The 72,089-nt window shown below is 35.8% G+C and overlaps 1 protein-coding gene across 1 annotated transcript; it reads right to left on the bottom strand.

Moving 5' to 3' along the window:
* Nucleotides 1–36,693: 36,693 nt before the first annotated feature.
* Nucleotides 36,694–64,796, bottom strand: LOC116911249 (cadherin-7-like; the record flags this gene model as incomplete). The annotated part of the gene is made up of 5 exons (XM_032915149.1): nt 36,694–41,239; nt 59,335–59,586; nt 62,952–63,069; nt 63,718–63,839; nt 64,658–64,796. Coding segments are annotated over 5 exons (1,125 nt in total), but the record flags the coding sequence as incomplete, so codon positions are not given.
* Between the last annotated feature and the right edge of the window lie 7,293 nt (nt 64,797–72,089).

The raw sequence follows: 72,089 nt of genomic DNA, 5'->3' as shown, positions 1-72,089 counted from the left end.
ATAAACAATATGAAAGAAAAAAAAGCACATGTTCATCTCATTAGAAGTTAAAAAAGCCTTTGATAAAACCCACCATCCCTTTTTTGCACATACCTAATGTCATATACACCAAGCCAATAGATAACATCAAAATTAATGGAGAGGAATGATGTAATCCCATTATAGTGAGGGAGAGGACGATACTAGTCATTCTTTTCCTATCAATTCAATATATTATTTGAAGTTCTAGATAGAGCAATAATACAACAAAACGAGATCAATGGGATATAAATTGTAAAGTAACCAAGAGCAAAAGGATGTCTTCTCCTAAGGACAATTATCTAAGAAGTTTGGGGTCCATTTTAGAACTGTGGCACCATGACTCAAGAATTGTTAAACTTTCTAGTTTTAAACATAAGATATCAGAACTGAGGTAAAACATTCACACTATGCTGAGTGTTAATTTAATATTCTCTCAAAATGTGAAATTCATGTTTGTTTTGACATGTGACTCATATAAACCTAAAAATGTTAATTATAAGTGTTAAATTAGAGGAATGTATGAGACTATAAAAATAAATTCATGAAAAACAGATTGTAATGTTGACGCACTTTAAAAATGAACATACCATGATTGATATTTACCTTTAATAAATTGATGTGACAATGTTAAATACACTAAGTTAATCAATGATAATTCTGAGATCATAAATGCATACACTGCTAGCAAATAATTTTGATCACATGAGTGACATATAACAAATGTTTATTACTAATGGTTATAAATTTTTGTTCTGTTTGGTGTACTACAGATTTGTAGGTTGGATCCAGGTGACAGGAGACAATGTAAAAGGAGACCTCATTTTAACATATTCCTTGCATTTTTCCACATTGATTATTTAATGTTCATTGACAAATTGATTGATGCTCAGCTCAGGCACAGAACTTAGCACCAGAAGATCATATCTTACAAAGAGATGAGAGAAAATCAATATGAATAACAGCAGCTAAGATGGTAGCTACAGAAGGAAAAAAAGAGTGATATTAAAAACCCAGCCTACTGGTAATCTCATATTATGCCAAAGTGAAAAAGTTTGACTTAGGGTTTATTAGGGTTTATTTTTCCTAAACAGATATATATATATATATATATATGTATATATATATATATATATATATATATATATGTTATATATAACATTACATTACTCTGGCAGAATTCCAAGTGCTCGACACAAAATGTGCTGCCAAGGAATTCACAAGAGAATTTAACTTGTGTCTTCAGAGGAGGAGGAGGTAGCAAGAAATGTGTCAACTGATCTAAATAGGATCTGTTTGTGCTTAAATATTATATAAATTACAAACTTGTACGATATACTTAAGCATTCAACAAAACTTTTGTAAAGGTTATATTTTCTTCTACATTTTAAGTGTGCATAAATTGTGTTGTGTGCAAAAACAGAGGTTAGCACTGCATGTCTTCCCAGTTAACTATCTTACTTTTAAAATTAGGCATTCAATGTTCCTGAAACTTTCTGTTTCTTACAGTTAATATTCAGTTCTGTGTTTGAAGTCCAACTGTCTCTGTCACCAAGAACAGGAATTATAGGTGTGTATTGTCATGCCTGACATTTTAGTAAGGTCCTAGATATACAAACTCAGGTTCTCATGGTTATAAAAAATAAAAAGTGGTTCCTCAGAAAATTGAAAATTGTTCTATATGAAGACCCAGCTATACCACTACTATACCTAACCCAAAATAATTTTCAATATATAACAAGGACTCATGCTCCACTATGTTCACAGCAGCCTTATTTATAATAGTCAGAAACTAGAAAGAACCCAGATGTCTCTTAACAGAAGAATGGATATAGATAATGTGGTACATTTGCATAATGGAATACTATTTAGCTGTTAAAAACGATGACTTCACAAATTTTGCAGTCAAATGAATGGAACTAGAAAATATCATTCTTAGTTAGGTAACTAAGACCTAAAAGGACATACGTGGTATGTATCCATTGATAAGTGGATATTACGTCCAAAGCTCAGAATACCCACTATTCAATTCACAGATCATATGAAGCTTAACAAGAAGGAAGGCAAAAGTGTGAGTGCTTCAGTCACAGTTAGAAGGGGGAGCAAAATAATCACAGAAGGCAGAGCGAGGAAGGGAGGAAAGGTATTGAGTAGGAGAGAGGAGGGTAAGGGAAAAAGGAGATAAAGATTTAGGTATGGGAAGACAGATGAGAGAAGACAAGAGGGCTAGGAGAATGAATAGAAATATGTAGCCGTGGGTAAAGGGGATTGGGAATGGGGGAAGCACTAGAAAGTCCCAGACACTAGGGATGTGAGAGGCTCCCTGGACATAATATGGATGACTTTCGCCGAAATACCCAATAACGTAGAGAGAGTAACTATAGAGACCATCTCCAGTAGATGAGAAATGGGGCCACCCACCTATCTCATAATTTTTAACTCAGAATTGTTCCTGTCTAAAGGAAATACAGGGGGGAAATGGAGCAGAGACTGAAGGAAAGGTCGTCCAGAGGCCGCCGCACCTAGGGATCCACTGGACACCAAACCCAATCACTGTTGCTGATACTAAGAAGCACATACAACGGGAGCCTGGTTTGGCTGTTCCCTGAGAAGTTTTTCTATCACATGACTACTACATATACAGGCATTCACAGCCAACCATTGAACTGAGCCTGGGGAAACCCAAAGGAAGATTTAGGGGAAGAACTAAAGGAGCAGAAGGGGATTGAAATTCAATATCAACTAACCACACCACCCAGAGCTCCCAGGGAGTAAACCAACAAAGAGTAGGTATGGAAGGATCCAGGGCTCCAGCTACCTATGTAGCAGAGGATGGCCTTATCTGGCATCAGTGGGAGGGGAGGCCCTTGGACCTATGGAGGCTTGATGCCCTAATGGAGGGGGATGCTAAACAGTGAGTGGGAGTGGGTGAGTGGGTGGAAAATCACACTCATAGAGGCAAAGGGGAGTAATAAAGGTATGGTGGGAAACTAAGAAGGGGGCTATCATTTAAAATGTAAAAAAATAAAATAATTAAAAAAGAAATGTAAATAAAATAATCAATTTTTTAAACAGAAATTTACTCACTAATCCATCTCCTAAACCCTAGTAATGTTGAATTTTTAAGCAAGAGTAAAACAAAAAAGAAAAAAAAATCTATTCTACTGATATGTAATTATTGCAATTGAAGATTGTACCTATAGTTTAGCATTTAAATGAATATTAGAACCAAATCAAACATGAAAAAAAGAAACATGTTCTATCAACAGGATGAGAACTCAGAGAATAAACATATTTTTCTTTCAGAATAGGAGCAGTCACTCTGCAAAGCAAATGTCTAGAAAAGGCAATTAACATAAAAGGTTTCCAAATATTGTTAAATGATCATGTAATTTAAAAGAGTCATAAAGGTCCAGCTATTTTAAGGATTGCATAGGGAACTTACATATTTTCAATGCACTTTATGATCGTTAACCAGTATTTAGGAGAAAATATTCCTCATTCTAGAAAAGAAATGAAAAAATATTATTTGTCCTTCTTATCTCGTAAAATTCCCCATGCAGCTTTTAGTGAGTTTAATTAATTCTTTGTTCCTTTGGTATCTGGCAGAGGTCCACCCGTCTGTCATTTATACTAGGATATTTACCGAATAATTTTAAAGTATCCTTAATGTGTTATCATATAAACAATATTAAACATTTAATACCAAAGGGATATTTGAATTTAATTTCACATCTATAATAAAAGCATCTGAGAACACAACAAAATGTATTAAAACTGATAATATTAAGAAAAGAAAAATAAGAACATGTGAAATTAAAATCCTTTTATCAAGTAAAATAATAACTAAAGAAAATCTAAGGATCACTGCCTTAGAACTTGTTAATCCCACCAGACAAGAATAAGACCACATCACTACCACAATTCGTTAGCCAAATTCAAATTCAAATTAACCAGGTCAATTGATTGTGGTGATATCTATTCTCAGCATTCTCAGAGAATGGCCACAAATTATATTAGCCTGGTGCTTATGCAGGCAAACCCCACAAGGGTATGTGCTTCCTACCTTTGTCCAATTATGTGTAAGTATCAGTACTGATCTACGTCTTGTCTTCACACCTACCACTTATGTGTGATCAATCATATCCTATGCAGTTGGGTCAATCAACTTTGTTTATAAAAGTGATGACACAGGGTTTTTTATCTTACATGAACAACAGTGTCCAGTCCTCCAGAAAGTTATCTCTCCTTAAACTAGTGGAACTTACAGGTTAAAGGCATTTTTGTTTTACCAGATGAACTTGATTCAAGAAGTCTTTATCTTTTTAGATTTTTATTTTTATTGCATTGACTCTAGCACCTAACCACATTCATGAGCAGTGAGTGAACCCAGGTAAGAACTCCATCCCCAAAGACTTTGGTTAAAAAGATAGATTCCTGTACTATGAACTTCAACCACATTGTTACCACATTGCTAGGTTAATGGAATAGATAGATAAGAAGAATTCTGTACATTGAATGTGTTTCTGAGAAAAAGCAGATTTTTTTCACATGTATCTTAAAATTACATAGACAGGTATGGAGACACCCGGAGACTGTAACTGAAAACAATTCAAGATACTTTGAAAATGACTAATCAATTTCCATGATTAATCCACATCTGTTACTTGCCAAAGTTCATCAGATAAAATGGTTATTGATCATCAATCCCTGATCACCAAGGGATATTCTTCGATGGAAGGTTTGAGTTATAACTTTCACAGCCTAGCTTCTCAGTCCATTGACAATCAAAGACACATTTTTTTTTTATTATTATTATTGCCTTGAGTATTTCTTTTTTTTTTATTAACTTGAGTATTTCTTTTTTTTTTTATTAACTTGAGTATTTCTTATATACTTTTCGAGTGTTATTCCCTTTGACGGTTTCCGGGCAAACATCCCCCTCCCCCTCCCCTTTCTTATGGGTGTTCCCCTCCCCACCCTCCCCCCATTGCCGCCCTCCCCCCGACAGTCTAGTTCACTTGGGGTTCAGTCTTAGCAGGACCCAGGGCTTCCCCTTCCACTGGTGCTCTTACTAGGATAGTCATTGCTACCTATGACGTCAGAGTCCAGGGTCAGTCCATGTATAGTCTTTAGGTAGTGGCTTAGTCCCTGGAAGCTCTGGTTGCTTGGCATTGTTGTACATATGGGGTCTCGAGCCCCTTCAAGCTCTTCCAGTTCTTTCTCTGATTCCTTCAACCAGGGTCCTATTCTCAGTTCAGTGGTTTTCTGCTGGCATTCGCCTCTGTGTTTGCTGTATTCTGGCTGTGTCTCTCAGGAGCGATCTACATCCGGCTCCTGTTGGCCTGCATTTCTTTGCTTCATCCATCTTGTCTAATTGGATGGCTGTATATGTATGGGCCACATGTGGGCCAGTCTCTGAATGGGTTTTCCTTCTGTGTCTGTTTAAATCTTTGCCTCTCTATTCCCTGCCAAGGGTATTCTTGTTCCTTTTAAAGAAGGAGGAAGCATTCACATTTTTGATCATCCGTCTTGAGTTTCATTTGTTCTAGGCATCTAGGGTAATTCAAGCATTTGGGCTAATAGCCACTTATCAATGAGTGCATACCATGTGTGTTTTTCTGTGATTGGGTTACCTCACTCAGGATGATATTTTCCAGTTCCAACCATTTGCCTACGAATTTCATGAAGTCATTGTTTTGATAGCTGAGTAATATTCCACTGTGTAGATGTACAAATTTTTCTGTATCCATTCTTCTGTTGAAGGGCATCTGGGTTCTTTCCAGCTTCTGGCTACTAAAAATAAGGCTGCGATGAACATAGTGGAGCACGTGTCTTTTTTATATGTTGGGGCATCTTGTGGGTTTATGCCCAAGAGAGGTATAGCTGGATCCTCAGGCAGTTCAATGTCCAATTTTCTGAGGAACCTCCAGACTGATTTCCAGAATGGTTGTACCAGTCTGCAACCCCACCAACAATGGAGGAGTGTTCCTCTTTCTCCACATCCTCGCCAGCATCTGCTGACACCTGAGTTTTTGATCTTAGCCATTCTCACTGGTGTGAGGTGAAATCTCAGGGTTGTTTTGATTGGCATTTCCATTATGACTAAAGATGTTGAACATTTCTTTAGGTGTTTCTCAGCCATTCAGCATTCCTCAGCTGTGATTTCTTTGTTTAGCTCTGAACCCCATTTTTTAATAGGGTTATTTGTCTCCCTGCGGTCTAACTTCTTGAGTTCTTTGTTTATTTTGGATATAAGGCCTCTATCTGTTGTAGGATTGGTAAACATCTTTTCCCAATCTGTTGGTTGCCCTTTTGTTCTAACCACAGTGTCCTTTGCCTTACAGAAGCTTTGTAGTTTTATGAGATCCCATTTCTCGATTCTTGATCTTAGAGCATAAGCCATTGGTGTTTTATTCAGGAAATTCTTTCCAGTGCCCATGTGTTCAAGATGCTGCCCTAGTTTTTCTTCTACTAGTTTGAGTGTATCTGGTTTGATGTGGAGGTCCTTGATCCACTTGGACTTAAGCTTTGTACAGGGTGATAAGAATGGATCGATCTGCTTTCTTCTACATGTTGACCTCCAGTTGAACCAGGACCATTTGCTGAAAATGCTATCTTTTTTCCATTGGATGGTTTTGGCTCCTTTGTCAAAAATCAAGTGCCCATATGTGTGTGGGTTCATTTCTGGGTCTTCAATTCTGTTCCATTGGTCTATCTGTCTGTCTCTGTACCAATACCATGCAGTTTTTATCACTATTGCTCTGTAATACTGCTTGAGTTCTGGGATAGTGATTCCCCCTGAAGTCCTTTTATTGTTGAGGATAGATTTAGCTATCCTGGGTTTTTTGTTATTCCAGATGAATTTGCAAATTGTTCTGTCTAACTCTTTGAAGAATTGGATTGGTATTTTGATGGGGATTGCATTGAATCTGTAGATCGCTTTTGGCAGAATGGCCATTTTTACTATATTAATCCTGCCAATCCATGAGCATGGGAGATCTTTCCATCTTCTGAGGTCTTCTTCAATTTCTTTCTTCAGAGTCTTGAAGTTCTTATTGCAGATCTTTCCTTGCTTGGTTAAGTCACACCAGGTACTTTATATTATTTGGATCTATTATGAAGGGTGTCGTTTCCCTAATTTCTTTCTCGGCTTGTTTCTCTTTTGTGTAGAGGAAGGCTACTGATTTATTTGAGTTAATTTTATACCCAGCCACTTTGCTGAAGTTGTTTATCAGCTTTAGTAGTTCTCTGGTGGACCTTTTGGGATCACTTAAATATACTATCATATCATCTGCAAATAGTGATATTTTGACTTCTTCTTCTCTGATCTGTATCCCCTTGACCTCCTTTTGTTGTCTGATTGCTCTGGCTAGAACTTCAAGAACTATATTGAATAAGTAGGGAGAGAGTGGGCAGCCTTGTCTAGTCCCTGATTTTAGTGGGATTGCTTCAACTTTCTCTCCATTTAGTTTAATGTTAGCAACTGGTTTGCTGTATATGGCTTTTACTATGTTTAGGTATGGGCCTTGAATTCCTATTCTTTCCAGGACTTTTATCATGAAGGGGTGTTGAATTTTGTCAAATGCTTTCTCAGCATCTAATGAAATGATCATGTGGTTTTGTTCTTTCAGTTTGTTTATATAATGGATCACATTGATGGTTTTCCGTATATTAAACCATCCCTGCATGCCTGGGATGAAGCCTACTTGATCATGGTGGATGATTGTTTTGATGTGCTCTTGTATTCGGTTTGCCAGAATTTTATTGAGTATTTTTGCATCGATATTCATAAGGGAAATTGGTCTGAAGTTCTCTTTCTTTGTTGGGTCTTTGTGTGGTTTAGGTATAAGAGTAATTGTGGCTTCATAGAAGGAATTCGGTAGTGCTCCATCTGTTTCAATTTTGTGGAATAGTTTGGATAATATTGGTACGAGGTCTTCTATGAAGGTCTGATAGAATTCTGCACTAAACCCGTCTGGACCTGGGCTCTTTTTTGGTTGGGAGACCTTTAATGACTGCTTCTATTTCCTTAGGAGTTATGGGGTTGTTTAACTGGTTTATCTGTTCCTGATTTAACTTCGGTACCTGGTATCTGTCTAGGAAATTGTCCATTTCCTGCAGATTTTCAAGTTTTGTTGAATATAGGCTTTATAGTAAGATCTGATGATTTTTTGAATTTCCTCTGAATCTGTAGTTATGTCTCCTTTTCATTTCTGATTTTGTTAATTTGGACACACTCTCTGTGTCCTCTTGTTAGTCTGGCTAAGAGTTTATCTATCTTGTTGATTTTCTCAAAGAACCAACTTTTGGTTCTGTTGATTCTTTCTATGGTCCTTTTTGTTTCTACTTGGTTGATTTCGGCTCTGAGTTTGATTATTTCCTGCCTTCTACTCCTCCTGGGTGTATTTGCTTCTTTTTGTTCTAGAGCTTTTAGGTGTGCTGTCAAGCTGCTGACATATGCTCTTTCCTGTTTCTTTCTGCAGGCACTCAGCGCTATGAGTTTTCCTCTTAGCACAGCTTTCATTGTGTCCCATAAGTTTGGGTATGTTGTACCTTCATTTTCATTAAATTCTAAAAAGTCTTTAATTTCTTTCTTTATTTCTTCCTTGACCAGGTTATCATTGAGTAGAGCATTGTTGAATTTCCACGTATATGTGGGCATTCTTCCCTTATTGTTATTGAAGACCAGTTTTAGGCCGTGGTGGTCCGATAGCACGCATGGGATTATTTCTATCTTTCTGTACCTGTTGAGGCCTGTTTTTTGACCAATTATATGGTCAATTTTGGAGAAAGTACCATGAGGAGCTGAGAAGAATGTATATCCTTTTGCTTTAGGGTAGAACGTTCTATAAATATCCGTTAAGTCCATTTGGCTCATGACTTCTCTTAGTCTGTCTACGTCTCTGTTTACTATCTGTTTCCATGATCTGTCCATTGATGAGAGTGGTGTGTTGAAATCTCCTACTATTATTGTGTGAGGTGCAATGTGTCTTTTGAGGTTTAGTAAGGTTTCTTTTACGTATGTAGGTGCCCTTTTATTTGGGGCATAGATATTTAGGATTGAGAGAGTCCATCTTGGTGGATTTTTCCTTTGATGAATATGAAGTGTCTTTCCTTATCTTTTTTGATGACTTTTAGTTGAAAATTGACTTTATTTGATATTAGAATGGCTATTCCAGCTTGCTTCTTCCAACCATTTGCTTGGAAAGTTGTTTCCCAGCCTTTCACTCTGAGGTAGTGTCTGTCTTTGTCTCTGAGGTGTGTTTCCTGTAGGCAGCAGAATGCAGGGTCCTTGTTGTGTATCCAGTTTGTTAATCTATGTCTTTTTATTGGGGAGTTGAGACCATTGATGTTGAGAGATATTAAGGAATAGTGATTATTGCTTTCTGTTATATTCATATTTGGATATGAGGTTATGTTTGTGTGCTTTTCTTCTCTTTGTTTTGTTGCCAAGACGATTAGTTTCTTGCTTCTTCTAGGGTATAGCTTGCCTCCTTATGTTGGGCTTTGCCATTTATTATCCTTTGTTGTGCTGGATTTGTAAAATGATATTTTATAAATTTGGTTTGTCATGGTATATCTTGATTTCTCCATCTATGATAATTGAGAATTTTGCGGGATACAGTAACCTGGGCTGGCTTTCATAGGATCTTCTGGCTTTCGTAGTCTGTGTTGAGAAGTCTGGTGTAATCCTGATAGATCTGCTTTTATATGTTTCTTGACTTTTTTCCCTTACAGCTTTTAATATTCTTTCTTTCTTTCTTTCTTTTTTTTTTCTTTTTTTGCATTTGGTGTTTTGACTATTATGTGACGGGAGGTGTTTCCTTTCTGGTCCAATCTATATGGACTTCTGTAGGCTTCTTGTATGCCTATGGGTATCTCTTTTTTCAGGTTAGGGAAGTTTTCTTCTATGATTTTGTTGAAGATATTTACTGGTCCTTTGAGCTGGGAGTCTTTACTCTCTTCTATACCTATTATCCTTAGGTTTGATCTTCTCATTGAGTCCTGGATTTCCTGTATGTTTTGGACCAGTAGCTTTTTCTGCTTTACATTATCTTTGACAGTTGAGTCAATGATTTCTATGGAATCTTCTGCTCCTGAGATTCTCTCTTCCATCTCTTGTATTCTGTTGGTGAAGCTTGTATCTACAGCTCCTTGTCTCTTCTTTTGGTTTTCTATATCCAGGGTTATTTCCATGTGTTCTTTCTTTATTGCTTCTATTTCTTTTTAATTCCTTCATCCGTTTGATTGTGTTTTCCTGGAATTCTTTCAGGGATTTTTGTGATTCCTCTCTGTAGGCTTCTACTTGTTTATTAATGTTTTCCTGTGTTTCTCTAAGGGAGTTCTTCATGTCTTTCTTGATGTCCTCCAGCATCATGATCAAATATGATTTTGAAACTAGATCTTGCTTTTCTGGTGTGTTTGGATATTCTGTGTTTACTTTGGTGGGAGAATTGGGCTCCGATGATGCCATGTAGTCTTGGTTTCTGTTGTTTGGGTTCCTGCGCCTGCCTCTCCACCATAAGATTATCTCTAGTGTTACTTTGTTCTGCTATTTCTGACAGTGGCTAGACTGTCCTGTAAGCCTGTGTGTCAGGAGTGCTGTAGTCCTATTTTCCTGTTTTCTTTCAGCCAGTTATGGGGACAGAGTGTTCTGCTTTCGGGCGTGTAGTTTTTCCTCTCTACAGATCTTCAGCTGTTCCTGTGGGCCTGTGTCTTCCGTTCACCAGGCAGGTCACTTGCATCAGAAAAGTTGGTCTTACCTGTGGTCCCAAGGCTCAAGTTTGCTGGTGGGGTGTTGCTTATGAGCTCTCCGCGGTGGCAGCAACCAGGAAGATCTGTGCCGCCCTTTCCGGGAGTTTCCTTGCACCAGGGTTCCAGATGGCGTTTGGTGTTTTCCTCTGGCATCAGAGATGTGTGCAGAGTGCAGTCTCTTCTGGTTTCCCAGGCGTTTCTGCCTCTCTGAAGGTTTAGCTCTCCCTCCCACGGGATTTGGGTGCAGAGAACTGTTTATCCGGTAGGTCTCTTCAGGTTCTGGTGGTGTCTCAGACACAGCGGTCCTCCTGCTCCTGGGCCCTCCTCTATGGGAACCCAGAGGCCTTATACAGATTCCTCTTGGGCCAGGGATGTGGGCAGGGGTGGGCAGTGTTGGTGGTCTTTTCTGCTCTGTAGCCTCTGGAGTGCCCACCTGACCAGGCGGTGAGGTCTCTCTCCCACGGGGTTTGGGAGCAGAGGGCTGCTGCGGGCCGGGATCCGCGGGTTTGGGACTCCCGGTAACCACTGGAAGTGCCCGGTCCTAGAGGGATTTTTGCCTCTGTGTGTCCTGAGTTCACCAGGCAGGTCTATTGCAGCAGAAAAGTTGGTCTTACCATGTGTCCCGAGGCTCAAGTTTGCTCGTGGGGCGCTGCCTACGAGCTCTCTGCGGCAGCAGCAACCAGGAAGCCCTTGAGTATTTCTTATTTACATTTCGAATGTTATTCCCTTTCCTGGTTTCCGGGCAAACATCCCCCAAATCCCTCCCCCTCCCCTTCTCTCTTGGTGTTCCCCTCCCCACCCTCCTCCCATTGCCGCCCTCCCCCCAACAATAACGTTCATTGGGGGTTCAGTCTTGGCAGGACCAAGGGCTTCCCCTTCCACTGGTGATCTTACTAGGATATTCATTACTATGAGGTCAGAGTCCAGGGTCAATCCATGTATAGTCTTTAGGTAGTGGCTTAGTCCCTGGAAGCTCTGGTTGCTTGGCATTGTTATTCATAAGGGGTTTCGAGCACCTTCAGGCTCTTCCAATCCTTTCTCTGATTCCTTCAACGGGGGTCCTATTCTCAGTTCAGTTGTTCGCTGCTGGCATTCGCCTCTGTATTTGCTGTATTCTGGCTGTGTCTTTCAGGAGCGATCTACATCCGGCTCCTGTCGGCCTGCACTTCTTTGCTTCATCCATCTTGTCTAATTGGATGGCTGTATATGTATGGGCCACATGTGGGGCAGGCTCTGAATGGGTTTTCCTTCTGTCTCTGTTTTAATTTTTGCCTTCAAAGACACTCTTAAGAAGCTCTAATGATGTTACTATTTTGGTTTTGTACATTGAGCAGACACTTTCAAATTCTTCTCTTCAAAACCATGAAAGGAATAAATACAAATTAGATGTGACAGCTTAAAACGAAAAAAAATGAAAGAAAGAAAAGATCAATGGCTTGTCACAATGAATTTGATATCAACAATTATTTAAAATAAAAATCATAATAGTTTAGTAATATTACCACTACCAAGTAACTGTCTTTTATCTGCTTCATGATTTGAGGTTCACAAAGCACATTTTGTATAAAACAGTTTTTACTATCAATGTTATTTTTAGCTTTGAATCTAAGTATATATGGGAAGCCTTAAACAGTTTAAGGAAAGACTATCTTATAGCTCACTTTTTAAATAATTCATTAATTTGTAAATATTACAGAAATATTATCTTTCAATTTTAAGAGATATTTTACTCTTGTGAAGCACCTATTCTAAATCAAACAGATCAATAAATTGACTTGTAACAAGAAAGTTTGAATTAAGTTTCAGAATCAATATTAGAATAAAAGTTGCCACAAGGGATCCCTGCTATGGCAAGTTGAGAGGCAATTTAGTTAACAAGGTAAGGTCATTTATGTCTGTGGTTCTCAAACTTTGGTATGGTTGGAATCACTAAAAATTGATATATAAAATTATTGCTAGGTCAGAACTATACTGTTTCTGAATAGGTTCAGGATAATGGAGACGGGAACTCAATTCATAATTGTGACAATTTCCATGCAATTCTTACTAGAATCTAAAAACAAAACAACAACAGCAAAAACAATTCAAATGACAGACAAAGGCAGCAGTCAACCACAGAAACTACTGTCAGGCAATGAGGAGAGTTTCCAAGAGACTTAAAGCCTAGAAATAATTCAGTGACAGCATGTAACCTAAGAGCCTAGTATTGTTGCTTTTCCTGGAATTAATTTTCCATCTACTTCATGAACAGAAGGTAACAGCAGACCACAGACATAATTCCAACCACATGCAGCTTAGTGAGACATTGAATTGCTTAAGTTTACTTATTAAACTTGAGGAAGGGCTTTACCCAGAGCAGCCCAGGTGCGTGAACTAGACAGCATTGGCAATGACTTATGGTGTTTATACTCAATGTTCACATAACTATATTACTGAAGAATATCTTGTTCTATACCTGTAGTTTATTAATTCCGTTTTATGCTTGGGTAAATTTTCAAAAAGACGTTATAAGTTTGAAGAGTTAATACCCCTCTCCCCCAATAAGGGATAGGGATAAAATGCAGAGAAAATTGACACACAACATAATATGAATATCAGTTTCACATATGGGAAATGTGGAAAGCTTATAGCTCAGATAACTGGAAGTTAAAATGATATACAGACACCATGTGATGTCTGCTTAAACTTCTGAAAGTACAAAAAGTGATATATGAAGTGTGAGGATTTGTAGTTCTTGCAGTGTTCTTTACACACACACACACACACACACACACACACACACATATGAATTCTAGTTTTAATTTTTTTATATATTTTTTAATTTTTTTATTAGATATATTTCTTTACTTACATTTCAAATGTTATTCTCCTAGCCAGGTTCCTGTCCATAAGACCTCATTCCCTCCCTTCCCCCTCCCCCATATGGGTATTACCCCTATACATCCCCTCCATTGCCTCCCCCCACATTCCCCTGCACTGGAGGTCCAACCTTGGCAGGACCAAGCGTTTCCCCTTCCCCTGGTGCCCCAACAGGGCTATTTTCTGCTACATATGCATTTGGAGCCCTGGGTCAGTCCATGTATAGGCTTTCGTTAGTGGTTTACTCCCTGGGAATTCTGGTTTGTTGGCATTGTTCTTATGGGGTTGCAAGCTCCTTCAACTCTTTCAATACTTCCTCTAATTATCCCCAAAGGGGTCCTGTTTTCAGCTCAGTCATTTGCTGCAAGCATTGACCTCTGTATTGGACATGCACTGGATATGTCTCTCAGGAGACATCTATATCCAGTCCCTTTCAGCAGGCATTTTCTAGCTGCATCAATCTTATCTAGTTTTGGTGGCTGTGTATATATTGGCCACATGTGGGGCATGTTCTGAATGACTGTTCCTTGAGTCACTGCTCTAAACTTTGTTCCATATCCCCTTCTATGGATATTTTTCCCCTTTTAAGAAGGAGTGGGAGCATCTTCATTTTGGTCACCCTTTTTCTTGAGCTTCCTGTGGTCTGTGGATTGCATCTTGGGTAATTTGAGCACTTATCAATGAGTGCATATCAAGTGTGTTTTTCTGTGATTGAGTTACCTTACTCAGGATGATTTTTTCCAGTTCATTCCATTTGCCTATGAATTTCCTGAGGTCATTGTTTTTGATAGCTGAGTAATACTCCATTGTGTAAATGTACCACATTTTTTGAATCCATTCCTCTGTTGAAGGGCATATGGGTTCTTTCCAGTTTCTGGCTATTATAAATAAGGCTGCTAAGAACATAGTGGAGCATGTGTCTTTTTTTTATGTTGGAGCATCTTTTTGGTATATGCCCAAGAGTGGTATACCTGGGTCCTCAGGTAGTGGAATGTCCAATTTTCTAAGGAACCTCCAGACTGATTTCCAGAGCAGTTGTACTAGTTTGCAATCCCACCAACAATCGAGGATTGGTGTTCCTCTTTCTCCACATCCTCCCCAGCATCTGCTGTCACCTGAGTTTTTGATCTTTGCCATTCTGACTGGTGTGACATGGAATCTCAGGTTTGTTTTGATTTGCATTTCCCTGATGAACATTTCTTTAAGTGCTTTTGAGCCGTTTGATAATTCTCAGCTGAGAATGTTTTGTTTACCTCTGTATCCCATTTTTAATAGGGTTATTTCGCTCTTTGGACTCTAACTTCTTGAGTTCTTTGTATATTTTGGATATTAGCCCTCTATCAGATGTAGGATTGGTTAAGATCTTTTTCCAATCCTTTGGTTGTCATTTTGTCCTAATGACAGTGTCTTTGGCTTTACAAAAGCTTTGCAGTTTTATGAGGTCCCATTTGTCGATTCTTCATCTTAGAGTATGATCCATTATTGTTTTGTTCAGGAAATTTTCCTCAGTGCCCATGTGTTCGAGATCTTCCCCACTTTTTCTTCTATTAGTTTGAGTGTATCTAGTTTGATGTGGAGGTCTTTGATCCACTTGGACTTAAGCTTTGTACATGGTGATAAAAATGGAACGATTTGCATTCCTCTACATGCTGACCTCCAGTTGAACCAGCACCATTTGTTGAAAATGCTATCTTCTTCCATTAGATGGTTTTAGCTCCTTTGTCAAAGATCAAGTGACTATAGGTGTGTGAGTTAATTTCTGGGCTTCAATTCTGTTTCACTGATTTATCTGCCTGTCTCTGTAACAATACCCTACAGGTTTTTATGAATATTTCTCTGTAATACTGCTTAAAGTCAGGGATAGTGATTCTCCCAGAAGTTCTTTTATTTTTGAGGATAGTTTAAGCTATCCTTGGGTTTTTGTTATTCCAAATGAATTTGCAAATTGCTCTGTCTATCTCTATAAAGAATAGAGTAGTAATTTTGATGGGGATTGCATTGAATCTGTAGATTGCTTTGGGCAAAACGGCCATCTTTTCTATATTAATCCTGCCAATCCATGAGCATGTAAGATCTTTCCATCTTCTGAGATCTTCCTCAATTTCTTTCTTCAGAGACTTAGTTCTTGACATACAGATCTTTGACTTGCTTGGTAAAAGTCACATCAAGTTATTTCACATTATTTGGGACTATTGTGAAGGGTATCATTTCCTTAATTTCTTTCTCAACCTGTTTTTCCTTTGAGTAGAGGAAGACTACTGATTTGTTTGAGTTAAATTTGTACCCTGACACTTTGCTGATGTTGTTTATCAGGTTAAGTAGTCCTCTGGTGGAACTTTGGGGGTCACTTAAGTATACTATCATATCATCTGCAAATAGGGATATTTTGATTTCCTCCCTTCCAATTTCTATCCTTTGACCTCCTTTTGCTGTCTGATTGCTCTTGCTAGGACTTTAAGTACTATACTGAATAAATAGGGAGACAGTGGACAGCCTTGTCTAGTCCCTGATTTTAGTGGGATTGCTTCAAGTTTCTCTCCATTGAGTTTGATGTACTAAATGGTTTACTACCAGTTTGCTGTATGTTTAGATATGAGCCTTGAATTCCTGATATTTCCAGGACTTTCATCTTGAAGAGGTGTTGAAGTTTGTCAAATGCTTTCTCAGCATCTAATAAAATGTACATATGGTTCTTATCTTTCAGTTTGTTTATATAGTGAATTACATTGATGGATTTTCCTATATTAAACCATCCCTGCTTCCCTGGAATGAAGCCTACTAGATCATGATGGATGATAATTTTGATGGGTTCTTGGATTTGGTTTGCAGGAATTTTATTGAGTATTTTTGCGTCAATATTCATAAGGGAAATTGGTCTGAAGTTCTCTTTCTTCGTTGGGTCTTTGTGTGGTTCCTGAGAACAGGTGCTCTCATTTTAGGTGTTTCAGTGGTCCTAGAGACTGTCTTCCAGCTCTAGGTGCTGGCAGGAATCAAAGGGTCCTGCCCCTGATTGCTCCTGTAAGTCCTTGTACCCCCAGGCACAATTGGCACGATGTGATTCTCTCTTGGTTTAGACTATGGTCAGAAGGCATTCTCCTCTGACTTCTCAGGAGTATCCAAACTTCTGTGGTTCCAACTCTCTTCCCCACAGTATTTGGGTGCAGGGAGCTGTTTGTCAGGTTCTGCATGGTCCTGGGCGCAGACCAGAACCGCAGGTCATGACAGCTCTCTGTTCCTATATCCCTGTGTCCAGAGGCACTGTGAAGTTTCCTCTTGGACCAGGGTTGTGGACCGAGGTGTACAGAGGTGGCAGTCTGTCCTCCAGCCACAGGATGTCTGCACTTCTGGGTGATCCGCTCTCTTCCCCACGGGATTTGGGTTTTGAGAACTTCTTGCAGTGTTCTAATGGCAATTATTTTAATGTGCTACTGTAAATTATTTCACTGATTTTTGTATTGCAGAAGGAACAGGAACCTTCCTGCCACATTAATACATGACATAACCACAAAAATTGAAGAGAAAAATAAAAATGACTTGTTCATGTCTTCGTAAGGCTATTCCTATGTTGAAGGACTTCAGGAATCATAAGAGGCAAAGATTTCATAGTCTAGTCTCCTGTTAAATCATTCCTTTAAAATACCTTTAAGTATTGTTGCAATAGCATGAATTTTTCAATGATTGGTCTTTAGTTGACTCACTGAAATTCAATGATTTCCATGAACAACATTTTTATGTATAAAAATGATGGAATAGTCTTACAAACTTAAATGCACATCCACCACATTTCTATAAAATCGGCATACAGATCCGAGGAAGTTTAATACAAGTGGTTATAGTACCTTTATTTGAAACTGAGAAAAACTAAATGAATATCAGATGTCTGCCTATAACTGTGATATATCTGTACAGTGAAACAAAGCTCAGAAATTTCAGGAAAAAACAATATACAAGAATGCTACAGTAAATGAGTTTGGTAATAAAGGGTATATAGTAATTAAATAAGTTCCTATACATTTTTAGAAATACAAAATAATAGTGTCAACATATAGGTTGTTGGTTGTTTATAGATTGTGAAAACATGAAATATGGATGTTCCATATTCAAGAAGCATAAATAATATCCTTAAGAATTATGAGATATTTATAAAATATATAACTGTATAAGATCATGGTATGGATAAAAATAGAATTCTATCAAAAATTGAACGTTAAAACATTAGGAAACAAATCTATGCATAAGATTTTCTCAACAAATATCTACTTAAATTTTTTAAATTTTATTTTTCTTTGATATTTTATGTATTAACATTTCAAATGTTATTCCCTTTACCTCTTCACCCATACCCTCTACCCCCTATCCTTGCTTCTATGGGGATGCTCCCACTCCAACCCACCCACTCCAATCCACCCACTCCAATCCACCCACTCCATCCTTAATGCCCTGGCATTTACCTATATTGGGGAAATGAGCCTTCACAAAACCAAGGGCTTTTCTTCCAGTTGATGCTGGCAAATGCCAACTTCTGCTACATATATATCTGGAGTCATGGGTACCTCCATGGGTACTTATTGGTTGGTGGTTTCATCCTTGGGAGCTCTATTGGGATCTGGTTGATTGATATTGTTGTTCTTCCTATGGGGTTGCAAACCCCTTCAAGTCCTTCAGTCTTTTCTCTAACTCCTCCATTGGGGTCCCCTTGTTCAGGCAAATGGTAAGCTGCAAGCATCTACATCTTTATCAATAGGGATCTGTAAGAGCCTCTCAAGAGACATCCTTATCTGGCTCATGTCACTAAGCACCTTTTTTAATTGGAATTTTTTTATTTACACTGTGTATTTTATTTCCTTTCTCAGTTTCCTGGAGATAAGAGCCCAATCCCATCTCCATCTCCTTCTCCTATAAGGGTGTTCTCCTTCACAACCACTTCTGCTTCCCTAAACCGAGGGATCCAGCCTTGGCAGGACCAAGGGCTTCTCCTTCCATTGGTGCCCAACAAGACCATCCTCTTTTGGTGATTGCAAATGGGATGGGTCCCTAGGTGGGGCAGTCTCTAGATGACATTTTCTTCAATTACCACTCCATTCTTTGTCCCCGTATTTCCTCCTGTGAGTATTCTGTACTCCCTTCTAAGAAGGAATGAAGAATCCACATTTTGTCTTCTTTCTTCTTGAGCTGCACATGATCTGTGAATTTTTTCCTAAGGTTTTCAAGATTTTCGGCAAATATTCTCTTATCAGTGAGTGCACACTATGTGGGTTCTTTTATGACTGTGACACCTAACTCAGGATAATATTTTCTAGTTCCATCCATTTGCCTAAGAATTTCATGTAGTCATTGCTTTTCATAGTTGAATAGTACTTCATGGTGTAAATGTTTCACATTTTCTGTTGAAGGACCAGGAAAAAATTCAGACCCCCTAGCAAACAGAGTAGAGTCAAAAATGTAGGTCAGCCAATTCAGTGACTCTGTTCCAGGAACTTGACTGACCACAGAACTGATGATTATATCAGCCGGTTCGGCAACTCTCTCCCACGAACTAGCTGACCATAAAGTTAGATTAAAATCTTAAAGAAATATCTTGAGAATCAGGAAGCTTCTCCTTGTGGTTTTTCACTGGCATTCTCGACATTTTCCAATGACGCCATCCCTATTCCCTTGGGTTGTGATTTTTTTCCTTTAAATACCCCTTCTCTCAGCTACTCAGGGTCAAATTCCTCTATCCCTTTGTGGGATACGAGTCTTGACCCCAGGGCACTGGTTCCTATCAATAAACCTCACATGATTACAGCAAGGATGGTCTCTTGTGAGTTCTCAGGGGTCGCATTATCCCGAGACTGGAGTGAGGGTCTGTCTGCTCCAGGGGTCTTACACTGTATCCATTCCTCTATTAAAGAATATATGGATTCTTTGCAGGTTCTGGCTATTATAAATAAGGCTGTTAGGAACACTGTGGAACATATGTCCTTTTTATAATTTGGAGTATTTTTTTCAGTGTATGTGCAGGAGTAGTATAGCTGAGTCCTCAGGTAGTATGATATACAATTTTCTGAGCAACCCCCAAACTGATTTCCAGAGAGGTTGTTCCAGCTTGCAATCCCACCAACAATGGAGAAGTGTACCTATTTCTCCATATACTTGCCAGGATCTATTGTCACCTGTGTTTTGAATCTTAGGTATTCTGAAGGGTGTGAGGTGGTGTCTGCTGGTTATTTTGATTTCCCTTTCTCTGATGACTAAGAATGGTGAACATTTCTTTGGGTTCTCCTCAGACACTTGTTATTCCTCAGTTGAGAATTATTTGTTGAGTACTGTACCCCATATTTTAATAGGTTTCTTTGATTCTGAGGAGTCTAACTTCTTGAATTATATATATATATATATATATATATATATATATATATATATATTAGATATTAGCCCTCTATCAGATGTAGGATTGGTAAAGAACTTTTCTTAATCTGTTGGTTGCTGTTTCCTTTTATTGACAATTACCTTTGCCTTATAGAAGCTTTGAAACATTATCAGGTCCCATTTTTAAATTCTTGATCTTAGAACATAAGACATTGGTATTCTGTTCAGGAAAATTTACCATGTCTATGTCTTTGATCCACTTGAATTTAGCTTTGAACAAAGAAATAAGAATGGGTCACTTTGCATTCTTCGACATTCAGGCATCCATTGAACCAGCACAATATGTTGAAAAAGTTATCTGCTGTGGTTTGCCTTAGAGTTATCCGTATTTTGATGTTAATTCCACTGCTCCACGGACAGCTGCCTAGTCATGTACTCAGGAATCAGGTGACTTCACCAGAAACTACTCCCCACTGAATTGTAAAATACAGGTGAGGGGCAGGTACAGGATAGGAGGCCTGTCATTGGAGGAGAAGGAAGGATGGGTGGGAGAGAAGTTTGAAGAAAGAGAAGGAGACTGTAATGGAAAGGAGGAGAGGAGAGGGAGAGAGGGAAGCCATGGCAGAAAAATATGGTGGATGACGTTAAGATTCCACGCTGTTCCTTTACAGGTTTTTACAAATGTTCTTAAGGGATGGATGGTACTGGGCTTTGTATGTTTATGTAGGCAATTATATCTTACAAACTGAATCTAAAGTTATTGTGTTGTGTGTTCTTTATTGTGTAGATTTAATTGTAATGGAATGTGGGGCATCTGGTCTTGGCTGCTGCAGAGTCAGGATTTCTTTCCGCCAAGATATCTAGGAGTTATCTTGGGGCACTATGATGGTGGACTTAGCGGGATAAAAGATACTAATATTTTTTTTTATTTTTAATATGTCTACAACAACAGTTATCTTTTTTTCCCACTGGATTGTTTTAGATTCTTTGTCAAAGATCAAGTCACCTTAGGTGTATGGGTTCATTTCTGGATTTTCAATTCTGTTCCATTGATCTATCTGCCTGTCTCTGTAAAAATTCCATGCAGTTTTTGTCATGATTGCTCTGTAATACAGCTTGAGGACAGGGATGGTGATTCCCCAAGAACTTCTTTTATTGTTGAGAATAATTTTTGATATCCTGGGTTTTTTGCTTTTCCAAATATATTTGGACATTCTCTTTCTGATTCTATGAAGGAGTGAGTTGGAATTTTGATGGGGATTGCACTGAACATGTCGATTGTTTTTTGTCAAGATGTCCATTTTTTCTTTATTTTTTCTGCCAGTCTATTAGCATGGGAGATCTTCCCATCTTCTGAGATCTTCGTCGATTTCTTTCTTCGAGGACTTGAAGTTTCTATTATACAGATCTTTCCCTTGCTTGGTTAGTCACACCAAAGTATTTTGTATTATTTGTGGCTATTTTGAAGTGTGTCATTTACCTAACTTCTTTCTCAGCCTGTTTACCCTTTGGGTAGAGTAAGGTTACTGATTTTTTTTTTGAGTTAATTTTATATCCCACCCATTGCCTGAACTTATTTTTCAGCTGAAGGTGTTCTCGGTTGGAATTTTGGGGACCACCTAAATAATTATATCATCTGCAAATAGTGATATTTTTTACTTTTTTTTCAGTTTGTATCTATTTGACCTCCTTTTGTTGTCTGACTGTCCTGGCTAGGGCTTTGAGTACTATATTGAATAGGTAGGGTGAGAATGAGCAGCCTTGTCTAGTCCCTGATTTTAGTGGGGTTGCTTCAAGTTTCTCTCCCTTTAGTTTTATATTGGCTACGGTTTGCTGTATATTGCTTTTACTATGTTTAGGGCCTTGAATTCCTGATCTTTCCAAGATTTTTATCATGACGGGTTGTTGAATTTTGTCAAATGCTTTCTCAGCATCTAATGAAATAACCATGTTTTTTTTTCCCTTGAGTTTGATTATATAGTGGATTATGTTGATGGATTACCATATATTGAACCAATCTTGCATCCATGGGATGTAGCCTACTTTATCATGGTGAATGATCATTTTGTTGTGTTCTTTTATTCCATTTGCCAGAATTTTATTTAGTATTTTCCATCGATATTCATGAGGGAAATTGATCTGAAGTTCTCTTTCTTTGTAGGATTTTTGTGTGGCTTAGGTATACTCATTATTGTGGCTTCAAAGAATGAATGGGGAAGTATTCCTTCTACTTCTACTCTGTGGAATAATTTTAAAAGTATTGATATTTGGTCTTCACTGAAGGTCTGATAGAATTCTTCACCAACCCATCTGTTTGGGCTTTTTTGGTTGAATTTTAATGACTGCTTCTATTTCTTTAGGGGTTATTGACTGTTTAGAAGATTGATCAGATGCTGATCTAACTTTAGTTCCTGGTATCTGCCTTGAAAATTGTCCCTTTCATCTAGATTTTCTGGTTTTATTGATTATAGTATTTTGTAGTTGTATCTGCTAATTTTTTGAATGTCTTCAGTTTCTGTTGTTATGTCTCCCTTTTCAACTCTGGTTTGGTTAATTTGGATACTGTGTTTGGATACCTTCTGGTTAGTCTGGCTAACAGTTTAACTATAGTGTTGATTTTTCTCAAAGATGAAATCTTTGGTTTTATTGATTCTTTGTATGGTTCTTTTTGTTTCTATTGGTTGATTTCATATCTGAGTCTGATTGTTTCCTGCTTTCTACTCCTCTTGAGGTTTTTTTTTTTAATGTTCTCAGTTTCTGTTGTTATGTCTCCCTTTTCATATCTGGTTTGGTTAATTTGGATACTGTGTCTCGGCCCTCTGGTTCGTTTGGCAAAGGGGGTTATCGATAGTATTGATTTTCTCAAAGAACCAGCCTCTGGTTTTGTTGATTCATTATGTGGATCTTTTTGTTTCTACCAGGTTGATTTCAGCTCTGAGTCTGATTATTTCCTGATGTCTACTCCTCTTGAGTAAACTTTCTTCTTTTTGCTCTAGAGCTGTTTCTTAGTTTCTTGAGCTTGCCTCTAGCCATTTGGTTATTTCTGATGTTAATTGGTGATATTTTCTCTGACTGGAGCTTGTCCTTCCTGTGAGCCTGTGAGCCTGTGAGCATGTGATCTTAGGAGTGAGAGTGCTTCTGCCAGACAAGCTCTCTGCAAGCAAGTGTTGGGTCTAAGAGCTTTGGGACAGCCCCAGCTCTGGGTGTAGATGAAGAATGGAAGATCCTGTCCTTGGAGATTCTGCAGCTCTAAGGCCCTGTGTATTCCCATGCATCTCTCCTTGGACATTCAGTGGTGAGAAAGTGGGGTCCCTCCTGTGGGACTAGACTGTGGGCTTAGAAGGAGGAATGCTATGGGCAGACCAACTCTTTGCAGGCAATTTTTGTGTCTGAGGTCAGTGGAACAACCCCAACTCTGTGCACACTTGGAGACAGGAAATCCTATTTGAATTTCCTTTTTTTTTAAAAAAAAAATTTGGGTTTTTTTTTTTTTACATTTCAAATGTTATTCCCTTTCCCAGTTTACAGTCCATAAGCCCCTTATCACATCCCATCCCCTTCTTCTATAAGGGTGTTCCCTCTCCCCATCTATCCCCCCCAACATTCCTCTATAAGAGGGGGTTTTGATACTCGGCAGGACCAAGGGCTTCTCCTCCCATTGGTGCCCAGTAAGGCTATCCTCTGCTATATGAATTTGTAAAGGACAACGAAAGTGTGGCCTTTGGCACAGGAGGATGTGGGGATCCATATCATCACAACCATTTCACAGGTAATAGGAATTTGGTAATCATTGGTTTACTCTGCCATGAAAAATAGCATTAAATATTGAATTTATAATGAAAAATATAGAATCATGTTCTCAAAAATTTATCATATTGTACAGTTAAAGAGAACAGAAAAAAGAATCAGCAGCAACCAAACTTTAATGAGAAAGAATAGACACATCAGTTTTCTTTCAGTTGTTTGACATGGCAGGTTTTATAGCCCGATGGTGTGAAAAGGAGGAACATATGTCTAGTTATTGCAATGTCCAAATGAAAATCTCACCAGTATCTATTTTCTTTGCCTACTTCAAGCTATATTATTGTGTGTGTAATTGTTAAAATTTTTAGTGAACATTACTATTCAACATTAGTCACTGAGCTAGACTTGTCACTCACATCAGTTTGGGAACCCTGGACAACCATTCTGTGAAAGATTTGTAAACTAACATATCATTATTCCTAGGGAAAATTGTTGAGTATTGAATTATGGAGAAAAATAGAAAATTACTATCTGGTATTGTTTTAAATTGCTGGAAAAGTATCTATGAGGATTATAAGATACAAAGCTAATTATAGGCATATAGAGGAATCTTAACACACATCAACATGGCTATTCTGGGTGTAATACAGATACACCTCTAAATCTAGGAGACAGAGGCAATAAGATCTTTAAGTTCAAGGTCAATCTTGGACAGAGTAAGCTCCTAGTACAGAAAACTGTAGGTACAGGCATGGCGGTACACACTTTTTTTTTTATTATTAACTTGAGTATTTCTTATATACATTTCGAGTGTTATTCCCTTTCCCGGTTTCCGGGTAAACATCCCCTTCCCCCCTTCCCTTCTTTATGGGTGTTCCCCTCCCCATCCTCCCCCCCTGGCCGCCCTCCCCCCAACAATCTAGTTCATGGGGGGTTCAGTCTTAGCAGGACCCAGGGCTTCCCCTTCCACTGGTGCTCTTACTAGGATATTCATTGCTACCTATGAGGTCAGAGTCCAGGGTCAGTCCATGTATAGTCTTTAGGTAGTGGCTTAGTCCCTGGAAGCTCTGGTTGCTTGGCATTGTTGTACATATGGGGTCTCGAGCCCCTTCAAGCTCTTCCAGTTCTTTCTCTGATTCCTTCAACGGGGTCCTAGTCTCAATTCAGTGGTTTGCTGCTGGCATACGTCTCTGTGTTTGCTGTATTCTGGCTGGGTCTCTCGGGAGAGATCTACATCCGGCTCCTGTCGGTCTGCACTTCTTTGCTTCATCCATCTTGTCTAATTGGATGGCTGTATATGCATGGGCCACATGTGGGGCAGGCTCTGAATGGGTGTTCCTTCTGTGTCTGTTTTAATCTTTGCCTCTCTATTCCCTGCCAAGGGTATTCTTGTTCCCCTTTTAAAGAAGGAGTGAAGCGTTCACATTTTGATCATCCGTCTTGAGTTTCATTGGTTCTAGGCATCTAGGGTGATTCAAGCATTTAGGCTAATAGCCACTTATCAATGAGTGCATACCATGTGTGTTTTTCTGTGATTGGGTTACCTCACTCAGCATGATATTTTCCAGTTCCGGCGGTACACACTTTTAATCCTAGCACTCAGAAGTCAGTTGAAAGGCAGTGCAGTGGAGTATAGTAGGGCTGTTCATTTGGTTGAGTTCATTTTCTGTAGTTCATAGTTTTACTGGGACAGGTTTATAGAGAAAAGTTGCAGAGAGAACAAACTAGACACAGGAGAAGACGAAATAAACCAGAGTATTAGGATTAAGGAGGGTAGGATCAATGGCCAAAATTAGAATGAGGCCAAGTATAGCAATTCAGTAAGTAACCAAGAAGATCCAAATTGAACCACTGAGTTTGGAGAGGAATTTGAAGAAATAAAAACTAAGTTGAGCCAAGTAACCAGAGGTTAGAAAGGTCTAGAAAGGGTAAGCTTATTCAGCAATAATCCTCAGAAATGACAATTATATCAGGCAAATAAGAGTTACTTTTACATTGGTATTCAATTATTAGCAAAAAAAAAAATCACAGATGCTTTAGAGGACTTATTTTTAATTGGTAGTTTAGCACTTTGACAGATGAGTTTCTATTTGAAACTAAAAAGATAATGTAATTTATAAATTATGCACCTTAGAATTCAATATAAATCAAGTTGAAATGGATGGTGAAATCGTGTGTTTATTTTTAAGTCTGAGACTATCTTAGGGTCTTACTGCAGTGAACAGACACGATTAGCAAGACAACTCTTATAAGGACAATATTTAATTGGGCGTACTTTATAGCTTCAGAGGTTAAATCCAGTATAACAAAAGTTGGAATTGGGGACTGTGCAGTCAGAGTTGAGAATTCAACATCAACTGAAGGCAACTAGTGGAAGACTCACTTCTAGGTAGATAGGAAGAGGTTATTAAATCCCATACCCACAGTGACAAACCTACTCCACAAGATCAAACCTATTCTATCAGAGTCTTTTTTTTTAATTTTTTATTAGATATATTTCTTACTTACATTTCAAATGTTATTCCCCTTCCCAGTTTTTTGTCCATAAGCCCTCATTTCCTTCCCTCCCCCTCCCCCATATGGGTATTCCCCCTATACATCTCCCTTACTGCCGGCCCATTCCTCTGCATTGGGGGTCCAATCTTGGCAGGACCAAGGGCTTCCCCTTCCAATGGTGCCCCAACAAGTCTATTCTCTGCTATATACAGCTTTGGAGCCCTGGGTCAATCCATGTATAGTCTTTCAGTAGTGGTTTAGTCCCTGGAAATTCTGGTTGGTTGGCATTGTTGTTCTTATGGGGTTGCAAGCTCCTTTAACTCTTTCAATTCTTTCTCTAATTCCACCGAAGGGGACCCTCTTCACAGTTTGGTGGTTTGCTGCAAGCATTGACCTCTGTATTGGACATGCTCTAGATCTCTCTCTCAGGAGAGATCTGTATCCAGTCCCTTTCAGCATGCATTTTTTAGCTTCATCAATCTTATCTAGTTTTGGTGACTGTATATATATGGACCACACGTGGGTTAGGGTCTGAATGACTGTTCCTTGAGTCACTGCTCTAAACTTTGCTTCCATATTCCCTCTGTGGATTGCATCTTGGGTAACTCGAGCTTTTTGGCTAATATCCACTTATCAATGAGTGCATACAAGAGTTTTTTCTCTGACTGAGTTACCTCACTGAGGATGATTTTTTCTAACTCATTCCATTTGCCTAAGAATTACATGATGTCATTGTTTTTGATAGTTCAGTAATACTCCATTGTGTAGATGTAACAATTTTTTTTAAAATCCATTCCTCTGTTGAAGGTCTTCTGGGTTCTTTCCAGCTTCTGGCTATTATAAATATGGTTGCTATGAACATACTGGAGCATGTGTCTTTGTTGTATGTTGGAGCATCTTTTGGGTATATGCCAAAGAGAAGTATAGCTGGGTCCTCAAGTAGTTCAATGTTCAATTTTCTGAAGAACCTCCAGACTGACTTCCAGAGTAGTTGTACCAGTTTGCAATTATACCAAAAATGGAGGAGTTTTCTTCTTTCTCTACATCCTCACTATCACTGGTTGTCACCTGAGTTTTTTATCTTAACCATTCTGACTGATGTGAGGTAGAATCTCAGGGTTGTTTTGATTTGCATTTCCCTGATGACTAAGGATGTCGAACATTTCTTTAGGTGTTTTAGGTGTTTCGATAATCCTCAGCTGAGAATGTTTTGTTTAGCCCTGTACCTCATTTTTTAATAGGGTTATTTGGCTCTCTGGAGTTTAATTTCTTGAATTCTTTGTATATTTTTGATATTAGTCCTATATCAGATGTAGGATTGGTAAAGATCTTTTCCCAAAGTGTTAATTGCCATTTTGTCTTAATGACAATGACTTTTGCCTTACAGAAGGTTTGCCTTATAGAAGGTTTTATGAGGTACCATTTGTCGATTCTTCATCTTAGAGAAAACTCATGTTTTGTTCAGGAAATTTTTCCCAGTGACTCCAGTGACCATGTGTTGGAGACTCTTCTCTACTTTTTCTTCTATTAGTTTGAGTGTACCTAGTTTGATGTGGAGGTCCTTGATCCACTTAGACTTACACTTTGTACATGGTGATAAGAATGGATCAATTTGCATTCTTCTACATGCTAACCTCTAGTTGAACCAACACCATTTGTTGAAAATGCTCTTTCTTGCATTGGATGCTTTTAGCTCCTTTGTCAAAGATCAAGTTACCATAAGTGTGGGGCATCTTTTCTGGGTCTTCAATTCTGTTCCACTGATCTATCTGCCTGTATTTGTACCAATACTGTACAATTTTTATGACTATTGCTCTTTAATACTTCTTGAAGTCAGGGATGGTGATTGCCTCAGAAGTTCTTTTATTGTTGAGTATACTTTTCACTATCCTGAGATTTTTTTTTTATTCCAAATGAATTTGCAAAGTGCTCTTTCTATCTCTTAAAGAATTGATATGAATTTTGATGGGGATTGCATTGAATCTGTAGATTGCTTTTGGCAAAATGGCCATTTTTACTATATTAATCCTGCCAATCCATGAGCATGGAAGATCTTTCTCTCTTCTGAGATCTTCCTCAATTTCCTCTTCAGAGACTTGAAGTTCTTGTCATACAGATCTTTCACTTGCTTGGTTAAAGTCACAACAAGTTATTTTATATTATTTAGGATTATTGTGAAGAGTGTCATTTCTTTAATTTCTTTTAAGCCTGTTTATCCTTTGAGTAGAGGAAGGCTATTGATTTGTTTGAGTTAATTTTTCACTTTACTGAAGTTGTTTATCAGGTTAAGTAGTTCTCTGGTGGAACATTTGGGGTCACTTTAATATACTATAATATCATCTGCAAATAGTGATATTTTGATTTCCTCCATTGAAATTTGTATCGCTTTGACCTCCTTTTGCTGTCTCATTGCTCTGACTAGGGCTTCGAATAACATATTGAATAAGTAGGGAGAGAGTAGGCAGCCTTGTTTAGTCCCTGATTTAGTGGGATTGCTTCAAGTTTCTCTCCATTTAGTTTGATGTTAGCTACTAGCTTGCTGTACATTGTTTTTACTGTGTTTACATATGGGCCTTGAATTCCTGATCTTTCCAGGACTTTTATCAGGCAGGGGTGTTAAATTTTGTCAAATGCTTTCTCAGCATCAAATGAAATGATCAGATGTCTCTTATCTTTGAGTTTGTTTATATAGTGGATTACATTGATGCATTTTCCTATTACCCTTAATCCCTGGGGTGAAGCCTACTTAATCATGAGGTATGATCATTTTCATGTGTTCTTGGATTTGATTTGCAAGAAATTTCATTGAGTATTTTTGCATCAATATTCATAAGGGAAATTGGTCTGGCGTTCTTTCTTTCTTTCTTTTTTTTTATTAACTTGAGTATTTCTTAATTATATTTCGAATGTTATTCCCTTTCCCGGTTTCCGGGCCAACATCCCCTAACTCCTCCCCCTCCCCCTCTTTATGCTTGTTCCCTTCCCCATCCTCCCCCCATTACCGCCCTGCCGCCAACAATCACGTTCACTGGGGGTTCAGTCTTGGCAGGACCAAGGGCTTCCCCTTCCACTGGTGATCTTACTAGAATATTCATTGCTACCTATGAGGTCAGAGTCCAGGGTCAGTCCATGCATAGTCTTTGTGTAGTGGCTTAGTCCCTGGAAGCTCTGGTTGCTTGTCATTGTTGTTCATATGGTGTCTCGAGCCCTTTCAAGCTCTTCCAATCCTTTCTCTGATTCCTTCAACGGGAGTCCTGTTCTCAGTTCAGTGGTTTGCTACTGGCATTCGCCTCTGTATTTGCAGTATTGTGGCTGTGTCTCTCAGGAGAGATCTGCATCTAGCACCTGTCAGCCTGCACTTCTTTGCTTCATCCATCTTGTCTAATTGGGTGGCTGTATTTATATGGGCCACATGTGGGGCAGGATCTGAATGGGTGTTCCTTCTGTCTCTGTTTTACTCTTTGCCTCTCTATTCCCTGCCAAGGGTATTCTTGTTCCCCTTTTAAAGAAGGAGTGAAGCATTCACATTTTGATCATCCGTCTTGAGTTTCATGTGTTCTGTGCATATAGGGTAATTCAAGCATTTGTGCTAATAGCCACTTATCAATGAGTGCATACCATGTGTGTTTTTCTGTGATTGGGTTACCTCACTCAGGATGATATTTTCCAGTTCCAACCATTTGCCTATGAATTTCATAAAGTCATTGTTTTTGATATCTGAGTAATATTCCATTGTGTAGATGTACCACATTTTCTGTATCCATTCCTCTGTTGAAGGGCATCTGGGTTCTTTCCAGCTTCTGGCTATTATAAATAAGGCTGCTATGAACATAGTGGAGCACGTGTCTTTGTTATATGTTGGGGCATCTTTTGGGTATATACCCAAGAGAGGTATAGCTGGGTCCTCAGGTATTTCAATGTCCAATTTTCTGAGGAACCTCCACACAGATTTCCAGAATGGTTGTACCAGTCTGCAATCCCACCAACAATGGAGGAGTGTTCCTCTTTCTCCACATCCTTGCCAGCATTTGCTGTCACCTGAGTTTTTGATCTTAGTCATTCTCACTGGTGTGAGGTGAAATCTCAGGGTTGTTTTGATTTGCAATTTCCTCATGACTTAAGATGTTGAACATTTCTTTAGGTGTTTCAGCATTCCTCAGCTGTGAATTCTTTGTTTAGCTCTGAACCCCATTTTTTAATAAGGTTATTTGTCTCCCTGTGGTCTAACTTCTTTAGTTCTTTGTATATTTTGGATATAAGGCCTCTGTCTGTTGTAGGATTGGTAAAGATCTTTTCCCAATCTGTTGGTTGCTGTTTTGGCGTTCTCTTTCTTTTTCGGGTCTTTGCAGGCAGAGAAGCCTCTTAGCCCAGAGAATTACAGAAATTAGATAGCTGGAAGTTCAGAATTTCAGAACAATTCATATTAATGTGCAGGAAGCCTACATAGACACAGTGTGTCTTTTACATACAATGAAAATAAGAAAGCGAAAATATCAATTGCAAAAGTCTAGAAAAATGTGGCCTTTCTATTTTCCTAGCACTTAAACTACAATTTTCTAGAAAACTGAAAGAAACCCCATGTCGACCAAAATACATATTTCAATTCCCTTGTGCAAACTTTATCATCCATTATTCTGCCTTAACGAACTGTGATTCCTTATAAAGCATAAATTTTAGCTACTAATCGAGCTGTAACTTGTAAGTCACTGTATATAAAATACTGATACAGAAAATACATTTAAGCATGATTCTACTTTAGAATGCCCCGCCCACACACACACACTTGGTTTATTCTATTCAATGGCTGAACACATGTACTTTCTCAATCTTCCATGCTTAAAACTTCAGACCATGTTGTATCAGGTAAGCAATCAAGAGATGACCCTGAGAAGGGCTTTCTCTCTGTTGCTCAGCAGTTAGTAGATGCCTATAGAAGGAGAGAAGAAGGGGAAAATGGTACATTATAATGTAATCTCAACAAAGTGAAAAAATGAATGTAAAGAAAAGAAAAATAGGAATAACAACAATATCAAGCAACCAGACCCTCTAGAGCTCCTGGGGATTAAACCACAAAACAGAGTTAACCCATGGATCCAGCCTCATATGCAGCAGAGGGTGTCATTGTCTGACATCAATAGTTAAAAACTTAGGTCCCATGAAGGCTCATTTCCCCAGTGTAGAGAAATATCAGAGAGTGGAGGTGGGGGAGTGGGTGGGTGGGTGGGAATGGGAGCATCCTCATAGAAGCAGATATAGGGGGATAACAATTAAATGCAAATACATAAAATATCCTATAAAATAATAAATATATAAAAATTTTAAAAGTAAAAGAAAAAGTAAAATCTATCTCAGTTTCACTCAGCACTGACCTTGCCTGCTCCTGATTCTACTTCTTGCTTTCTTATATATCATTAGTAGTATTACTTTTAAAAGAGCTGTGGACCACCACTCCCAGTTTTAAGATTTACTATGGATGAAACCTGGGACTTCCTATATGCTAGGTAAGTACTCTACTGAGTTATATCAGTAGCTTTAAATTCAGAGTTTCTTCAAATGGTAGTTAAATATATAATGACAATATATAGTTTGGATATGTGGTGGAGGAAGAAGAAAAAATTATATATTAAATGAATTACTTTCCCTTACTTAAAACTTAATAGACGTTTACATTGAAACATATAAATGCTATGTTCTGGTGAGAATTTTGATAAAGTTGTCTGGAATCTTGGAAAATATAAATACATAGTTTTAAAGTAGAATAAGGGTATCATCTTTTCCAATCTTTTACAGGCTACCCACCAATCTCTAGGTTCCTGAAATGAAACTTTATCTGTTTTTAAATTTTATTTTTTGAATATTTTATGTATTTGCACTTCAAATATTATCCCTTGTACCCTCTCCCATACCCATTACACCTACCCCTGCTTCTATGAGGATGTTACCACTCCCACCTACCCATTCCAACCTCAATGCCCTGGTATTCTCCTACTTCGGGAAAATGAGCCTTCATAAGAACAAGGGCTGTTTCTCCTATTGATGCTGGACAATGCCAACCTCTGCTACATATGTGACTGGAGGCATGAGTCCCTCCATGTGTACTCATTGGTTGGTAGTTTAATTCTTGGAACCTCCAATGTGGTTTGGTTGGTTGATATTGTTGTTCTTCCTATGGGGTTGCAAACCCCTTCAGCTCCTTCAGTCTTTTCTCTAACTTCTCCATTAGGGTTCCATTGTTTAATTCAATGGATAACTGCAAGCATCTGGATCTTTATCAATAGGGCTCTGACAGAGCCTCTCAGGAGACAACCATATCTGGCTCCTGTCAGCAAACACTTCTTGGCATCAGCAATAGTGACTGAGTTTGGTGGCTGTGTATGGAATGGATTCCAGGTGAGGCAGTCTCTGGATGACCTTTTCTTCAGTCCCTGCTCCACAATTTGTCCTGGTATTTCCTCCCATGAGTAGTGGTTTGTTCTCCCTTCTAAGAATGAATGAGCATCCGCTTTTGGTCTTTCTTCTTCTTGAGCTTCATACAATCTGTCGAATTTTTTCTTAGGTTCTCCAAGCTTTTGGCCTAATATCCACTTATCAGTGATTGCATACCATGTGTGTTCTTTTTTGACTGGGTTACCTCATTTGATGATATTTTCTAGTTCCATCCATTTGCCTAATAATTTCATGTAGTCATTTTTTTAAAAGTTGAGTAGTACTCCATTGTGTAGATGTACCACCTTTTCTGCATCCATTCCTTTGTTGAAGGGCATCTGGCGTCTTATAAATAAGAATGCTATCTTTAGGGGCTGGGGATTTAGCTCAGCGGTAGAGCGCTTTACCTAGGGAAGGCCAAGGTTTGGTCCCCAGCTCCAAAAAAAAAAAAAAAAAAAAAGAAAAAAAAAAAAAAAAAAAAAAGAATGCTATCTTTAAACACCCTGTTTTACAAATATTTTGTGACTTTCTGATACTTGATACTCTTTCTTATTTCTGAAGTATCTTGATAAGAAATGGGAGAACTACTCAGTGCACATACTATGTCTTCATTTTTCATGAAAAATTGATGTAGGTGTTAAGACCTAGAAAACTGATGCCTGGCTAACCAGCCATTTTAAGCTGTTACTGATGTTACAAGGAAATTTATTATACAGTAATTCTCTTCTATAGTAATGATTTTTATTAGGGTAATTGCTGATTCTGCTATGTTCTTTGCCTTGGTGTTTTTGGAAACAATAGAAGTCAGTTAGACCTCTTTTGTATAGTTTTGTATAGTTAGCTACAATACACTTGAATACAAACCATCTGTACCTATGTATGATAAGCTGCCCTTGGGATGGATCCCAACATAAGAGAGACAGCTGCACTAATACAAAAAGCTATTTGAAATAAGTTTTCCATTTTGAGTATGGTAAATAAAAGTGCCCAAGTTTTCACTGGAAACTGATTTCTTATTTGGTAGAAAGAGACATGCACATGTGAACTGGTGTCCTAAATGGTGAGTTATGACATGAATGTTAGGTAAAGCAAGTTTCCTGTACAGTTGAATAACCCAACCAACGTGAAGAGGATAAATGTACAACAAAGATATGTTCCTAAGGAACATTTATTATTTATCCCTAAATCCTGAATGGTAGAATAACTTGGCACAAATGCTTGTGGATTTCAGTTTTAAAAGTTTTATAGGATTCCAAATGGGTGTCACATTTCTGCTTACAAGTCTATACTGTGTCCCTGATTGATCAGTCTTGGGGGAGGGGGAAGGCTGTGTTCAAGAAACTAGCCCTCTTTGACAGAGATCAGTGCCTGAAAGGTTTCTTAAGCAATCCAGATCTCAGCAGTAGAAGTGAAATATTTGAACCTAAAATTTAAATCACACTTTCTGTTCTAAAACATGAACTATCAGAGTGGACATAACATTAATTTTTTTCCAAATTATCAAAACAAGATTCTTCTCCTTAATTTTCTGTATTTGCTCATGTAGTTCCTCTATACTACGTTAGAAAAGACAGAAAGTACAACTTTCTTGATGTTTTAAATTCACAATAATTTAACCTATTTTGTACTGTGAATATGAAAATTAGTTCTAGTTATTTTCTGCCCTCACCGAAGATTCAATAAGAACATCTCACATAAATCCAAGAGCACTAGATGACAAAAGGATCATGGCTGGGTTCATAAACTGGTATTCCTTGCCAAGAAGAAGAAACGGATCTATCAAATGAGCCCTGAGTAAGGTTAGGCTGTTAAAGATGCTGCTAAATGTTTTTTTTTCTACATACAGTTTATGTTTATTTAAGGGATCAAGGTACTTAGATTTGTTTATTTGTCAAAAAATATTTCAGTACTCAAAATTAATGCTTACAAATTGCATTAAGTTTAATAACTCTAACTTATCAGTCCATAAATGAACTAAAGAAACTGCCTAAAAACCATAACATTTCCTTGACCTATTAATGCTATACAATCAGGATTTAAGTGACAGAAATAGTAATCTGAAAAATGTATTACTTACTGCTTCTAAATGATGAATGATTAATATAATGATAACATTAGTATGAAGTTTCAAAGGTTTAACATTTCTCTATTGAAGGTCCATATGTAAAAGGGTATGCAAACATAATCAAAGAAGTGCACACACATGCAAAGAATGTTACAGCAGCTCCATCATTAATCCTCAATGCTCAGTGTCAGATAAATCTGCAAAGGGACAAGATAGACAAGGGCGCAATGAAACTCACTGTCCTATTGTCACCAAGCTCTCCTTTTCATTGCAGGAGCTCCACTGCTCTTGTGAGGCTTCCAGGTGGTTTGGTTACACTAGTTCTGAAGAGTTGCTTTGTACACTTCTGATGTCACCCTCAAATATTTATTAGGTCCATAGGTTTACCAGTTTATGGAAAATTTAAAACAAGTGTCTGTATAAACTCAACATTTTAAGTCATATATGTGTTTCATGACATTTTAAATCACATATATTTGTAAATTGGAAGGCATTTGAATCTATGTGAGACACCTGTGTGTGTATGTGTGTGTGTGTGTGTTTTGAGTGCATTCTGTGTGTGTGTATGACACAAATTACTGAATTCTTTAGAATCTCATTTTTTCTTTTGCTGTGGGTGCATACAGACAGACCGACTTATGAAAATTATTGCTTCCCCTATATTTTGCTATATTTTGTTCTGTGGTAATACTGGGAAACATTGAAAGCCTCAGTCTTCTACCTAGTTATGACCTGAGTGAAGAAAAATTGTTTCTGACTTATTATCCCTTATGGACACTGATAGTTTAACTTTTGTAAATTATTGAGATCAAATGCTGGTAAAACACTCTAGCAGAATTTGTGTCTATTTTCTGTTAATTAGACCAATGACCTGCTTTAGGATTCAGTTATTGTCTGAATTCATTATATAAAAATAAATGCAATTAAATCTCAGGGTTATTTTGATTTGCATTTCCCTGATTACTAAAGGACTTTGAACATTTCTTTAAGTGCTTCTCAGCTATATGTGATGCCTCAGGTGAGAATGCTCTGTTTAGTTTGTGCCCAGTTTTTCGATTGGGCTATTTGGTGTTATTGAAGGTTAGCTTCTTGAGTTCTTTATATATTTTGAATATTAGCTCTCTATCAGATGTAGAATTGCTCAAGATTTTTTTCCCAATATACAGCTTGCTGATTTTTTCCATCGACTGTGTGTCTTTGCTTTACAGAAGCTTTACAGTTTCATAAGGTCCCACTTATCAATTTTCCATCTTAGAGCTTGAGCCACTGGGGATGTTTAGGAAATTTAACCCTGGTCAGTTTAATCTCATGAGGTTTTAAACAAATAAGATGATCCTTGACTCTGTTTTAATAACTGAAATATAGCAGTGTAAAGAAGCCACTTGTGTCTTTGCTTCAGATTTGTATGCTTACATAGAGGCTCTTGTATAGGTTTATTGACCTTGGCTAACTAATATATCATGGGGCCTTATAGCATTTCACAAAAGTTGATCCTTTTTCATGATCCCATGTTAAAAATGAGATCACATCTACATGGCAAATCGTGACAATTATATATTGTTCATCTAAGTGTTCTTCCTTAACAACCAATCTCATTCTACCAATATAAATTGTATTTTTAAAACATATAATTAAATCTGACATGAGAAACAATGTAGTTCCTTAGCCAGCTGCCTCTCTACTACTTTGTTTACACTTGCTTCAGACAAACTTTTCAATGTTTCCACTATTACACATTTATACATTTCAGGTAAACCAAGTCTATAGAAATCAGCATTGCAAGTTAAGTGTATGGGACTATCATACACATTGATTTATGCTTGAAACTTATACTTGGAATTTTCTCTCTTTGGTTCCTAACCATGGACTTAAATATTACTCATATTCTTTGCAACATAATCCAGTTAAATTCAATTTGTGCAGGGTATAAATTATTTCTTAATCTTTATTATATACAAGGCACTGGAGTTTGACTCTCAATTTTGATCAATTATATTTACTTACCACACAAGACTGTATTAAATTCACCTGTCAACATTTTATGTACTGTTTTACATGTGCTCACCATTTATTATGAATAATTTAGTCTGTTCATTAAGATCATATTATGTGTAGACTAACACAAAGTAGATGAACTCATGTACTAATTACCATGTCGTTTTCTTGCCTTCAGCTGTCTCTGACCTGAAAGAGTTAAGATGAAGTGTTTATCAACTATAATTAAATTTAGATTAACTATAAATAAACATGTAAATAGTTATTGAATAATACAATTGAGCAATTAAAATATTGTGTAAGTCAACAGATGAAAGGTTTAATTTGAAAACATGATTAATATTACCTGCTAGTGCTTAGAGTGTTTAAAATGTTAAAACAAAACATTTTTTCTCTCATAATGTATTACACAGCTTATTTTCAGTTTCTCTCAGGTCACCATTTGAGTACTGCATTGGCATTTCTATTTTTCCTCATGGATCATGTGACAGATGTTGATTGTATCTTTAACACTTTTACCATATTACCAAGGAAACTATGGATTAAACATGCTCAGAATTAGGGTAATTAAAAATGTTTATGGAGGGTAGAACCATCATATCCATATCAATAACAATGTTTGTATGCCCTGCCCATTCTTGCATCCAGACCCAACTTAATTTGTCTCAGGAGATGTTTATAGCAAAGAGTCCAGGTCCATTGAGTACATTGATTATTGATACACGGTTCTGATACTGTACACTGACAGCTCCCGCCTGTCAATTTCTTTGTATGTGAAATTATTCTTGATTTTGGTTTGTTGCTGACAATGTGTAGTTTATATTTTTTTAATTATAATTATAATTTTTTAAATTATCCCAAAATTTTAATTCAGGAAGGTCTCTGAATTAAATGTGCATTTTTTCGATGTACATAGCAATAAAAATAAACTTAGATTTTAAAGAAATCAAACTGTTCAAAATAAACATTTAACTGAAGACAATGAATTACTGTGATGTACAAATGGGAGATGTTTAAACATATGAGTTACTGCCCTAGTCTTTTAAACTACAAGTTTTTGAAACATCGATTCTTACAAGGAAGTGTTTGGTCCCTTTGTACCACAATTACTCTTGATGGTACATCTTTGATTAAGAATAGAATTTAGCAGATCTTTTAAAATCACTATTTGATATTATTCAAAAATATATCAATAATGATGAGTTATGGTGTGATGGATTATTTTAGGATATGGAAGTCAAGTGTGTTCCTGGAACACGTTAATTCAGGTAGCATAGAGATTGACAAAAGAGAATTGCTATAGGTATGAGGCAACCCTGTGGTATAGACAGGACCAGGTTTCAAAAATAAAAGGAAACAAAGGGGAAATTTGCAGACAGCCAATAAAATCTTTTTAGCAGATAATATATCATTATCTGAATTGCCCAAGTTTTCATATTATGCAGATATCAAACTCATGAAAATCATATTAATGTAAGTAAATTTTGAGAATAAGGTATATAATGGTTCTTGAGAGACATCTGTTTAAAGTACAATGATAAATCACAAAATAATAAATATGTGTTGAAATACAATTTGGGAAATCCCTAAATTTGTGTGATAATTCATCTCTTCAGTCAACTGATGCAATCTCTTAACTCTAATGTATTATTATGTCAGATATACTATTAAATTTTATAACATAAATGCAAGCTAACATAATAACAGTCCTGTCCCCATTGCTGTTAAAATTTGTGTGTATCATGTAAGTTGTACTGATAATAAGGACATTTGCCAATCTCTTTTTAGCAATTTCATAAACTACAATATAAATGAAACAATATTGTGATAGATACAAAGAATGTCAAACCAGTAGTCAAAATAAACCATCCTTTCCTTGAGCTACCACTAGCAAAAGGTAAAATCCATTCAAATTTCAAGGTCAGAAAATCTGTGTCAGAAAAAGAGGTTCCTTTAGCTGAAATTTACTACAATATTATTTGGTCATATATATGAAAATCAGCAGTTTTGACACCACTACCCACTGCAGTAAATATCTCATGGTCTTTCAGATATGAGGGTCATGTTATGAACTATTTTTTCAGTATTTTGCAGACTCAGCATTTACATAGTTCATGCACCAAATATGAATTTATTAAACTAGGAAGGCATATTTGGTTTAATTTGAAGAAATTTCAGGTCTGTCTAAGAGTTATAAACAGGATATTTGCCTCTCTTGTAAAACTTTATACCTAAGCCTCTGAATACAGCAGAAAATATAGCAGTCTAGTCATGGAACAATGTCTAAATAACTTATTCAATTTAAGGACTGTATATGATTAACAAATTTATTGAATTGTTGAGATTATGAAGCTGAAGGCCACTTTCACATACCCCAGTTTTAATTGTGGACTGCAAGTTACAGCATCTTATATAGCTTCTCCTCATTTAATCAACAGAATAGTTCTGATTTCTCTGTCTCCAAAGGAGGACTTTTAGCACACAATTCATACATAGTGTTCACAATCTATATGCTTATTCTGAACTGAACAATTAGCTAACTTTGGAACAAAAAAGTAAGAAAAAAAAATTCATTCTTACTTGATTATGTGCACAACGAACTAGGGTTAATCTAGGAAAAATATGTAGAAATATTTTGTGTAAAAAAGACATTTGATTTTGAGACATCCATCTCAAGCTTAAATACACATGATTACTAGAAATTGTTCTCTTTTCATTTCGGTACATCTAAACAACTAGAGAACTTACACATCATTCAGTGCTTGCATGACACAATGGGTTGAAATGTATAACATCATACTTTGTAAAATATACTTAAATTTCAGTCTTTTACTTAATGTGTTTACAGCAAAGAAGGCTGGGTCCTTGAAAGTCTTTGAAGCATACAGAACTGTTGATTTTGGAAACTGGTATCTATGTCAAAGAAAAATTCAATATTCCCCAAGTCTTACTGAAATTCAAATACTTTGTTCTCACAGTTTTGTACACTTTAGTGGGTCAGAAAGACAATATGTACGTCCTTGGAGCCGTGTTTTACTTTGAGATGTGTTTAGCAATGATGTTCAACTGCTGTGTTTTGTCTCTCCATTTCCATGCTTCATGACCTTCCTGTAGTTCAAGCTGCAGAAAAGTCAGCACGTGCACATGAGCTTAATACCATGAGGCAGTAAGATAAATATGAACTGAGTAGTGACTAAAGCTCCAAAATAAACACAACACTATATTTCCAATAAAAATATATTCTCCTGTACAAATTAGAAGATAATAAAAATTAACAAATAGACAGCAACTACTGATTTAAATCTTACATACATGAGTGTTTCAAAACTACTTAAACTTGGCGACTCATTTACCTTTTTCTTACTTGGAACACTGCACATAGTATATTGGTAAAACAATGACTTATGCTATATTAAATTATTGATTTTTATTGTTTTTCACTTAGGGAAGTTATTATAAGATTTTAAATATTGGTAAATAAAATAAAATATTTCTGTGTGCCAACAGTGATAACATTCTTTTGAACTCTATCTTTTTATAGCAATCTTAAAATCTCCAGTAGAAATTAAATTCTTCCAAGTTTTGATAGGCAAGAAGTTCTAGGACTTTTTGAATGGTGCACTGGACTCTATTTTTCTTGAATAGGATATCATGAAAGTTAGAGCCAGGTGCCTTTGGCTCCCTGACAACACAGGACATTACTTTTTCAGGCATGTTAGATGCCTTTTTAGGTATAGGAGAGTTGCTACCTATCCACGATCTACTAAGTATTTCTTTTTATGGAACCACAAACAAACAAAGGAAAAACACAGCTAAAAGTGGTCAGAGTCTGTGGTCAGTGAAATCCCTTGGATAACCTAGTGAATGCTTCACCAAGGCCTTAACAGTTAAAAATGGAAACATATTTACAACCTCTTTTTGTCCCACAAGTGGAATTCCTGTTTACTGTATGTAGTATTTTCCACTTTCCTTTCCCTTTTGAATTTTTTTCTGCTGCCTTTTTCTTCAGTACATTCCAAATTAGGATCCAAGGCTATGAGTACAAACTCTCTTGGCCATTTCCATACATTTCAGCCAGTCGTTTAAAGCGAGGACCCCAGTCACTAAGGTAGTCATAATTCTGATCAGAGTTCGAGCTGTTAGAATCTAAAGAACTGAGAGATTCAGCTACTGAGCCATTTCCTTCAAATGCATAAGTCTGAAGTGAGTCATATGGTGGTGCCCCTGGATCCACATCAGCTTCCTTTAGTCTTTCCCAAATAAATTCCCTAAAAATGACATTATCTGGGATGTTTTTAAAAGTCGGTCGACTCAAGAACTGAATTTCAGGAGTCACATCTCTCCGAGTTTTGGTGTCTCTTACAACATTGAGGTTTCTCAGTGCAGCCATATCAAAAGCTTCTGTGTCTTCTTCTCCCCCGCCTTCATCATCATATCTGACGATGTTTTCTCTAATATCCCTCTCCTCATCAAAAATGAGAGGCTCTTTTTTTCGTCTTTTCATAGTGACAATGAGGAGGATCAACACTGAAACATGAGACAGCAAAGAGAAAAATGTCAGATCATTGAGGAAGGAGTCCAGTATGGGGTAGGACTCAAACATTCCATTGCCTTAGTAAGCAAAGTGGTTGGCTTCCCTGTTTTATGGAAGTTCATAGCAGAGATATGTTAAAACGTCAAATGATGTGTGTAAATGGATATTTTTATACATCAAAAAACTCTTTTCTACATGCGCTCATGATTGATGTCTCATTCTAACCTCTGAAATAATTGATAAAGCAAATTTTAGGGCCAAATCCAAAAAAATATAATTTCAAAGAAACATATAACAAAGGGAGACTTTTAATTTCTTAATTGCTATGAAGTAGGAAGACAAAATGTCATTTATAAAAGTTTTGTGTCTAACAAGTGCAATGCCAGATGGAAATAGATTACAGAATTTGATCTGGGTCTTTGAAGAAATGAATGTCTGGTCCTTGTTATGAAATTAAGCTGTTTAATAAAATCTAGCATGTCATACCATGTATAAAGATTAAAAAATAAGTCCTATTTTAATGTGTGAAATAACAGGATTCTGTACTTCACCTAGAAATAGAAAACATGCAATGAGAATTTCAGCAATTGTCAAAGATTTAAGAAACAAATCATTTTAACATTGGAATTTTCTTCTTATATAAAAATACATATTAAATGTTGAAATATGCAGCTCCTCTGGAAAGCAAAAAGAACAAACTACAACATTTAATATTATACAGATTAAATACATAAATCCTCATTTCAATACAAACAATCTTACAAGGAGTCTTCACTAACCACAAGTGACTCCTAAGACTGAAAATACATTGCCAGTCATGGCTTGTAGATTTGAAACAAGTTAAATAAAATGGCTGTCCCTCATTTCACCCTAAAACAAAAGAATATACTTTCTTCTCAGCACCTCATGGTATCTTCTCCAATATTGATCATATAATCAGTCATAAAATAAGCCAAACAGATAAAAGAAGATTGAAATAGTCCCATGAATCCTATCAGACCACCCCAAATTAAGGCTATATTTCAGTAACAATAAAAACAACAGAAAAACCACATGCCCATGGCAACTCAACAACCCTCTCTACTTCATGATAACTTGGTCAGGGAAAAAATTAAAAAAGAAATTAATGGCTTACTATCATTTAATGAAAATGATGACACAGCATACCCAGACTTATGGGACAAAATAAAAGCAGTGCTAAGAGGAAAATTCATACCACTAAGTGTCCTCTTAAATAAAGTAAAGTGATCCTACACTTTAACAGCACTGTTGATAGCCCTAGAACAAAAGGAATCAAACCCACCTAAGAAGAGTTGACAGCAGGAAATAGTCAAAGTCAGTGCTGAAATCAATCAAATAGAAACAAAGAGAATGATCAAAAAAAAAGAATTAATAAAACTTTGAGAAGATCAACAAGATAGATAAACTCATACCTAAACTCTCCAAAGGGCAGAGAGACAGTATCCAAATTAACAAAGTAATGGAAAGGGAGACCTAACAACAGAAACTGAGTAAATCTAAAAATCATCAGATTCTACTAAAAAAAAAAAAAACTTATACTCAAACCCCCACACCCCCCAAAACAAACAAACAGAAAACGAAAAACCAAAACAAAACTAAAAAATCTAGATGAAATGGGCAAGGCTGGGCTCCCAGTGTCAGGGTTCGGAGGCAGGAAGAACGGGGTATTTGGAGAGGGGGAACACCCTTATAGAAGAAGGGAAAGCAGATAGGAAAGGGGGGTTATGCATGGGAAACCAGAAAAGGGAATACTATTTGAAATGTAAATAAAAATTATCAAATAAAAAGAGAAATAAAGAACGTAAAACTGAATGACTTACAAAAACACCACAAAATTTTTATTACGCATGAATGTAAACACAGGAAAATTTGACAGAAAAAAAATTTAAAAAATAATGAAAACCTCCCAACCAAGAAAAGCTCAGGGCCAGATGTATTTAGTGCAGTATTCTATCAGTCCTTCAAAGAAGACCTAAAACCAATATTCCTCAAACTATTTCATAAAATAGCAACAGAAGGAACACGACCCAATTCATTCTATGAAGCCACAATTACCTAAACCACAGAGAGACCCAATAATGAAAGAGAACTTTAGTACAATTTCATTTACGAATATCTATCCAAAAACACTCAATAAAATTCTAGCAAACTGAATCCAAGAACATGTCAGAACAACCACTTACCATGACCAACTAGGCTTAATCCTAGGAATGCAGGGATGTTTCAATATATAAAAATCCATTAACATAACACACTATATAAAGAAACTGAAAAAAATCACATAATCATCTACTTTGATGATATAAAAGCATTTGAAAAAATAGAACACAAAGACCCCTTCAGGTTAAAAGTATTGGAAAAATCAAGAACTCAAGACCAATACCCAAACATAATGAAAGCAATATACAGCAAACTGACAAACAATATAAAATTAAATATAGAGATACTTGAAGTAACCACACTAAACTTGGGGATAAGACAAGGCTGCCCACTCTCACAATATCTACTCAATATAATACTCAAAGTTCTAGTTAGAGCAACAATACAACAAATTGAGATTAAGGGGATACAGATTGTCAAACAAGTCAAGATATCACTATTTGCAGATGATAAGATAATTCTACCAGAAAAATTATACAGGTGATAAACAACTACAACAAAATAGCTGGATATAAATTTAACTCAAACCTATCAGTAGCCTTTCATTACACAAATGATAAAAGGACTGAGAAAGAAAATAGGGAAACAACACCTAGGACAATAGTTATGAATAATATGAAATGTCTTGGAATAGCTCCATCAAAATAAGGAAAAAATCTACATGACCAGAACATCAAAGTCTTTCAAGGAAGAAATTGAAGAAGACCTAATAAAATGGAGAGATCTACCATGGTGATGAATTGTAGGAATAATATATTAAAAATGGCTATGCTACCAAAAGCAATCTACAGGTTCAATGCACTGCCTATCTAAATCCCTACACAATTATTCAAAAACATGGAAAGAACTAGTCACAAACTCATCTGGAAATGAAAAAAAAACAGAATAGTGAAAGTAATTCTTAGCAATAAAGAACTGTCAAAGAAAATTCAAGGCATAAAATACTCTTAACCTAAAACATTCAGGAAATTCAGGACACAATGTAAAGACCAAATCCAAGAACAATTGGAATAGAGAAAGAAAGAGATGACCATAAATGTACAAAAAGACCATAGAACATCTAATAAATGGGATCAGAAAAGATTATCTGCTCATCATACAATAATCAAAATACTAAATACACAGAAAAACAGAACAAAGAAAGAATGTTAAAAGCTACAAGGGAAAAGTGCCAAGTAACATAAAAATATAGACTTATCAGAATTACACAAGACTTCTCAACAGAGATATTAAAAACCAGAAATCCTGGTCAGAGGTCATGCAGAATCTAAGAGAATAGAAATGTCAACTCAGGCTATTATACCCAGCAAAACTCTCAGTCAACATAGATGGAGAAACAATATATTCCATGAAAAAAACCAATTCAAATAGTATTTATTTACAATCCAGTCCTACAGAGGATTCTAGAAGGAAAATTTCAACACAAGAAGGGTACCTATCTATACCAAAGAGAGGACAAGATATTTCAAACATCTCACAAGAAAGCCAAAAGGAGTGAACCACATGCACATAAAGCCACCTATAAAAACAAACATAGCTGGAACCAACAGACATCTTTAATATCTCTCAATATTAGTAGCTGCAACTCACCCATAAAAAGACTTAAGGTAACAGATTAGATACAAAAACAGGATCCAGCATTTTTCTCCATAATAGAAAAACACTTCAATAACAAAGACAGACATTATCTCAGAGTAAAAGAATGGGTCCCAAGAAATAAGTTGAAGTTGGCATCCTAATATCCAATAAAATAAACTTTTAACCCAAAATTTTCAAGCGTGATACGGAAAGACACTTCATACTCATCATAGGGAAAATTCACCAAGAGAAAATTTCAATTATGAACGTCTATGTTCAAAATGCAAGTGTACCCACATTCATTTAAAATAAACTTTATTAAATTTCAAAAAACATATTGTCACCACACAATAATAGTGGGAGAGCTCAACACCCTACTCTGAGTAATGGATAGGTCATTGCAACAGAAACTAAAGCAGAGACACAATGAAACTAATAGAGGTTATGAACTAAATGGATTTAAAAGATATCTAAAGAATATTTCACCATAAAACAGCAAATGCACCTGCTTCTCAGAAGCATGGTACCTTCTCGAAACTGACCACATAATTGGTAACAACCGAAACAGAAAGACTGAAATAATTCCATGCACCCTATCAGATCACCATGGCCTAATGCTATTCTTCAATAACAGCAAAAACAGAATGAAAACATAGACATGGAAACTGAATAACTCTCTATTCAATGATAATGTGGTTAAGGAAAAAGAAAGAAATTAAAGGCTTCCTGAAATTTAATAAAAATGTTGAAACATCATGCCTGAACGTATGGGACACAGTGAAAGCAGTGCTAAGAGGAAAATTCATAGCACTAAGTGCCCTGGCAAATAAACTGGAGAGATTTTACACAAACAACTTAACAGTACACCTCAGAGATCTAGCATAAAATGAAGCAAACACCCCAAGAGGATTGGAAGGCAGGGAATAGTCAAAGTCATGGCCAAAATCAAACGAAAAGAAGCAAAGAGAACAAAAAAAGAATTACTAAAACCAAAACTTGGTTCTTTGAGAGGATCAACAAGGTAGAAAAGCCCTAACCAAACTAACTAAAGGTACCACTGGCAGTATCCAAATTTACAAAAGCAGAAGTGAAGAAGAAGATATAACAACAGAAATGGAGGAAATTAAAAAATCAGATCCTACTACAAAAACTATAATAAAAAAAAAAACCTGGAAACTTTAGAAGTAATGAATAGTTTTCTATTAAGATACCACATACAAAGTTAAATCAAGAGCAGGTATACCATTTAAATAGGTCCATATCCCATAAGGAAAATAAAAGAAGTCATTAAAAACTTCCCACCCTGGAAAAGTCTAGGACCAAAGAGATGTAGTGCAGATTTCTACCAGACCTTCAAAGAAGACCTAGTACCAATATTCCTCAAACTATTCCATAAAATAGAAACAGAAGGAACACTACCTAATTCATTTTTGAAGCCATATTTACTCTGAAACTAAACCACTGAAGGACCCAACCAAAAAAGAGAACTTCAGCCCAACCTTACTTATGAATATTGTTGCAAAAATACTCAATAATTTTTTTGCAAACCAAATCAAAGAATACATAAAAACCATCATTCACCATAAACAAGTAGGCTTCAAATCGGGGATGCAAGGATGGTACAATATATAAAAATCGATTAATGTAATCCACTATATAAATAACCTCAAAGAAAAAATCACATGACCATCTCCTTAGGTGCACAAAAAGCATTTGACAAAATAAAACAAAGCTTCATGTTAAAAGTATTGGAGAGAGCATGAATTCAATATACTTACCTAAACATAATGAAAGCAATTTACTGCAAACCAACAGCCAATATCAAATTAAATGGGGAGATACTTGGAGCAATCACACTAAAATTGGGACAAGACAAAGATGCCCACTCTCCCCATGTCAATGTAATATAGTACTCAATGTGCTAACTAGAATAATAAGACAATAAAGAGAGATCAAGGGAATACAAATTGGCAAAGAAGAATTAAAGGTATTTGCAGATGATATGATAGTATAAATAAGCGACCCTAAATATTCTACTTGAGAACCTCTCCAGCTGATAATCAACTTTAGCAAAGTGCCCAGATATATAATTAACTCAAATAAATCAATAGCCTTCTGCTATACAAATGATCAACAGGCTGAGATGGAAATTATGGAAACACATGCTTTCACGATAACCTCAAATAATATAAAACATCTTGAGGTAACTCTAACCAAACAAGTGAAAGATCTGTATGACAATAGCTTTAAGTCTCTCAAGGAAGAAATCAAAGATCTCAGAAAATGGAGCTATCTCCCATGCTCATGGATTGGCCGAATTAACATAGTAAAACTGGCCATCTTACCAAAGACAATCTACAGATTCAATACAATTCCCAACACAATAAAATCCAAACACAATTTTTCAAAGGCATGGAAAAAGCAATTCTTAAATTCATTTAGAAAGGAGAAAACAAAAAACAAAACAGAATAATGACAAAAATAAAAGAATGGCTGGGGGAATCACCATCCCTGACCTCAAGCTATACTATAGAGCAATAGTAATTAAAAAACTACAGTGTATTGGTTCAGAGACAGACAGGTTGATCTATGTTATAGATTTGAAGACCCACAAATAAAACCACACATTTAAGCACATTTGATCTGTCACAAAAAGGCAAAGAAATATAAAATGGCAAAAGAATAATCTTCAATAAATGACTGTCTGTAGAAAAATGAATATAGACTCATATTTGACACCTTGCACAAAGCCTAAGTTCAAGTGGATCAAGAGCCTCAGCAAAATAAATAGATACACTGAATCTAATATAAGAGAAAGTGGGAAAGAGCCTTGAACTTACTAGCACAGGAGAATTTTCCTAAAAAAAAAAAAAAGGAAAAAAAAAAACCTATGGCTCCTGCTCTAAGATAAAGGATTGATAAATGGGACCTCATGAAACTAGAAAGATTCAGTAAGGGAAAGGATATAGTTAATAAAACAAATCGGCAACCTACACATTGGCAAAAAATCTGTACTAACTCCTCATTCGATAATGGCTAATATCTAAAATATATAAAAATACAAAAAGGTAATGTCCAAAAACTCAATCAACCCAATCAAAAAATAGGGTACTGAACTAAACAGATAATTCCAAACAGAAGAATCTTGAATGTCTGAGAAATACCTAAAGAAATGGTCAGTCCTTAGTAATCAGGGAAATGTCAATCAAAACAACTTTGAGATTCCACCTTACACCAATCAGAATTGCTAAGATCAAAACCTCAGGTGACAGCACCTGTTGGCAAGCATGTGAAAGAAAGAGGAACACTCCTTCATTGTTGGTGGAATTGCAAAATGGTACAACCACGTTGGAAATCAATATGGAGGTTTCTCAAAAAATTGGAAATAGATCTACCTAAAAACCCAACAATACCACTCTTGGGTGTATACCAAAAAGATGAAAAGATGCCCCATCCTATCATAGGGTCATGTGTCCCACTGTGTTCATAGCAACCATGTTTATGATAGCTAGAAGCTGGAAACAGGCCAGATGTACCACAACAAAAGAATTGACACAGAAAATGTAGTTCATTTACTCAATGGAATTCTACTCAGCTATTAAGTTTTGCAGGTGATTGGATGGAACTGGAAAAATATCATCCTGAGTGAAGTAACTCAGACCCTAAATGCCATGCATGGTATGTATTCATTAGTAAGTGGATATTAGCCAAAATTTCAGAATATCTAAAACACAGTCCACATAAGACTAAAAGGTCAAAAAGCTGAAGGTCCGAAGTAAGGGGAGAGGAGACCATAATCTGGTATTGAATGGGGGCAAAGGACTGCAGTCCTGAGGGCCATCAGAAAGAATGGAAGCAAACAACTTTGGCAGGTAGGAGGTGGGAGCAGGGGTGTTCCAGAATGTACCAGAAACCTGGGAGGTGAGAATCTCAGGACTCAAAGAGAGGGACCTTCGATGAAGTGATCTACTGTGGGGAGAGGAAATTTATAAAGCCCACATCCAGCAGAAAGTGAGGGATGAGGTTGCTATCTCACAATCAATACTCTGACAGTATTTCTTCCTGTCTGAAAAAAAATTCAGGGATGAAAATGGAGAAGAGCCTGAGGAAAAGAAGGTCCAGTGATAGGCCCAAAGTGGGATCCACCTTAAGGGGAGGCCCCAAGACCTGACACCATTACTGAGGAGTTGGCTAATCAAAAAAGTGAGCTATCATAACTGCCCTCTGAAAGACCCAACAAGCACCTGAAAGAGTCAGATGCAGATATTTGCACCCAACTAATGGACAGAAGCCTCTGAAACCTGGCATTGAATTAGGAAAATCTGAAAGAAGCTAAGGAAGAAAAAGACCATGTGGGAGGACCAGCAGTCTCAATTAACCAGGAACCCCGAGATCATTGAGACACTGGACCATCAACCAGGCAGCATACACCAGCTGATATGAGGGCCCCAACACATATACAACAAAGGACTGTCAGATATGGGTTCAGTAAGAGAATATGCACCTAATCCTCAAGAGAATGGAGGCCCCAGAGTGTTTAGAAGTCTGGTGTGGTAGAGGGTAGGGGAGTGGGGACATCCTCATGGAGAAAGGGATTTGAGAAGGGGTATGGCATGGGAAACAGTCAGAGGATGGACTGGGAGGGGAATAAAATCTGGAGTGTAGAAAGTATAAATAAAATAAAAGTCATATAAAGTAAATAATTATTAAAAATAAAAAATAAAAAATTTCTTATTCTATCTCTCCCATTCTACCATTGCTTTCTTTCATTTTTCTCCCTCACTTTCCCTTGATGAGTCTAATGCACTCATGGTGATAACCTTCCCATCCAAATATCCTTTCTGGTTTTCTGGATGAACAGACCCTATTGTATTATGATTGTTGACATGTTCATTAAAATGAAAAGCAGAAACAACACAGAACATAATAAAACAAGTAGAATTTTTAGCAATTATCTTTTATTATTTTATCACGACCTCTCTTTTTATAGTTTGTGTTCACCTTACTTTCATTCACACTATTCAAAAATTATGGATTTAATATAATTGCACTTCATGCCGTATCCTGCTATTTTTGTTTTTAAATAGGAAAATACTTAGGTCAGAAACATCCAGTTCGTCCTTGATTCTAACATCAATTACTTCCTTCTTTTCAATACATGTATATCTTTTACTTTAATCAACCGTACACTACATGAACTTTATTATAGTTCATGTGAATATATCTCACATCCCTCCACTAAGTCGAATGCCCTGATCTGCTAGGTCTCTTCTACTTTGGAATCCAGAGGTTGCATTGACTAAACGGGTAGTACTAGGTATAATTTACTTTCATCTACCTCCATTTTCTCAAATACAAAATACTTATAAGAGTCCTGTTGTTGTATAAGCACTAACTTTTAGTAATTTGTGAAGATTGGGTGGATTTGTATTTATGAAGTATATATAGTAAACATTACCTGTTTTTATTAAATATTAATATTCATACATGACTGTAAAGTCTTAATCATCGCTGTGCCTATTTCTTCGGTTATTGCATCCAAATTTGAAGTATCCAAAATACCCAAGCTAGTATTCAAAAATAAGTATAAAATCTATATATATTCACATGAGTAGAATGATAAGAATAATTGCCAAAAACATACTTAATGAATCTGATATTAATTGTGGTGTATGATGAATACTTATTTACTGGTGATATACTGATTGTGTTCATATGTAGCAAAGTTTATAAATACCTAAATATGGTTAAATATTATTTATGGATTCACTAAAAATAATTTTGTCACCTATGTGCTTTATGGCAGGTTTTAATAATATACTACTAGATAAAGGAAAAGGTATATGAGAGTGAGGCAAGAGTAATGTAGAGAAGGGGAAAGAGTAACTGATAGATGTATATAAATAATGGAAATTTTTAAGTAGATATTATGATATAGAGGATGGTAAATATGAGAACATTCCCTAGAAAAGAAATCACAAATCTACAGCAAAATATATTGTGTGAACCTGAAAGAATATATGAAATATTTTCAGGAAAATTGTTATAATTTTAAAAACAGTGGAAACAAAGTTTCCAACAACAATTGCTACATGATGATGAAAAATCACACAGGTTGGTACCTTTCCAATAGTGAGCCTGTGGAAGAATATGTCTTGCTTTTAGACCTATAAAAGACATTTTGACTTTCTTTAAGCATATTTGTTTCTACTAAGTTTTTTTTTCAAGAGCATACATATAACATGGACCACAGGGAGACAAATAAACCTATTAAAAATGGGGTTCAGAGATAAACAAAGAATTCACAGCTGAGGAATGCCGAATGGCTGAGAAACAACTAAAGGAATGTTCAACATCTTTAGTCATAAGGGAAGTGCAAATCAAAACAACCCTGATATTTCACCTCACACCAGTGAGAATGGCTAAGACCAAAAACTCAGGTGACAGCAAATGCTGGAGAGGATGTGGAGAAAGAGGAACATTCCTCCATTGTTGGTGGGATTGCAGACTGGTACAACCAACCATCCTGGAAATTAGTCTGGCGGTTCCTCAGAAAATTGGACATTGAACTACCTGAGGACCCAGCTATACCTCTCTTGGGCATATACCCAAAAGATGCCCCAACATATAACAAAGACACATGCTCCACTATGTTCTTAGCAGCCTTATTTATAATAGCCAGAAGATGGAAAGAACCCAGATGCCCTTCAACAGAGGAATGGATACAGAAAATGTGGTATATCTACACAATGGAATATTACTCAGATATCAAAAACAATGACTTTATGAAATTCATAGGCAAATGGATGGAACTGGAAAATATCATCCTGAGTGAGGTAACCCATTCACAGAAAAACACACATGGTATGCACTCATTGATAAGTGGCTATTAGCCCAAATACTTGAATTACCCTAGATGCACAGAACACATGAATCTTAAGAAAGATGACCAAAATGTGAATGCTTCAACCCTTCTTTAAAAGGGGGACAAGAATACCCTTGGCAGGGAATAGGGAGGCAAAGTTTAAAACAGAGGCAGAAGGAACACCCATTCAGAGCCTGCCCCACATGTGGCCCATACATATACAGCCACCCAATTAGACAAGATGGATGAAGCAAAGAAGTGCAGGCCAACAGGAACCAGATGTAGATCTCTCCTGAGAGACACAGCCAGAATACAGCAAATACATAGGCGAATGCCAGCAGCAATCTACTGAACTGAGAACGGGACCCCCGTTGAAGGAATCAGAGAAAGGACTGGAAGAGCTTGAAGGGGCTCGCCACCCCATATGAACAACAATGCCAAGCAACCAGAGCTTCCAGGGCTAAGCCACTACCTAAAGACTATGCATGGACTAACCCTGGGCTCCAACCTCATAGATAGCAATGAATAGTCTAGTAAGAGCACCAGTGGAAGGAAGCCCTTGGTCCTGCCAAGACTGAACCCCAGTGAACATGATTGTTGGGGGACGGTGGTAATGGGGGAGGATGGGAGGAAGCCAAAATAGAAGGGAAGGGGAAGGTTTAGGGGGATGTTGGCCCGGAAACCGGGAAGGGGAATAACAATTGAAATGTAAATAAGAAATACTCAAGTTAATAAAGATAAAAAAAAAGTAAATTTTCAGACAAGCACAAGGATACTTCTATTGATCAAAAAGAGAGTGCCATCTAAGACAATACCTAAGGGACACGTGTACAAAGAGAAAACAAAATTTTCAGTTTGGCTCTATTGACTGTAAAATACAATTACACACACATACTCTCAGAAACAAAAAGGCAACAATTTAGCTAGCATTTTAAGTCCACTTGGCACATCTTTTAAAATGAATTATTTATAGTTTATATATAGCTCAAGTGAGTCATTGTGGTAAATATAAAGCAAGTATAATATTTTAAACTGATGACAATTTATCTGTCTTGTCTTCTGGGATATGATCTTATGTAGTAGTGATAAAATTCTGATATTTTTCTTTAACACACACACACATACACACACACAAACACACACACTCTCACACACACACACACAGACACACAATACTATTAACCTGAAGACAATATGAAATTTTACCCACACCATATATATTTTTAATTGAGATAAATTAATTGTAAAAATACCTTCAAATTTTGAACATTAGGAGAAAGAAGAAAATTATATTCCAAAATATATATTGCTTATGAATAATGATGAAAAAATTAAATGTTATTTTCTGTAACTGAGTGCATTCAATTTACTAGATTATTCAGCAGGAGAATATGGAATTCATTTGTCTTTTAGATAATCGATTCATGAGGTATTTTATATAATGGCAAAATAATATTTACCTCTTGCCTTGAATGCAGGACTTCATTAGACTCTTCTAATGAAGAGAATGAAACAGAAGAAAATAAAATAATAAATTTAAACATAAGTAATGGATAGAGGATGGATGCTCTAAAACTACCATATCCCCAATATTAAGTGGGCCCATGATAAGAGCACATAAATTGGGTTCAGAAACCTACAGAGAGTGTCTATTATACAAAATAAAAGAATCTTCTTAGATATTCTGGGTAGCAGTACTCTAGGCAAGTTGGTACATATAAGGCAAGAAAAACAAGCGTACAAAAAGCTATGTGTACAAAATCAGCCTCAGCACCAAGAGAATAAATTAATAAGGTAAAGAATGAATAAATTAAAATTATGTAAGGTTAGAAGATGGAACAGAGAGAAGACTGACTTGGAAAAATTAAAACGAGTGTAAATCAAGAGAAGAGGCAGGATTTAGGAGTATAGTTCAAGATTTCAGCTATTCAGGAAAACATGGTACATGCTTTACATCAGATGTTAATTATACCAACTAAAGATTTCCAAATGACATGCAAAAATTAGATAATTATTATCATGTCTCAAGACATAGAGATGTTTAATTACACCTGAATTTAATTCTTCTTTACTGAAAATTAGTGTCTCAGGGCACTTTTAATTTAATATGATCATTATAATGATTTAATTTGAAACTGAGTTAAGACAGAGAAAAAGTGTTCAAAGTATAATGAATAGTTTATACACAAGTAGAACATGTGTGCTATATTCTGTACCAAAATAAATTCATATGTAAAATTGAAAATGTGAAAATTAACTGGAGTACACCATAAATTAGACTCCCTGAGGTAACTAAACATCTAGAAACTCATCATGTGAATCACAGTAGATCCTTCATCTCTTATTGTGGAAGGTTCCAGGTTTGAGATACTTAGAAGTATTAAGCCACTTCCCAGTGGCATCTTTGTATTTCATATTGGAAACACATTTGGAAAACTAGATTTTCAGGACTTTTTATAGAATACCTCTTTCCTTCTCTCTGCTGCTTCTGTTTGGTTTCTGAGTGTGACCGAAAGTGACCCTATGGCTTTACACATAATCTTTTGTTTGTTCTGAGAAAAGAGACGTACAGCAATAATAGTTGCCTAGGAAACAGTTTATGAGAATTTACTTGCATAACTCTAAAACGTAGCAAAGTACTTGGGTTAATGTCAAGCTCATTGCATTAGCTTTAGAAAGTAATCTATTTCTCCTTCATTATGTTTTATGTTTCCTTTAAGTAGGAACACATTTGCTTTCATGAATGAGCAACTGAAACCCTGCCCATTATCTCAAAGACAACATGGGAAGTCTAGTCCATTGTGAAAAATCAGGAGAAATAGTATGTTTTGTACACTCCTTTCCTGATGTTATCATTATTTCCAGTCACTTGGTGTACATATTTGCATAATAGTTAAAAATTGTCTTCACTTATAAAAACAAGAAAACATTTTCACATCAAACAAAAAATCACAAACAGCCTCAACAAAGAAGCATAAGCATATTCATATTTGGAAGGTCCCTGATGCAAAATGAAGAGACACATGACAGTTGAAAGTCAAGCTTCTTCTATAGACATGGTGGAAGAGTAAGAATTATTGGAGGTGAATGACGAGTTTGTAGAAAAACCTTATTAAGTCAAGGATTATGGAACTGTGGCACTCTAATCAAAAAGCAAAGAGTAGGAAAGGGAACAAGAGCACTTCAATTACTTGGAATTATGCTCCAAGTAGGGAAACAAATAGAAACTAATTCCAAAAATGTACAGAACTTTCAGGGAGAAGAAATAACATCCCTGGGCAGAACAAGATAATCCAGCTGTGGTAGTCTGAAAATACTTGTGCATCTGTTAATGAGGAGAACTATTTTAAGCCAAAGCAGCTGAAATCCTTCCTCTGAATTTCTTAAAAGGTCTACCTCAGTAATAATTGAAAGTGTCAGTTGTACACTTTGTTCTTTCCTTAAAGTGTTTTCACACTGGTAGAAAATCATGTGCATTTATTAAATATGAAGTAAACTGTAATAATACAGAGGATTAAATTAGTATTGTGGTTAGTTATGGGTCATAGTTTTTATTCGGGTATTAGACCACTAAAATGTTTTCCCCATATTGATTAAAACTTTTCCATATGAAAAATATTTAAGGTGATGTTTTTTTATTTCAAAAGATTTGAAGCTACAAGTTCTGGTTCCTCTCAAGATATTTTCAGTCAGTCTTAATAAAAGAAACATCATACTTAGAGTTCTGGTTTATTGCTTTTACTTAGAGTATTCAGGTTTAAATATTTTTTAGACCGAGGTGAGGGTAAGCCAAGAAATCATTCACACGTTTAGAAATATAGAAATGGAGGTGAAGTTTTGGTTTTTGTTGTTTTTGTTGTTTTGTTTTGTTTTGTTTGTTTTGTTTTTAAAGGTAGGATCTCATGTAGCTCAGTCAGCCTCCATCTTACTTTGTAGACAAGGATGACTTTAAACTGTAAATTCTCCTTCTTCTATCGCCCAGCAGTTTAGAATACAGCTTTATAGTTTAACTAAATACATGACGCTTAAAGTTATTTTACTTGTTTCGAATTTTTCTTTCAGTATGAAAATGTTCTGCTTTGACTAATTTTTTGGTATAACTGTGGAAACTTTAAAAAAAATAAATAAAATACAGTGTACAAAACTTTAGTCTAGAGAGAGAATTGACTTTTATAAGTCTCAAGTGACATGCCTGAAACTGACAGAAAGATTCTTTCATTAACCATCTCCTGAGTCAACACATGTACACACATGCCACATACACATACCACACACCAGTCACAAACACCCTCTAAACAGCCCATACCATAAACATACATACCACACAGACACAGACACATACCATACAGAACAAACACATAGATATACATGCGGGCGCACAAACACACACAGACACACACACACACACACACACACACACACATACCACATGCACACATATGACACAGCACAAATACTATTCTGGGGATTATTGTCTATATGCAGGTAAAAGCAGGCATGTTATTGGTCAGTGAAAAAGTAAGGCAGGCACAGAGATTTGAAAAGAGGAGAGAAAGAGGGAAAAAAATGAGATGAGACAAAATGGAAGCAGAAAAGGATGATCCAGATCTGTGTGGCCTTAAAGGGCCACAGGTAGTTATGAATATGTCATAAGGGATGGATTCTTATAGGACATTTTGTCTTATCTTGGTGGTTAGTTTACATCACTATTAATTGGTTTAGAGTTTATTGTGTGAACATTTTGTGGAGTGAATTTAAGATATAAATCTGACTGATAAATTACAAACATATTGTGTTTTGATTTTTAACAGATTATTGGTAGTTATGGCTATAACAATAGAGGACGGTTGTTGGGACTGTGAACAGAGATCCCAGCAGAGAGTAGCAAAGGATGGCTGCTACTGGTGTCAGAGAACAGGAGGTGACAATGTGCGGCCAGCCATGGTGACTAGATTGCTGTAGAGCATGGAGACTAATTGGCAGCAGCTTGGGATGGAAATTGGAAACTGAGATAGTCGGGTTGAGACACGTTGTTGATAAAGATGAAAATATCACAGAGATGCCATGTGGCAGCACTAATGGGATGGTGTATTTTTTATTAACATTTGCCTCTATATCATGCCACATGGAGAGAGAAAAAGACAGATATTTGATAGATAAATGACAGATAGATGGATGAATGGTTGCATGGATGGATGGATGGATAGATTAGATAGATGATGGATGGATGGATGGATGGATGGATGGATGGATGGATGGATGGATGGAAGTATAGATTGCTAGATACAACCAACAATGATACTTATTTTTTTTAATTTTTTTAACAATGATACTTATAAAAACTTTTTACTTTCAATAACACTTTGATGATTATAAACTATAAAAGAATCAAACAATCTTGATTACAAAAAACTAATTGTCACGCAAGGCATTCTTCTAAATTAACGGTGAAACAGGCTTTATTTAGATAGTCTTTTAAAATATAAAAGTTACATCACTATCAATGATAAGTAAATTTAAGATAATACATTCAGTTGTATATTGTTCCTGGAAGTATGGTATAATGGATTGTGTGTTTATGTGTGTGTGTGTGTGCGTGTGTGTGTGTGTGTGTGTGTGTGTGTGTGTGCATACATGTGTGTGATAAATTGTTAAAGTTTAAAAGTTTACCTTCTGTCTCTCCTCTCCCTTTTCTATGAATTTGTTTCTTTAAACTGTTCATTGTCTTTCAAGATATAATGGCTTTATATCCTATGTGGTTTATTCTGCTTTTATAAAAGAAACATACAATTTTCATATTCATATTTAGGCTTTAGAATCACAGCAGATCAATAAACACTTATTTAAGATACTTTCATTTTAAAATATTTACTCTTCATCTTTATAGTCTATCACATTTTAACTGTGAATTAGTTACCTGTCCTTTACAATGAAGTTCAGAAAGTTTCTGACACCTCTTTACAGTTCTTCAGAAATAATCGTTTATTTTCTTCTATACTTACTTGTATAATTGAAGTTATTAAAGACAATAACTTCCATTTTATGAGACTGTTTACATTGTATTGGCACTTAAGTCTTAGATTGGTTAATACAGTGAGGTCTTTTCTTCCATCAAAAACACTTAAAAGACAAATTGAATGTCTCTATGTAGTAGTTATTCAGTTCTGTACATGAATTATCTAATTGAATTCTCACTTCTTACCAAACAAGGCTAGCAATATAAGCTCACATTTGAGACTATGAAGCTATCTTACAGAGAAACTAGTATCCTCCTTGTGAAGAACTAAAGTACAATAAAGGTAAAGACTAGGAAACAGCTACACAAATTTATCTCAAACAGCATGCCATGCTGACTTCCATCTCAAATGCTACTTTTATAAACATATATTGTATATAGATTTACTAATTTCTTTAAAATTCAAGAAAACACAGCGTATAGACACAAGTGCAAACTTAAGTGCTTGCAATCCTTGTAGGAATTTGTACTGTGAAGGAGAATGTTAACTTAGAATAAACACATTAATTATTCAATGGCCATTTTGAATGGCTCCCAATATTAAAAAAGATGGTGCATTATCTCCTATGCAATTTTAATTCTAATACGATCTGTGTATTTAATTCATCCAAATAATAAATTAGTCTTAGAAAAATTAAATTAGATATGACAATAATTTACAAAAACTATGTCTATGTTGCCACAACCTCAGTTTCTTTTTTTAAATTTCATTTTTTTTTTGGGTATTTTATGTATTTACATTTCAAATGTTATCCACTTTCTCTCCCTCTCCTATACTCCCTCCTTTTGCTCCTATAAGGATGCTCACACTCCCACCCACTCACTTTCATGTCAACATCCTAATATTCATAGGACCAAGGGCTTTTTCTCCTAATGATGATAAACTATGCCATCCTCTGCTACGTATGCAGTTGGAGTCATGGGTCCCTCCATGTGTACTCCCTGGTTGGTAATTTAGTCCCTGGGAGCTCTGGGCGGGGTGGGGAATCTGGTTGGTTGATATTGTTGTTCTTCAGTTTCTTAAAAAAGCAAGATAAGTTAAGAAACCTACTGTATATATTTTTTGAAAATTATGTCCACTGTAAAATAATTTATCAAATAAATATACTATCTATCAAAGCAATATATAAAAAGTATTCTTTCTAATCTAAAGACTCTAAAGAAAGAAACTTTTAGGGTGAATTTAAAACTAAATTATTGAAAAGCATTCACAGTAAGTTCAGATAATTTATCTTATGCTGCTTTTTGAAAGTGAAGCACCCATTCTTTTATTATATGTTGTTCTTTTAAGCACACTGATAGATTGAAAAATGAGTAGTGTGCCTTCTGGTAAATTATTTACATAGCCTTGAAAAGATACTCAAAACAAATAAAAATGAGAGAAGAAACCATGGTGTTTAGATGTTTTGGGTTTTTCCTACAAAGCAAGAACAGAAACCAGTACCTACCCAACAGTGTCAGGACACAGGCCAGTATGGCGATCAGGGCCCCAGTACTGAGGCCAGCGGGTAGAACATAGGCCTCTGCATTGCAGGTCTGCGCTATGCCATCAGCATCACAGTCGCAGACACGGATGGTAAGTGTGTTCGTACTGCTTAGTGAAGGAGATCCGTTGTCCACGATGAAAATCGGCAGATAATAAACTGACTGTTCCTGTCTGCGGAAGCCATTTCTCCTGGTTAGTATTGAGGCTGTATTGTCTAGGATGAAGAACAAAAATGTATAACAAAGCTTCTGTTTACAAACAGAAGTATGTTTACAAACTTGAAGTTATGCTTTTCACTTTTCTTCTAAATGGCAAAACATATGTGGCATAAGATTTTTTGAAATATCCTCAATAAATTTATTTGCACAGAAAGACAGATTTCCTATGTAATTCATAGTAATGATTACGGTATTTCCGTCCCTCAACAGGTAGCCAACTCAACAAAACAAAACTATGGTTATGATGTAAAACTGAATGCTTTATTAAATGGAATCTTTATACATAATTTCCTTTAAAGTTTTACGTATCTAAAATTTCAAATCATATTTATAGAAATCTGATAAAGATTTAAATTAATAGATATTCCTTTTTAGCATCATTTCCAATCCATCACTTATTTAAAAGTTTCCAGATCAAAAAGGTAATAAAATTTACCATAAAATAAAAAAGATTTTATTTAAATTGCTATGCAGTCAACTATCACTGAACTAGGGCATATATTCTGAGAAAGGACACACGCGACTTCTTTATGTTCTTATCATGATTTACTGATATAAACTAAGATATTTATGATTTTATTAGGAAATACAATCTTATGTGTCTTCCATCATAGGCATGGTCTATTAATGTCTGAAAAAAGGAGGGCAATATTAAATAGAAATATTCAAAAACATAATTATTGAAATAATTTTACATATGTTATTCATAATTTCTCATGCAGCATGTTTATGAGTGTTTTATTAATAGCACAGATATTAATTTATATTCATTATTATGTTTATTTAAAATGGTTATAGTAGCTATGAATATCTGAAAGGCAATCAATACATTTACATAACTGCAATTTATAATATAGAAATTAATTTAATTTTGGGGTACTTCTTTGTGTCATTTCTCTCAACTAATATGAATTTATAGGATCTTAAAATGTATACTAACTAGTAAAACAGAAACACAAAAAAAATCAGTCATACTATTATCCTGTATGCAAATATACCTTATATTTGATAATACTTCATAAATAGTTGAAAATTGCTTGTTTAATATTAGCACAAAGAATTCAGTAATATCTTAAACAAAACAAGTTGATATAATTTATGTTTCAAGCATCTCAAAACAATATGCTAATGTTCAAATGCAGTAAAAACCCTTAATTATAGATTAGACAAATTATAAATATTTCAATATCATTTTGTATTTAGTGTATTTTCACACATGCGATTTTGAAATGTTTTTCAAAATTAATTCATTAAAATATTTAATAGTAATATATAAATTAAATTTGTAAGGCACATTAGCTGAATAAGCATGGAATTCTTTAGGGATATCTTTTATGTTAACATACACTTAATATACAGGCTAGTGGTTTACTTTTCAAAAATGTTAATACTATCTATGAATTATTAACAATGTTTCATAAAATTGTTTATTGATAGTCTGACATTGATCACATAAAAATCATTCATAGAAAGATATAGAGGCATATACATTGACACAAAACATACAGATGCAAAAACGCACACACACGCACACACACGCACACACACACACGCACACACACACACACACACACACAAACACACATAGAGCCTTGAGAAGCATGGTCCAAATGCTCAGCATGTGGAAGAAGGACTCCATGATTAAGAAACAGCTTGTAGAGTGCTCTGTATTTACTTGCCTAATGTGGAAGCAAACACTAATACTTTTAAATTATTCCATTGATACCCTTTATGATACAGTCTTGGAAACGTTGGGCTTGCTGAATGTGATACAGGGATATTTCACATGTATAACTTATGGATGCCCTATAAATCCAGACATTTTCTTGCACATACTCTACAGCAATCTTGATGCTATAGGACTGTGTCACTTGAGGGATATATTCACCATTTTCTTGTGAAGGTCATATATTCCCTTATCTGCATCTGTGTTAGATGACTTCAAAGACTGAGTGAACCTTTGCAACAATGATTAAGTCAGAGAGTTTGGGATTACTCACCAAGAGAATAATCTCTCCTTTATATTACTAAAGGGACATTGGAGTATTCTCATTAGGTGGAAAATAGGATCAGGAAAAAAATATTAATTTCAGATAGAATTTTTTGGCCAAAATCAGTTTTTGCCCTAAAGTTATATCTTCATGCAAAATATTTCCTAAATTCCTTCTGAAAGCAGGTCTGTTCCGGTAAGTTACCTGGACTCTTTATTTTATAACTAAACCTGATTTACACAAAACCCTTTATAAAATATGAGTAAGTTCAAATGCTTTCTTAAGAATGTCTGAGGGGTTGGGGATTTAGCTCAGTGGTAGAGCGCTTGCCAAGGAAGCGCAAGGCCCTGGGTTCGGTCCCCAGCTCCGAAAAAAAGAACCAAAAAAAAAAAAAAGAATGTGTGATAATTATTAATGAATATTAAGCAAAACAGCAATCTGCCTATAGGTACTTGTAAAGTGTCACTACAATAACACTTATCTTTGGTACGCACAGCTAACTTTCAAGCAAGGAAATTAAGTTTGACATAAAAGAGATTACTTTTTATTATTTAATAGTTTATTTTTGTTAGTTAATATAAAAGTTCTTATGAAATGGTTTAATGATAATATGAAATAATGCAAAAGTGCAATTCCATTTGAGATGACATAAGCATAGTAACTTACACGCTGCCCATGAACTTTTCTGAAGATGAGTATTCCCCCTTGTTTACTATGCAAATCAAGGAGTTTTCAGAGTTTCTGGCTAGAGTGGTGATCAATTTATATATGTTTTAATGAATTATTACTGCAGTAAATAGAAAAGTATGCACAATCATACGGAATACATCCTTCACGTAAATTGATGTATATGGTGTCAATATCCTTCAAATTCGTTATCCAAATTTACTTCTTCATCCTCCTCCTCCTCATTATTTTTATTATTGTTATTGTTATTATTTTACATGTAATATTTACATTTTCATGGAAAAATACAATAATTTTTGCCATTGTTAAGAACATTATGTGATTTTAATTTTAAATGTAAAGAATCCAAGCATTTTCTGAGGTCTCAAGTAGTGTCTACATAGTACAGTCCTATTACTTAATAAGGACCTTAACTGGCCTTCAAAGTATGATATCATTTGGATAACCAGCATGGTACATAAACGAGGAGGCAAATATCTAGGAGACATCCAAGAGATATAGACCTAAGGTTTCTCATTTGACTCTATGCTCTAACAGCTTTTCCATAATAGCCAATCCATGGATAAGAATGGCTGTCTTTTAATTAATTTCCTTGCTCTTCTTTTATCCTATAAAAAGCATCTCAAAATGAAATACTGGACTTGCTTAGGAGCCAATGTTTGCATTGACATAACGAGGCTTACCTTTGTTATCTTTCAATGAGAAGTTAAGGTTATTTGTCATATCTGTTGTTAAGCTGAAGTAAAACTGGTGTCCATTAGATGGCTCGTCTTTATCTATTGCACTGATTTTCTGGATAACCTAGGTAGAGAGAATGTAAACAAGGAAGGTATACTAGTGCACTCTGCTGAGTTTTCTACAGCAGGACACTGTAATTTTACACTTTATCACAAATGTTATCTTTCTGAATGAGTTCAGGAAACAGATCAAATCTACAAACTTGAAATCATTCTAAAATGTGCCTGAGAAAACAAATCATGTTCTTTTCAAAGCACATGTTTGAAGTTGAATTTGTAAATCTCAAAACCAAGCTGTAACAATTGATTAGACATCCCTATAACCATCTAAAGACTCTAAGGAATAGAGACAGGCAAGCCAAGCCACTGTGAAATGCACTTAATTCTCCGCAACTTGATGTATGTAAACGCAGTTGTATAATATAATGTAGGAAATAGACCAATGAAGTTTAATGCATTTTATTCCTCCTTAAAGGAATCTAGGCTTTTAAGTACATATTAGGGCTTCTTTACAGTGTTTACCTTCTCTTCCTGAGGAATTTCGTAGCCCAATTAAATAAGAATTTGAAAGTTCCTTTCATATTAGCTTGTGCAACATATCAAAGTGATAATTTTGCTGAAACAAGCAGATCGTGAGTTATCTTAAAACTGGAAGTTTCCAAGGCACCACGGTGGAATGCGTTTGTTTTAAAGAAACTGCAAAGCGTCTCACCTGCCCTGGCTGAGCATTTTCACAGACAGTGGTTTCATAGTCCATGGCAAACTCTGGAGCATTGTCATTAATATCCAGTATAGTGATGGCCACATAGCCTCTCCCCACCTGGGATGGATTCTCTGACAGATAGGAAAATATTTTGTAATCAACTCTGATAAAATATTCATCATACATGGCTATTTTATTCAAGGAACATGAAAAACAAGCAAAAAATTGAAAAATTTCCATCTTTAAAGTAAAATCTCAAAAACTGGTTTCACAGTACAATACTATTTAAACATAATTGCAGTTAAGCTCACCCACATAAACTCATTAATGTATATGTGTATGTATTCAAACATACATTGTATATGGTTGTACATATGTATAGTTTTGAAGTATCTATATTTATATGTTTCTCATGATTATGTATATGTATGTAAACATGGGGACAATCCCTGATGGGAAATGTGCTGAATCAGGAATAGTGAACTATGTAATTCACATTAATGGTGCCATAGCCCATATTTATTTTAGCATAAGCATATTATATACATGTGTTTTCTTTGACTATTTAATAGTATCTGGTCATATTGTCTCTTCAGTTATTTTATTCACAGACTAAAATTAGCTCAATATCACAACTTTGATATACATGTGTACTGGTAGAGACCAATTCAGCAACCTCCTATCAAGATAAAGACAATATGTATGATATAAACAGACTGCAGTCTTCAGAAGTCTTCAGAAGTTTTCTCTTTTGTATAATCCATGTAAGTTTCAGCACAAAGAAACAAGAAATTTATATGTACTTTATATCTTAGTGATTTAGGACGTGCTAGGTTTGTTCAATTTAGTCAGGCAACTATTAAAGGTTAAATTGACTTCACCATATAAGTACCCATTCTCTATTCCCACCTTGCTCCATCCTAAATTCATTTTAAACCTTTTGACTTACGGCTCTCCATTGCGAGGACTGTAATGTTATGAACAGGATTTGTCTCTCGATCCAATGATTTGGCAGTAGTAATAATTCCACTGTTGGCATCGATATTGAAATATCTCTCCAGGTCTGTGTTTCTGTCAATTGAGTATCTAGGTGAAAATTTAAAGAAAATATTTTACATTCATGTTTACTTAGAATCTTTTAAAAATATTTTTCAATGATTTCTTAGGTGATTATCAAGTCCTGCTAACTAATTCCAGTAACATATGTCATGTTTGGATCTTTTTCTGTGTAGCTGTAGGTCTACAACTTGTGTATCTCTTTCTTCATCTATCAAATGTTTTGAAATGAGCATCATAAAATACATTTATTCTTCAGCATGGCATTGAATATTCCATTATACCTCTTCAAAAATTGATGTCATTATTTACAATTGACACTAGCACCAATCCTGGATATGTATCCCTGTAAAATTAAACATATCTGGGTACCTTTTGATTTTATGGTCCTATCATATTTTCTTTTGACAACATCATCCCAATATTAACTCATGTCTTATGACTGGAATCATCACTTAGAAGTATTAATTTGCTTTTCAAAGACATGAAAGAAAGTTGTACAGCTAAAACTGAATGCTATTTTATGCTATAAATTCCATCCTTTTCATCCACAGAATATCTACAGTGAGAACATTTGAGAATAATCGTGGTACACTAGTATTCTCAGGCCATGTTAATATTCCATCAAAATTGCCATCTTTACATCCCACTGTAGTCTTCATAAATAAATTGGAAAGTAGTTCTAATTTCATAACAAATAATTCAGCACAAAAACAACAAATAAAACCTTAACAAGTAGCATTACAAATATAGAAGTCAATGTTAGCAGCCAACCACTGAACTGAGAACAGGGTCCCCACTGGAGGATTTAGAGAAAGGATTGAAGGAGCTGAAGGAGCTTGCAACCCAATAAAACAACAATACCAAACAATCAGAGCTTCTAGGGAATTAACCACTACCCAAAGACTACACATGGTCAGACCCATGGCTCCTGCTGTATATGGAGCAGAGGATGGCCTTCTTGGGCACCAGAGTGAGGAGAAGGCCTTAGTACTGCCAAAGATGGACCACCACTGTAGAAGAATGTCAGGACAGGGAGGTGGGAAAGGGTGAGTGGTTGGGGAGGGGGAACAGCCTCATAGAAGAAGGGGGAGGGGATGGGTTAGGGTGATTATGGACAAGAAACCAGGAAAGGGGATAACATTTGAAATGTAAATAAAAAATCCAATAAAAATAAACTTAACAAGTGCATACATTTTAGGCATGGCCAATAATGACTAAATTGCATATGTGTTGAACCTTTAAAACAATTTTTTAACTCTTTGTCTCACATAATCTTTTTCTCTACCTTAACTCAGTCATCAATCCTTATAAACATATTCTTAGCTTTCATAGCACACATATGTAGTACTAGTGAAACTCTATTTAAACATGATCTTCTGTCTTCTATTCATCATCCCAGTAATTTACATCCATACTAAACAATGTACTAATGCTGTCAGTATATTTCAAACTCAGTTTGCTATTTTCTATTGTCTCTGTTCTTTCTGACCAATCTATGTGCCACAGCCCTTATTTATGTCACTGCTGTGGAATGGCTACTACATTTACATCAATAGTTTAAAACACAGGTAGTCCTTTAGCATATTTTATATTTCTGAATTGGAATTTGAAGGATCCTCTTGAAGCAGTTTTTCAAATCTTAATCTCATATGGTTGCAGACCAATATTGGCTGAGAATAGGGTCAATTGATATCCCATATTTTGAGATCTTTTCTAAAGTGTCTTATTTCCATGGATGAATATCAAATGAATGGAATGCATAGGTTATTGTTAGCTTATGATATTTCTCTTCATAGGTGTTCTCACAGAAGAAAAGTGGGTTCTCAGAGAAAAGTTAAAAATATCCAGGCAGGTCTAAATGTTAAAGAGAAAGAGCAGAAATCTTATACTCATCAAAAAATTGAAACTGTACCCATGGAAGACTATATCTGTTAAGTGTGTAAACTCTTTTGAAAAGACGGAATTGAGAATTCGGTTGAAGGAGTTCAAATCACTATCTTGGGAGTGTATGTAGTCAGGTTCAACTCTAACGGCTCAGAGGAGATACAGGACAGTGGCTCCTCAACTATAGAAACAGAATAGAACTCATATTAGAAAGAAGGTGTGATATCACAAGAGATGGAACTGCAAGATATAGCTGCTTAATCCTGTTATAACTCAAATACTGCCATCTATCCCAGGTGTAAGAGATGGAGCTTTCTAGAATTAGTGTTTGCCTTTCTGTATCTTAGTCTCCATGTGTCCCACTCTATTCTCCATATGACCCCTTCTCCATTTTGAAAGGGGAAGATTCACTCTGTCACATTGCATAGTGTAATGATATAACTTAATTTTTTATAATAATTTTTCTCAATATAATCATCACATCATTCTCTTGTTTCAATTGCTTCTCTCCATCTCCTCCCATGAGCTTCCCTGTGTTTTCCCTTGAATTAGGTATAAGTCAAAATACTGCACTTTGATATTTTGAAAATATTAGAACTACATAACTCTTACAGATGAATTAGGGTTATTCTGATATAAATGAGTCTTATAGATGTATTAAATTCTTTTTGTAATATGAGAAGGCAATAAAATTTGTGGACCAAAGCTGACATATTATGGTTAAATATAATAGGTTTGGTTCATGTAATGGCTAATGTTTATTGTCAACTTGAGTGAGTTTGATATCAACTAAGAAAAACTCCCCAGGATCTGTATGTATAAGGTGTTTCAGGAGAGATTTAACTGGGGGAGTAAAGATATACCCTGAATGTGGATAGCACCTGTACTTTCTCAGATTAAAAAGATGATGATATAGGAGCACCAACAGTCTTCTATAATTGCTGATTGTGCCTCCTTTGTGAGTGTCTGCATCATTTTCACAGTGTTATGCCTTCCATATTCTGATGGAATATAGGACCTTAAACCATGAGCCAATGTAAGCTTTAAGATTATTTTGCTATGCATTTTGTCACAGGAACAGAAAAGTAACTAATACCATATGCATTCCTAAATAACTCACTGTGTCTTGGAAAGCCTATGATATGAGACACATTTCTATGTCTGTGATAAGAAAGAATGATTAAGGCAACTTATACAGAGTTTTATAGGGATTTGCAATTTCAGATCGTCAGTGTTCATGAGGGCAGAGATGACCAAACACTGAGAGCACATATTAGCAATAAAATCTCAAATCCTACTCCCAGTAACACTTAATCTAACTAGTCCAGTCTTTGTAACTTTCCCCACAGAGATTCCACAAATAAGGAAGCAGTGAAGTTCAATTTTATTCAAAAACAAAACAAAACAAAACAAACAAAACCACCTACAACTATCCTCATCCATTATGCTGCCCTCTAACACAGAGAAAATAACTTGATCATACATACATTTATGGATCAGTTTCTATAATTTTTGTACTATTTTTTGTATCTAACCTCACTTTGCACACAGAGTGTAACATTATAGTTATATCTCTAAGTCCTGAAATTTGATTTCAAGTCTTTAATCATCCTTTTCATATTTGCTTAGAAACTCAAAGCCCTTTATATTTTATTCAAATTTATCCACATCTATAAGTAATGCCTGATGGAATTCCATTGATCTAATGAATAAACATGTAAATAACTGGCAATTTCACTTCTTAGTAAGTTGAGCCATTCAAATGATGAATACTAATTTTATAATTGGCTAAGTTTCTATGATATTTTCTAGCAGTGATTTGTCTTTCCACGTATCTATCAGTTAAATACAGGAATGCCTAGCATAAATACATATTTATGTTTCAGAATTATTGTAAACTTCTTGTTTCTTTATGTCTTTGATTGATCCAAGCTAATAAATAAATGTCAAATGTTCTTATAAAGTAAATATTGATCAAGATTAATTGTCTATATCTCTAAGAGAGATTATTGACTAGGGATTTGTTATGCTACTATAGTAGTTGCCCATAAATACCAGTAGCCATGCTTCTTCCTTGGTAGTGTTCATGGTCTTTCTTATTCTTTCATATCTCAATGAACTAACAAGCTTGTCTCAAATGCTAAGTACATTTTAACATATTTATATATTTTAAATAAAACATAATTACAAGTTTTCCTTCCATTCTCCAATTCCTTCCATTCTCCAATTCCTTCCATTCTCAGCAGAGTCCATTGGCAGCTTTCTTACTTATGATTATTAAACTTACATACAGACTCATAGAAGAAAATATAAAATCTAATAAGCTTGGTCAATATTGTTTGTGTGCATATGATTTCAAGGCTCAAGACTTGAAAAATGACAATATCAGTAGACATACCAATGCTGAAAGGGCAAAGTTTCCTGAAGTTCCACCCTAGAGAAAAACTGCAGTCATCTAACGGCTGATAAGCAAGTAAGACTTAGCCTCTTCTGGACAGGAGCACCACAAGTATTATCTAATTTAATTTTAGTAGGCTCTCTTCTCTTTTCTTTTATTACTTTGTGCTCTCTTCTCCTTTTTTCCTTTTCTATTTTCTCCTTATTTCTTATAAAACAGAGGTTTTTAGTACAGGATGGATCAGCTCAATTAGAATTTTGGTTGGCTTGAAATTTTGGTCAGTTTATTCTAGAATAACATCCTTCCTTCCTTCCTTCCTTCCTTCCTTCCTTCCTTCCTTCCTTCCATCCATCCTTCCTTCCCTCCTTCCTTCCATCCATCCTTCCTTCCCTCACTGTTTCTTTCTTTCTGTCTGTATGTATGTCTTTTTTTCCTTCTTTCTTTCTTTCTTTCTTTCTTTCTTTCTTTCTTTCTCTCTTTCTTTCTTTCTTCTATAGGTAATAAGTTAATCAGTAGTTTCTACTGATTGCAATTAAAGCATGCTATCAAGAAAATAGAAGATAAATAAGTTTGAATTTTGTCAATATTCACAGAGAGAGAAACACACAGACACACACACACAGAGAGAGAGAACAGAGAAAGAGAGAGGGAGAGAGACAGAGACAGAGACACAAAGAAAGACAAATTGTAGATTTTTCTGTTCTTCAACTAATCAGATGCTTTAATTGGTATTAGAAATAAAAATTACTGACTTGAGGTAAATCAGGCAACACATAACTTTCAATAAATTTATTTTTTCCAGAGCATTGAAATAATAACTCAGTTCTTTGCTCAGAATTTTAATTCAAGAATAATTTCTTGCAAAATTAAAAATTGGTCCCAATGTCATGTCTTGCTTAACACAGTTTTAACATGATCTTTCCATAGTAAGCACACTAGTCTAACAAAACACATTTTTGGATTCTATCAAATTTGTATGTATATTTTTCTCTCCACTTTTAGTAGAATTACGTTGAAATGAACAACAGTTTAAAATGGAACAGGACTCCTAATTTTCTCACAGAACTGGTTCCTGCTACTTTTCATATTAACCATCTGCATTGCTAACACTATTTTTCTGCATGGCACTAGTTCCCTTTGTATATTATACAATGGAGAAAATCATAAATTATGTAGAATAATGCACGGAACTATATGTATGTATACTGGCTACTTAAAAATGCACATTAAATTATTGAAACACACCAAATATGTTCATACTTGCCACACTCTATCAGGCTATTTCCAAAATCAATTTATGTCTTGTACTGGAAAACATGCAATGAAAAAAAAATGTTAGCAGGGCTTATAACAAATATTATTCAAGCATACTGTAATATGCTCATATAATTTTAGTGTGAAATGGTGAAAAACCCTGAAAATATTCCTTAATATTTTTTAATACAGCCATACTCAGTTTAACAGTATCATACTTCAACACATAGCTACTTTGACCATTCTTTGTTTTCACTGTTCACATGCTGATAATGGAAAGCAAATGAAACACAATATGGGGCTATTCAAATAAGCTATCTAGACTTAAGGAAAGACACAGAGAGACTTAACATTCCCTACTGGTGTTATATTGCAGATAACCACAGAGGTCTGGGTTCAGCAACCTTGCCATTTGTATCTCTGCCCTTTTCTCTGTGCCTGTTACTAAAAAATATTGTAACTTCATAATTTAGCACTACACTCTTAGGATATAACTAAAGGGAACATAGTCATCCTTTACATTGTATTTGTTCAGTTTATCCAAAGACTGACATACTCAAAGCAATATCGGTGCTATCATTTCTTCAAGTGAACTGAGTTGTGATTTGTTTCACAATTTGCCATGTTACAACGAAGACATTTTTCCTTGTAGTTCTTATTTTTATGCAATCTTCCCAGTCATTTAGTTGTTAAGTTCCTAGATGTTGAAGAAATGTTTTATTCTTCTTTGTTTTCCACTGCCATGTAACCCAGAGCGATGCACAGATGAGTTTCTTAAGTGTAGGTTGAATCATTGATCAGTCTACCAGTACTGATATGAACAATGAGTCTGAGTTCTTACTCTCTAGGTTATGTTATGGTCCACACAATCAGGGATAAGAACGTCAAAGTCAGGTTGCTACTGTTTTAAAAGATGATCAGATACAACTGACTGCAGCCTGCCCCTCCTTGTTCAGTAGATGTTAGTATTTACTGTTCAAAGTGACATAAAATATTATACAAACACTTTAAAACAAATGGGTTAGTTGTACACTCTCTAATCTACTATTGCTTAAAGAAAAAATTAAAAATATAATAATTTCTTGTCCTGAGTAATTTTAAGTATCACCTAGTTCCCTCCTTTGTGTTTCACAGTTCACTTGTGGAAAGTGGAAAGCAAATAAAATGAACTATGGGACTGTTTAAATAAGATATCTAGATGAAAAGAAATCCATAGAGAGACCCACCATTTCCTAATGGTGTTCTAATGCATACAATCACAGAGGTCTGGGCTTATAGAACCTTGCCATTTGTACCATGACCTCCACAACAGTCAAAATGACAATGTTATGACAATGATGCAAGCAAGGAATTTATTTTTCTTAGCAGTGGGCAGCTGTGTAGAGAAAAGCCACTATGTTGGATGCATTAACAAGGTGATATTTCCTTTCGCATATGTATGGGCTGGATCACATTCGAAGAGGTTCTTGATGTTGCCTTATTGGAACTTGTGTTTCTACTGAGATTACACACTACACAATATCATATTTTAATTTGTTAACATAAAAATGTTAATAAATTTAGAACTGATGATTCAATGTCTGAACTGTTTAACATTTCTAAAAATACTATTTCCATTTAAATTATTATAATAAAGCACTGCTTATTTATATTTCAAGAACAATAGGTGTTGGAGATCTGAAACTATATGTTGAGGATGAAAATAAACCTCACAAGCTGCCATCTTCCCTCAATATACTGTATAACCACTCGTGCACAAATGTAGAACACACATATGTTCACAAAT

This window comes from Rattus rattus, chromosome 10, assembly GCF_011064425.1.
Source record: "Rattus rattus isolate New Zealand chromosome 10, Rrattus_CSIRO_v1, whole genome shotgun sequence".
NCBI lineage: Eukaryota > Metazoa > Chordata > Mammalia > Rodentia > Muridae > Rattus > Rattus rattus.
The sequence above is the reverse complement of the archived record's forward strand: the minus strand, read 5'-3'. Positions and strand labels throughout refer to the sequence as shown.